The sequence below is a fragment of the Phascolarctos cinereus genome, unplaced genomic scaffold (genome assembly GCF_003287225.1).
Source record: "Phascolarctos cinereus isolate Bilbo 61053 unplaced genomic scaffold, phaCin_HiC Scaffold_4;HRSCAF=312, whole genome shotgun sequence".
NCBI classification, from domain to species: Eukaryota; Metazoa; Chordata; class Mammalia; order Diprotodontia; family Phascolarctidae; genus Phascolarctos; species Phascolarctos cinereus.
The window spans coordinates 576471518-576543606 of NW_027555847.1; the positions used below are offsets into that span (position 1 = coordinate 576471518).

The window sequence follows — 72089 nt, forward strand, 5'->3', positions numbered from 1 at the left end:
AATACAAGATTCAAAATAAACCAAGAAAAGTAAACATTTTTGAGCAATTGGAAAGGGTTGTTTAATGATACAGCACTAATATTTTAATAGGGGAGAAAAAACATGACATGTGCCTTCACAACTTTAATGGCTTCATAGAGTATTGAATGAATTAAATGAAAGGAGCTGGAGGTGGGTGTGAGAGGGAAGAATGATTTTAAGAGGGGAATGAGAAGGGAGAGTAAAAGTAATACACTAGTTTTACTAGTGTAAAAGAAGGAAGAAGGGGGTGGAACTTATAATTTCTCATAGTTGGAATATATAAAAAGAGTATACAAACATGGAGGAAGAGCTGGAAGGAATATTAGATGAACTTCACACTTATCTGAAATAGATAAAAAAGAATTGAACGCAGATAGCTAGCTTTGTGTAGAAATATATCAGATTTAATAGAGAAACAAGTCAGGAAAAAGAAGATGAGAGTTAAGAGGGAGGCTAATTACCAAAAGGTAATTGAATTGCCATAAGCAAAACAAAATTCCTGCTCCTAAAGGCAAAAGAAAAGCAAAGAACTAGATTCTAACGGGGTACCCATCATTCATAGTTGAACACATTGTGGCAAATGAATGTAATGGGAAAATGACAAAAGAGATGATTTCAGAGAATCCTGGGGAATATGGCTTCATGCATATTGAAGTGAGCAGAACCACAACTACTTACACAAGGACAACAACATTGTAAAGAAAACACTCTTGAGACTTGAGAACTGTGATCTTAATGCAATGACCAACCAAATCTCCAAAGGAGAGATGAAGGTTATTCCCCTTCTAACAGAGAGGTAAAGCACTCAAGGTGCAAAGACATTTGGGGACATGGTCAATGTCTAGATTCATTTTGCATAATGGTGCTTATATACCACAAGGGTGGGTCTTTTTCTTCCTTTTTCTTGGTTTTTAAATGGGGAAGAGGAAGAGAGTTAGCAATAGTGATGCCAAAAAAGAGGGCCATTGAAATGTTTTTAAATACACAGAAGAGATAAGAAAGAAGTTTAAAAGGAAGCATAGACATGCAGGGTAGTTTTGGAAGTAATGTTTGGAATTCATTATATACTGTTTTTAAAAAGGCAAATAGTATTGTAGGGAGTATATGTGGGAAGGGTGTTTCTCCCATGTAGGTTATTTGTGTCCACAAGATTTTGCCCAGATGCGGCTCACAGGGAGTCATGAATTGATTTCTCTGGAGTTTTCTCCCCTTACCCTTCTCCAAGGGGGAGTAGGGGAAGCAGGACATTGTATCCAGAGGCTTGCCACTCTTCTCTCCTCAGAGAGAGGGTGTACAAGGCTACAAACACATCTATCTGCTCCCTTAAACATTTGTAATTTAGGGAAAGTAATTTTTCAGTTCAAGCTGCATTCCTGATTGCTATTTCTTAATGAGGAAGGAAGGCCCCCAAGCTATATATCCAAAGTTTGACTCCCTACCCACCAGATGCCAGTACCACAATAAAAACATGTAGCAAATAAACCCATTTATTCAGAAAAAAAATATACATCTTCTTCTGGAGTCTTCCTCTCCCTTCAGGTTAAGTCTTCTATTTTGAGGTTGGAAGTCAGAAGACCAGGATCTCTTTTTTTTTCCAGCTTTCACCAACTACTCCCCTTACACAGATGTAGAGCATCAAGCAATCAGTCTCAACCAGTGAAGATAGTCCCCATCCAAAATGGGCTTTGAGGCTTAGATTACAGTATGACATGGAGGTCTCACACAGTTTCATATAAATCTTTTTGCACTTTGCTGTGAATATGGAAATTTTTTAAAACTTAAGTTTGCATTTGAAAAAATAATTATTTAATAGTGATCAAAAGATAGGTATAAGGGCCATTGGTTGTTGATGTCCTCCAACATTTTTTTAAAATGATATTATAGATTAAACTGATCTGCCAATATCTATATTTTAGATAGGCAATGCAGAAAGGTATTGCCCTGGATCCAGAAGACACTGAATAGAATTCTGAAAAATGGTCATTATAAAACCCTATTAATTTTTTTTCATTATTCATCTGTCCTCTCTGTCTTTGTTTCTCTCTCTGTCTCTGTCTCTCTCTTTACACACACACACACACACACACACACACACACACACACACACGAGGTATAGGGATATTCAGGGAAGACTAGAATCTCTGGTGTGAGACCTTTAGTGTCCACCTTCACCCAACTCCTACTTGTGACTCCAGGAAGCTGTAGCATGAATAGAGGCCACATCCCAATAAACCATCTCAGCAGACGGCCTTAACTAGGTTGAGGGTAATACAGGCTTCAAACCCATCAGTGAGTTGGGGGCTGTTTACCCCAACATATGAAGACTTCCCCTGGCAGAATGAGCAGACAAGAACATTTGTTCCAACAGCCATGAAGGCAGCTGAAGCAGGCACTGTGGAGCACTTAGAGTGTGGTCAGACATAGAAGACACCAAGGTCACCCACTGCATTCTTGGCCACCACCAGTAATGCTGACTTTTGTCTTGCCAATAGACTTTGATGACTCAGGAAGAGAAAGTGAGGCTGATGACTGCACAGTTCTGCCTCACTTAAATCCAATTCTCTTGCAAGTCAAGACATCACCCTATGATATCATTGGTCCTCTTCCAAACGGAGGATGACCGACATCTATACATATATACACACATATCTCTTGTAAAGTAGATAAGAGTGTTGGACTTGGAATCAGGAATACCTGAATTCAAATCCCAATCAGACATTTACTAGCTGTTTGATCTTAGACAAGTCACTTAACCTAAGCCTCAGTTTCCTGATCTATAAAATGAAGATAATAATAGCACCTACCTTACAAAGCTGTTGTGAGGATTAAATGAGGTCACAGATGCAAAGGGCTTTGCAAACCTTAAAGGGCTATATAAATACTTGTTACTTCTACTTATATTTAATTTAATTATTTACTGCTGTCTTTGCCATTAGAATCTCTTGGGTTTTTTTTTTCACTTCACTCTGCATCAGGTCATATAAATTTCTCTGAATCTATCCCTTTTGTCATTTCTTACAACATAATAATATTCCATTGTGTTCATGTACTGTAGTTTGTTTAGCCATTCCCCAATGGATAAAAACACACGCTTTTTAACACCAGTCTCCTGATACCTACTCCAATGTGCTTTACACAATACTACTGTGGAAACATATTTAAAATCTCATTTACAGTAAAGCTGAAAATATTAAGAAGTAATATTTTTCTCTAAAGCCCTTTCCAGACTCTTGGAGAAAACCTCTTGGAAAGGTGAGTGACAGGTCAGTATATTAGGTGAATGAATAAAGGTGATAATAGTAATAATCAAATTTAACTCTTGTTCACATCATTGTCCCCCCATTCCTCTGAAGTGATTGTGGCTAGTACCCACCATTCTACACCGATAAAAGATTAAGATACCAATTGAAGAGACCAAGTTTAACCCCAGGATTGAGAGTTTCGGGGGACAAAGGGATGATGATGCCATTACTCAATAATTCTATAATATTAACCTAGACTCTGTTTTAACTTGTTCAAGTTTCCTATAAATATTATCTAAAATTGTCTTGGGGCAGAGAATCATTTTGCAGTACGTGAGGAATTACATCAGTTTGGACACGTCTCTCTTCATATTAGAAATGGCTTAGATACAGATTAGGCAGCGCTATGCATAGTGCTGGACCTGGAATCAGGGAAATCTGAGTTTAAATCCAACCTTAAACACTTACTAGCTACGCGACCCTGGGCAAGTCACTTAACTTCTTTTTGCCTGTTGCCTCGTCAGTAAAATACATTAACATTTTAATTGTTACTAATTAATAACAAATTATTTTTGAGATAATAGCACCTACTTCCCATGTTTGTTTTGAGGATCAAATGAACTAATGTTGTAGAGTGTCTAGAATATAGAAGGCACTATATAAATGTTATCTGTTATTTTGTTATTTCCATGTTAAATTAAATAAAATTGCTTCTGGCAGATGAGGCTAAATCAAAGAATATAATGTTAATATTAATACTTTTTCTTTGACATATTGTCCCTCTCCTATAGATTGTACTTCTACTTACTAAATTGCAAATCTAGAACTATTCTATGCCAGGATCTAAGATATAGTGGGGTGTTAGTGCCTCTGCAAGTCTTTCATGTTTAGCATTTCTTTTATGCATAAGAATAAATTACCATGCCTGATACCAATTGTACATTGAATACCTTTCTTCTTTCTTCCCCATCCTTTTTGGGGAAATCCTAGACACGAGGCATAACCTAAGCCGTAAGTAAATTTCTCTCTGAGGTAATAGAGTAGGAGAATCTTAAGAAGTATGAGAAAAGGCAGCTTAACTTCTCTCCTTAAAGACAGGCTCCTCAGAACAGAATTTGATTCATACTCCTGGTTAAAGAACAGAAAGTGCACATTGCCTCAGCCTTTGTAAGACCAACCATGGTTCCTCTTGGTTAAGTTATGTATTGAAATGCTTAATATATGAAGCAATTGGGAATATGAAAATAGGTTTGATTTCTTCATTTTGATCAGAATTTCATTACCTTCCTTTATTCTGAGAATATTCCCTACCCCAAATCATGGGGATTTGCATTTTGGGCCTTTGCCAATAGAGTTCAGTTCCAAAAATATTCCGTGGCTCAATTTTAGTGAAAATGTCACTAAGCTTAGATAGTATAATTAAAATTCCTTCAAAATGAAACCTCTTGTGTCTTCAGAGTAAAGTTTTAAAACACGCCAATATTATCTCACTTGATCTTAACAAAATCCCTGGGAGGTATTTCCATTTTGCAGATGAGAGAAATGAGGCTCAGAGGCTTGCCCAGAACCAGAAAGTGGCAGAACTGAGGTGCACCCAGGTCTCCTGGTATCAAGCCAGTGCTCTATTCATTGTAAGTCCAGCTGTACAAAATACTAGCAATTCATTTCTTACCCCCCATCATGGAATTTAAGGTTCTATTCAGGTGCAGTTTACCAATATTACAACATAAAACTATAAAAGTCTCTTCTGTCAAAGATAAATTCTGAGAAAAAAGAGAGGCATTTCTCTGTCAACAGCTGTATCTACTGGAGTTGAGCTCCAAGTCAGGATGGATTTCGGTAGCATATTCTCTTTATGTATAATGTCATCACAACAATTGCAATTGGAACTCTACTCATCTACCTACTGAATGTGTATAAAGACAGTATGGCACACTCTTAGCTAATGCTAAAATAGATACTGCTGCTTTTCAACTTAATTCAACAGGTAACAACTGCCTACTAATACCAAGCATTGTGCAAGGCACTTAAGATACAGAAACAAAACAAACAAAAAAAAATGGGACAATCTCTGGCCTCTAAGGGCTTCCATTTTCCTGGGAATTGGGGGTGGGATAAGGGAAGCTAAGGATTTTTACTCTGGAGTAGAGAATTGTTTAATTTATTTTACTACCCCTAAACTTCTCCACAAAAAATAAAACAAAAAGCACTTCTGAAGAGCTTGTGGAGAGTTGGTCCAAGTCACCAGTGTTGTAACCCAAGAAGATAAAAATCCTTCCCCACACATGCCAGGTCATGGGGGACAAAAGGGGGAAAAAAACTGATAGAGAAGCAGAGAGTAGGGGAATAGTTGGTATAGTTGTATCTTCTTTTCTTAGTTTAAATGCTATTTCACTGAGAGGTTTTGTGTTTAATATAAAAAAATAATTATTACCTCTGACTGATTTCTATTTCACGTGTCTTGCCTGCAGAGTAGATAATTTAAGCATGGAGGCTGGTAGTATTACAGAGTGTTCAGACTTGTTTACAAGTCAGTTTGACATTAGACCCTTGAAATTTTCAAGTGTCAAGAAACCAGTTGCTAAATTGTGACTAATCAAAACTAAAAATATAATAGAAGGGCAAAAAAGGCCAGGAATGGAAAAGACGAGGTAGAGAAAGCAATTTTAAAGTAATCTCATCAGAAATTTTTGAACAAAGATTAGTTTTTTTTTAACCTTCATAATGGCTGAAAAATTCTTCCATTTATTATCCATTTCATGCACTTTACTGCAACATGTAAACAGATGCTCTGTAATAGGTTATTGAGTTTGTCCATTTGAGGGAAGAGGAGAAAAAATGTGTAAGTCATCCTTAGAGAAAAAAAAAAGTCCTGCAAATTTTATTAACAAATAATTGAATAAACCATATGTTCAAATTTTAGAATAGACTTTAATATACTACCTGCAAAGCCCCAATTAATAAAGCAGAGAGCTAAAGGTGGGGAAGAGGAAACTTATCTTCTTTACTCTAAGGTAAAACTCAAATTGTTTTTGTAGTCATCAATAGCTATTGCATTTACTTGGGAAGATTTCTAAAAAATTTTTCCTTGCCCAATTTTATTTATTTATTTATTTTTTGCTTTTTGTTTTTTAAATTCTGAACTTAACAAACATTAAATAAAATGGACACTTTCATACACATTGTATAAAGGAAGACTATGTATGAAACTGTAGATCTTTATTATGTATAGCTTACTTTTCTCTTAAATATACAATACATTCAATATGTAACTTTCTAAGCTACCTTACTTATCTGAATTTCTTTCTGGGCTTCTTTCTATTCTCTTCAGGGTATTAAAAATGCTTGTGACTTTTTCTTTTCCTTTTTTTTTTTGGCTAATCTAAAACTTTCATCCCTTCTACCAAGCCCTACAATTGGTGGGAAAAATGGGAAATGAAGAAATAATGCCCTTGTAACAAATATGACTGGTCAAGCAACACAGATTCCTACATTGGTTATGTCTGAAAACGGATGTCTTATTCTGTAGCTTGGATCCATCACTTCTCTGTCAACAGATGGATAGCATGCTTTAGTCCTCTGGAATCATGGTTGGTCATTGTACTGATCAGAATTCATAAGTCTTTCAAAGAGGTTATTTATTTAGTGGTCTTACTGTTTGTATTGTTCTCATGGTTTTACTCACCTTACTATGTACCAGTTCATACAATTCTTTCCAAGTTTTTCTGAAACTGTCCATTCCAGTATTTTTTACAGGTCAATAATCAATTATTTATGACGTACCCACTATGTGCCAGATACTCTGCTAGGCTCTGGAAATACAAGTACAAATAATGAAATAATACTTACATCAATGAGCTTATGTTTTAATGGGGGGAGGGCAAGAACAAGTATGCCAAAATTACAGAACATAAATATAAAGTTTGTAAATACAAGTATGTACAACACGGTTAAATACAAGATAATTTTAAAGAATGCCCTCTAAGAGTTGGGGAAAGGCAAACAGTGCCCCCTGAGTTGAATCTTTGAAGCAGAGAGGAACTCTGAGATGGAGATAAAGAAAAAAATATATATTCTGGGTATGAGGAATGGTGGGTACAAAGGCAGGAGAATAAGAGAGGGAATGTCATGTGAGGAACAGAGATGTCAGTTTTGCTAGATCACACCAAATGAAGCTGGAAAGATAGGATGGGAGCAGGTTGTGTAGGGATTTAAAAGCTAAACAGTTTATATTATATGCCAGAGGCAATAGAAAGACACTGCAGTTTTTTGAGGAGGGGCGGAACATGGTCAGATCTGATTTTAAGGAAAATTACCATTACAGCAATGTGTAGAATGGATTGAAATGGGAAGAGACTTGAGGCAGCAAGCCCAACCAGGAAATTGTTGCAATAATATTCCATTTCATTAAAATATCATTTGTTTAGCCATCCAATTGATTGATACCCCATTAGTTTTCAGTTCTTTGCTATAACAAAAAGATGTTATAAATTTTTGTAGATATGGGTCCTTTTCCTCTTTCTTTGATCTCTTTGTGTCATAGGCCTTGTAATGGCATCTCTAGGTCAAAGGATATACACATTTAATGACTTTTTGTTCTTGCCCAATTAAAAAACAAACAATAACAACACTATCTATCTTATAGTCAAAGCATGAATCCTGATAATCTAGTTTTTTAAAATGAAAAATGTGAACAGAGATAGTAACAATAATAGTAATAATAACAATAATAATAGCTAGCACTTATGTAATGCTTTAAGCTTTGTAAAGTAGCCATTTACATATGTTATGTCATTTGATTCTCACAACAACCATGGTGAGGTAGGTACTATTATTATCCCTAATTTTAGCAAAGCATTCTATCCCCTATACCACCCAGCTGACTATAAGTAGCAGAGTATGAGAACACACAGATGTGCACAGTAGTAGCCAGGCTACTTTGGTCAGGGATTATCCTACTTTCACTGAAGGAAGAAGTCTTCCAGGGAGCAGGAAGAGTGAAGAGGTGTTTGACCATCATATATATATTTAGAAATATCAAAGTTGGAAATTCTGGTGACAAATTAGGGAATAAACTGTATTTTCATCATCATTGTCCAAATAAATGGTTGCTACATTTTTCTGGATGCTACCTGTTCAAATAATTTTTAAGATATTCAGAAGAAGGGGAAAAGGCAAAACTCCCTCAGAACAGAGGATGCAGTAGCTTATCACATATTTTTTAAAAAAAACATGCTATCTCCTGTATTTTTCTTTTATAAAAATAAGTCTGGCTATCTTTTGCTTTTAAGCATCTATGCCCCCTTATATAACCCTTCTCCTCTCCCAGAAAGCTGACCTTTATAACCAAGAAATACAAAAGAGAAAGAAAAAACAGTTCAGTAAAACTAGTCTGCACATCAACCAAGTCAGACACTGCATGAGTGTTCCATACCCACAGTCCTTCTGCTTTGCAAAGAATAGAGAGAGGGGGAGATTCATTCTCATATTTCTTCTTTGGGACCAAGCTGAGCTAGTAGAATTTCATAGCATTCCTTTTCAATTGCTTTGAGGGTCTTTTCATTTACATTAAAATCATTGGGTATTTTTTGGTTTGTTTTCTTCACATTCTCCATTGCACACAGCAAAATAACATCCCATTACATTCATGTTCTTTAGTTTGTTTAGTTATTCCCCAATCAATGGGTGTCTGCTTTGATTCCAGTATAAAAAATGCTCTACCAATTTTAATGACAACAAGAGGGGAAAGATATCTCACTTGCCCTTCTTCATCTTTTCTCTTCAATTTTTTTCTGTGCAGTTCAAGCACACATCCTCCCTAAAGATTCCATCTCTCCTTGTGGAGGTCTCCCCATAGGTATTTTAAAATTTCCTGAGTACCAGGACAACACTGGAGTTATCTGTCAATGAGCCTTCCCTCTTGCCACATGACTGTCCCACTTCTTTTTCCATTCGCGTCATGATACGGTACAGCCCATTTGTGTCCACTATAAATGCCACCATTATCCTTTTGGGTTATCCTCAACTTCGATTCCTTTGAATGCTGTGGCACTGTAAGATTTGATAGCTTTTAAAGATTTTTTTTTATGCCACAGATCAGCTTTGAGTTGCTAAAGGAAAAAAGTTACTGTACAGTTTTCCAAATGTAATCCAGTACACTTCCTTATTACAATTCAAATCTGGGACCACTCATCGTCCTTTTGTGGCTCCAATCCCATTTTAATACTGTCAACTCAATGAACTACCTGTCATTGTCTGAACAACAGGTAGTTTTTAATCAATAGAACTTTTTCCTACATAGATTGTGTGACAAATGAGTATTTTTTTCTTGTATTTAATAACTAATTATTGAATCAGAACCAAGGTTTTTCCCCTTTTCTACTTCCTCATCCAGAAATCAGCCAGTGTGAGAAGTCAAAGATGTACCTAGGCCAAGATCTAATCAGACGGTAAAAAGAAATTCTAAGTTTGGGCTAATGGGTGCATTCCTGCTCATTGTGTTTGTTCTGACAGATCTGGGGAAATGTTGAGTCTCCCTTTTGTCAGATACTTGATATGGAAATTGCTAAGTCTCTTTGACCAAGATTTGGGTGACCCAAGTCACATACTCCAAGACCCTCATTGTAATATAGCCCAGCTTCTCATTATAATATTCATTTTCTTATTAATTGTTAACCAATCAGAGTTGATTGCTACCACATACTCTTTGAAGGGCATATAAAGCCCACCACCATGAAGGGTCTTTAGTCTGAGATGGCCAATGCCCATTCTTTTATTAATAAATGTGCTCCCCTTACTAATAAAATGATTAAATTAGCCCAAAACTACATGTCTCAGAACTTTTTTAATTGTCAAAATTGTTAGGCTGATCTCTTTTGGGTAATCATGGATCTTGTTGAAAAAAGCCTTAAGTGTTCCAGGAATAAATGCAATCAACATAATATCCTGCACAAACAGGAACATCTGGATGACCTCACCATCTACAGGCAGCTAGCTAAGCATCTAGGTGGCATGGTGAAGAGAGCACTAAACCTGGAGTCAGGAACACAAGTTCAAATCCAGCTTATTAACTGTGTGACCTGGGCAAATCACTTAATTTCTGTTTGCTTCAGTTCCTTCATCCGTAAAATGGGGATAGTAACAGCACATACTAACCAGTGTTGTTGTGGGGATCAAACCAGGTAATAATTGTAAAGTGCTTTCTTTGCAAGGCTAAAAGTGCTATATAAATGTTAGCTATTATTATCTTTAGCAGGGGTTCTGACAAAAAATATTTTTTATAACTATTTCAGTATAATTGGCTTCCTTTGCGATCCTGTGCATCTTATTTTCTGAATTTTGAAAGAATTTCTGAAGTGGGAGGTAGTAGCTAGGCTTCAGCAGACTGGCAGAAGAGGTTAAAAACTGATCTACAGGGAATCTATCCTACATTTGGACTTCCTACAAAATATCTTCTATGAGAAAGAGCACAACTTTGATAAAAATCTAGCTCCTTGATTTATATCTCAAATAATTATCAAAGGGTATCAAGGTGGAGGGGAAATTTTGCATCAAATGTCACTAATAAAATTTGAGACTTAAAATATATATGGAATTGATACACATTAAGAGTCATTCCTCAATTCACTAAGTGGTCAAAGGATATAAAAAGTTTTCAAAAGAAAAGCATAACCATGAATGACCATATGAAAATATGCCCCAAATCACTAATAATAAGAGAAATGCACATTTAAACTATTTAAGCTAAGTGGCAAAGATGACAAAAATGGGGAAATAGTGTTGGAGAGCTATGAGAAGAGAAGTGCACTAATACACTGTTATTGGAACTGTGGATTGGTCCAACTCTTCAAGAAAACAATTTGGAATTATAGAAATAAGGGGATTACATGATCATAGCTTTTGATCTATGTTTAACTAAGCATATGACCCAAGGACAGTAGACAGGAAATAAGATTCCAACATAAAGCAAAATATTCATAGAAGCACTCTTTGTGCTATCAACTAACCACAAAGGGGACACACACTGGCTAAATATACAGTGATATATCAATAACATGGAACATTATTGTGCAGTAAAGAATGATGAGGAACTGAAAAGAACTTACTAAGCTTTGTGTTAACTGAGGCAGAGTAAAATGGGTAGAACCAGAGGAATATAAACAATTAATATAGTAGTGCAAATGAAAAGAGAACTAAAAGAAAACTGAACTCTGAGTAAAACAAAACAAAACAAAAATAATCCTCAAGAGGAAATAATGATTTGGAACCCAAAGTTTTAAAAACAAATGTTAAAAAATTGTTTTCACATGTAACTGGGAAATAAGATATACAGGCAATGGGGTGTAGAAATCTATCCTGCCCTACAGGAAAACAGAAGGGGAAGGGGATAAGAGAAGGTAGTGGGGTGGTAGAAAGGAGGGTAGATTAGGGGAAGGGGTATTCAGAATGCACACTGTCTTGGGGTGGGGGGAGGCACAAGATGGGGAGAAAATTTGGAACTCAAAATCTTGTGGATGTGAATGTTGAAAACTAAAAATAAATAAGTTCATGAATCTTAAAAAAAAGTTTAAAAAGAACAAATAATGAAACATTACTCTTGGGAGAAAGGTGGGTGACAATCAGTGTCGAATGTTGCATATGTTGTCATACATGGTTACTGTATCTATTGTTTTTGCTTAACTGTTTTTTCTTTGTTACAAGGGAGAAATCAATATCAGAATGGTGATGGTATATCCAGGAATGTCAGTGATGTAAAAGCAAAAAGAATCAATGAACATTTTTTAAATTTAAAAAAAAATCATTAGTGGTTGATTGAATAGTTATTTCTTTGGTTGTATTTATCAAGGATTCCTCTGGTATAATCTTACCACATCCATGAGAAACTTGTTGGAAGTGACTTATTTAGGCTTTTGCTCTAAGTTAAAACATTTTTGCTAATCAACACAAAATAAATGCAATGAAGTCTTGTATGCTCTGTACCTTCCCGTGTATTGTTGTGGGACTGTGAAGCAGTGCAGACAATTATTTTCAGAAGTCCATCTGTTTCATTCTCATGCTTTCATCAAGGATATCTTGTACGTATATGTAAAATATTCTCACAAATAATTTTTAAAGAAAGTAGGCATACAGTTTGGCAATTATTGATGTTCTGTATCTGTGTGTGTGTGTGTGTGTGTGTGTGTGTGTGTATGTATGTGTTTTTAACTCTTTTTTTGCCATTTTCTCCTCTTCCCCAATGGATACTGTAAAGCTGTAAAGATTGGGTCATTTCCAGCAAGTATTTCCCTGTAGTTAGTCTGGTCCAGTCACTCCACAATTGTTTTCTTAAGTGCACTTTCTGCTCCTTAGACCAGCAAGTAAGAGACTGAGATGTTGAATTTGAATGTAGTAGATTCTCTGCCTCTGATAATGAAATAAATTGTTATAGAAATGTTAGCAATTTGTTCCATTATCAATCTCTTTATCTTCCAAAAAGTTTCATCTTTGATCTTCATTGGTTCAGTTGGGTCTCATGCCAAGCTGTTTCATTTTTTCCATTCTTCTACTTTTCAATGTTTTACAATATAATGCTGCTCAGAGTATTTTATTGTCTTCTTTAGCTCTGTGTCCCAACCCATTGTTGCCTTCTCCCTCTATGAGGATCAAGTGTCTATTGTCTAATCTTGTTTCTGGGATCCTTTAGCCTTCTTATTGTGGCAAGTGTTAAACTTTGTAGGAAATGAAAGTCAGTGATCTTTGCCTTTTTCTATTTTCCATTTTGTGTCATCAATGACTGACCTTGAATAGGTTAGATTTAAGCCACCACAAATGTTCCCAGTCTTCTCATATTAGCTTTCTTATGTTTTAAATTTATTTTTATTCTGAACTTAAACACCAAATAAAATCTTTATTTTCATGTATGTGTAAATAAAGATTTTATATACATATATGTTAGAAAAAGAAGACTGTCCATGAAACTGTAGGTCTTTATTAGATACAGCTTGCTATAATGCCTAATATACATTAGGTGCTTTATAAATGTTTATTGAATGATTGACTGAAGTTCAAACCATGGCTTTCAAAGCTATTTGTCTATGCTTCTTTCTGTTCTGTTCTCTGCATTCTTTTCAAAAGATGGCTTAATGACCCTCTTTTCTCTCTTTTCCTTTTTTTTGTTTTTTGTTTTTTGCTATCTTATCCCTGTCCCCCTCAATTTCTCATTCACCCCTACTGGAAAAGAAAAAAGAAAAACAAATCCCTTGCAATAAATACATATAGTCAAGCAAAACAAATCCCTACTGTTTAGCCTTTTTCCAAGCTAGATGTTGCTTTAGATCTTCGTTTTAACTAATCAATGGCCAGATTACAGACACTTGATTTTGATATGACTCATACCAGTAACCAATTGTTTCAAGTCTCTTAAGATTGAGTCACTTTCATTTGTTTTTGATGCCTAGCTTTCTTACTCTCTTCTGGGAGAAAGTGTTCACGATACACAGGTGTGAGGCTGCAAAGAGCCCATCTCATTTTTCAGATGAGCCATGTTGTCATCTCCTTTATGTCTACCTTCACTTTGAAGTCATAGATCATCGAAGTACATATTAATTTGATATATATTAAAATATATGAATGAAAACTACATACATGAATGAAAAATGTATATATAAAACCTCTTAATCCTCTGCTATACAAGATGATGAATAACCCTCCTTTCCCTTTTCCCTAACTGCTGTTTCTCTGTATCCCTCAATACATCTGCATCCTCTCCTGGATCCCTTAATCTGGGGAATGTCTCCCGTAGTTTTCTCTTTCTGTACACTTTTTGCCTTGGCAATCTAATTTACAACTCTGGCTTCAAGAACTGCCTTAATGTAGATGATTATCAAATCTTCCACTTCAATTATGACCTCTCTTTTGAGCTCCTTCCTGACCAACACCTCTGACAAGTCAACTGTACCTGGATGCCCCACTAGTATCTCAAATTCAGTATGTCCCAAATTAATTCAATTCCACAGATGTTTATGAAGTGCATGCTATGTACAAGGCACTATACTAGGTACTGCCCTCAAGGTGGTTATATCTGCAAGGAGGGAGAGAGGGAAGGGGAGATACTGTTACATAGATAAGTAAACAAGTAATTTGAAGAGTACTAAGGGCAGGGAGGATTGTGAAGGCTTCTAGGAGGAGGTGGCAAATGAATTGAGCCTTCAGAATTAAAATGCTGAGAGCATCAAGGAGGGGGTACATTTCAGGCTTGGAAAATGACTTTTGTGAATGCAAATAAACAGAGGTGGGAGATGGAAAGTTTAATTCTGGTTGTTGGTAATAGGACTAGTTAGGTTGAAATAGTTTATGTTTGAAAGGGAGTAATGGAAAATAAGGCTGGAGGGGCAGGTGGGATACTTATCCATTAAAGGTCTTAAATGTGAGGTTGAGTTTGCATTTCCAGAGGCTACAGGCAACCTTTGGAAGTTAGTAAGGAAAGGAAAATGTTCAGATCTGTAACTTAAAAAGATGTTTTTAATATGCATACCCTTTGACCCAGCAATAGCACTTCTAGGGCTATATCCCAGAGAGATCATACATATGGGAAAAGGACCCACATGTACAAAAATATTTATAGCAGTTCTTTCTGTAGTGGTAAAGAATTGGAAATTGATAGGATGCCCATCAACTGGGGAATGGCTGAACGAGTTGTGGTATATGAATATAATGGAATACTATTGTGCTATAAGAAATGATGAACAAAAAAAAAACAAAAACAAAAAAAAGAAATGATGAACAGGCTGACTTCAGAAAAACCTGGAAAGATTTATATGGTCTGATGCTGAGTGAAGTGAGCAGAACCAGAAGAAGGTTGTACACAATAACAGCCACATTGTGCGATGACTAATATTGATAAACTTAACCCTTCTCAGCAATACAAGCATCTAAGACATCTCCAAAGGCCTTGTGATGGACATTGCCATCCACAAAGAAGAAATAATTATGGAGTTTGAATGCCGATCAAAGCATACTATTTGCTCTTCTTTTTCTTCTGTTGTGTTTTGTTTCCTCTTTCTGGTAGTTCCTCCTACTGGTTTTAATTCTTACTTAGAACATCACTAACGTGAAAATATGTTTAATAGGAATGTATATGTATAGCCTACATCAGATTGTGTGCCATCTTGGGGAGGGGAAGAAAAATTTAAAACTCAAAAGCTTATAGAAGTGATTGTTGATAATTCAAAATAAATTAATTTAAAAATTACCCCCCCAAAAAAAATTTTTTTTGACAGATGTATGGAGAATTGATTGGTGAGGGGAGAATGGAAGGTAAGACCAATTAGGAGACTAATATAATAGCACAGGCAAAGATGGTAAGGGCCTGACCTAGGTTGGTCGCTCCATAAATAAAGAATATAACATGCTGGGGAGGGAAAATTGAGTGAAAAACGATATAGAAATTATGGACCTGAGCAACTGGGAAGATAGTGGTTCCCACAAAAGAAATGGGAAAGCTTGGAAGAGGGGTGGATTTAGGGGGGAAGATAATGACTTGGACTTACTGATAGCACATCTGTTCCTAAGTTCCCAGTCTCCCATATTCATAAGATTGTTATGAATTCTTCCACCTCCCTCAACTTTCTTATCTAATCAGTTCAAGCCAACTTCTCTGATGTCTCTCAACAATTTTGTCTATTCTCAATTTCTCCATTGCTCCTACCGTAAGGCATGGTATAGGATCAAACAAGTTAATACACATATGATGCTTTTCAAACTTTAAAGGATAAAGTGTGTCAGTTATTATTATTATTATTATTATTATATTATTATTAGCGGACAGAGTGCTGAACATGAAGGCCTGGGTCTGAATCTTGCCTTTAATATTTACTGGCTTTGTGGTCTTAGTGAAGTCACAACCTCTCTAATCATGCTTCTTCTCTTTACAATGATAACGTTTATCGTCATTATTGTTCAGTGGTATCAGGCCTGTCTGACTCTTCATGACACCATTTGGGGTTTTCTTGGTAAAGATATTAGAGTAGTTTGCCATTTCCTTCTCCAACTCATATTACAGATGAGGAAATTGAGGCAAACAGGGTTCAGTAACTTGCCCAGGGTCACATGGCTAGTGTTTGTGGCCACATTTGAACTCAGAAGGTGAGTCTTCCTAACTCTAAGGCCAGGTGGTACTCTGTCAACTACACCACTATCTAGCTGCACTATAAGAATAATAATACCTATACTATTTACCTACCTTACAGAGTTGTTGTGAGGTTCAAATAAAACGACAGATAGATGGATTGATAGACAGACAGATAGGATTTATTAAGTGCTCACTATGTACCAGGCTTTGTGCTAAGCACTAGGGATACAAATGTGAACCATATAGTACCTGGGCTCAAAAAGCTTATATTCTAACGAAGAAAGACAACAGATAAAGGGGAGTTGGAAAATGACAGGAGACAGGAAGAAGTTCGTGGTTGGGAGATGTCCAAGAAGTGAGGTAAAGACCTAGATCTTGTCAAAATCTGTGTATGCAACAAAAGATCTTTGCTATAAAGCGCTATAAAATCTCAATGATCACTACCACCACCACTAGTCTGGACTGTTTGCCTGGACTCTCCCTTATGCGTGTCTCTGCTTGCACTTTTTCTTCCTTCTAATCCATTTTCCACACTATTCCCAGAGCAACCATTCTTATCCCTTAATATTACTCTTCTCAAAAACCTTTAGAGGCTCCACTGCTATTTTTACTGATGAAATTTTCCAAGCTGGCTTTCAAAGTCCTCCACAGTTTGGTACCCCTCTAGCTTTCTGGTCATATGGTTTACTCTCTGGAAGATAGTGGGTGCAAAGTCCTTGCAATGTCCTCCACTTCCCCACTAAATCCAGTCTATTTCCACCCAAACTTTAAAGCCCAATTTTAATACTACCTTCTTGGTAAAGCCTACCAGATTAGATTCCCTCAGGTTATTTTAGACTTCTTCCCAAGACCTCACTAAATGCTTTAGTTTTGTTTCTCTCTTTTACAATTAATAGGATTGTTGTGAGAATCAAATGAGAAGATCTGCTTAAGCTACTTTGCAAACCTAAAAGCACTTATAAATGCTAGCTGTTAACACGCTTATAATGTAAGCGTTTATTTTATATGCAAATGTGTTTTATCTCTCTGAAGATCGCCCTGAAGGTAGGGGTCACTAATGTGCTAGAGGCCAGTCCCTAAACTCTGGGAGACCCTTGTAAAACGAAGGAGTTACACTAAAAGACAATCTGTGGTCTAAATTTACAATCTTATGTTCTGTATTCTGGCAGCTAGGTAGCAAAGTGGATAGAGTGCCAAGCCAGGAGTCTGAAAGACTTATCTTCCTGAGTTCAAATCCAGCCTCAGGCACTAGCTGTGTGATCCTGGGAGAGTCACTTAATCCCCTTTGCCTCAGTTTCCTCATCTGTAAAATGAGCTGGAGAAGGAAATGGCAAACCGGTCTAGTATCTTTGCCAAGAAAACCCCAAATAGGGTCACGGAAGAGTCTCTACACGACTGAAAAACAAAAAACAAAAACGCTGAACAACGATGAAGTGCTCCATACCAGGTGGTGACTTAAATGCAGTTTAATTGTTGAATGGGATGCCTAAGGATCATAGATCTAAAACTGAAAGAGACCTGGGAGGTCATGAAGCCTAAACCCCACATTTTACAAATAAGAAAGCAGAGACTCAAGAGAGTCTCTGAGACCCCAAGTTACCAAAGAAGGGGAGGCAATATGATCGCTCCGGGGGCATGTTGTACAACGCATTGCTATTCTGCTAGTGTTCTCACTGTTTTAGATGATCAGACAAGTTCAGGGGAACCCCTTAACAATAGAAAGGTCCCTTCTAATTCCCAGAGTCTGTGTAGTACAAGAAAGGGCTTGGCTGGAAAACTGTTTAAGCAACTGAATAATGGCTGCAGTGGGCCCCGGGCAAATCATTTTTCTTCTCCACCCCTCAATTTTCTCATTCATCTATTGTTAAAATAACATTAATGTTTGTAAAAAAAAAAATAGCACTAAGTCACAAGGTTATTGTAAGGAAGATGCTTGGTAAACCTTAAAGCGGTCTCTAAAGATGCAATTATGATGATGCTGCTGCCTTTTATAATACACAAGATTTGTGTGTGTGTGTGTGTGTGTGTGTGTGTGTGTGTGCGTGTGTGTGTGATTTAAAAAAAATACTATGTTCCTGCAAACCTCAACTCAGTCAAACTGCTCTTTCTCTGATTCCCCATCTGTTCCTAGAAGTTCAGGGCAGCTGAGAAGGATTAGGAAAAAAAAAAAAAGTCAAGCGTAAAAGACAGACAATAACACAATTTTACCCCTGCACGTCGCTGCCCCATCTCGAAGCTCTCGAATTGGAAGCACTTTTTTCCTCCTCCACGCACACTCACGCTCAGAGCCCAGGGGAGGTAAAGAAAAGACACAATGTAGCGGCGCTTCCCGCCAAGACCACCCCCGGGGCTCTTCCCCCCCCCCCCCCCGGCTGCGGAGCCAGAGCAGGAAGTGGGGCTGGGCGCGGCCGAGCCCGGGCGGCGGCGGTGGGACTACAGCTCCCGAAGTGCTGCTCGAGGCGCCGCAGGCCCAAGCCCGGGCCAGGACGGGAAGTTTGGGGCGCCCTTCCTTCCTCTCCGTCTCCCCTTTCCCGGGCCCGTCTCCGGCCGGGCTCCGGGAGTCCCAGAAGCCGCTCCAGCTCTTGGCCCCGGGGCTCCCGGAGGGGCCTTTTGCATCTTGCTGGGCCTGGGAGCCAGGGCGGGTTCCGGCGGCGGCCGGAGCGGGGGTTGGGCGAGAGGAAGGGCCGCGATGGAGGTGAGCGGGCCGGAAGACGACCCTTTCCTGACGCAGCTGCACCAGGTGCAGTGTCCGGTGTGCCAGCAGGCGCTGCCCGCCGCCCACATCAACGCGCACCTGGACAGATGTTTGCTGCTGCACCCGGCCGGGCTTTCGGAGCCCGACGACGACGAGAGCCTCGGCTCCGCGGAGCCCAGCAGGAGGCCGACCTCGCCGCCGCCGCCGCCGCCGCCGCCGCTGGGCAGCTGCAAGAGGAGGCGCCTGTCCGGGGGCTCCCTGCGCCTGCCGCCCGCCACCCCGACTGGCGAGAGCAGCGACGGCGAGGTCGACGAGCCGGACGAGCCGGGGCCACCCGACGGCAGGGACCCCTACGACCGCTGCCCCAGCCCCTGCGCCGGCGCCCACGGCATCCCCGCCTTCGCCCGGGGGCCGGCTGGCAGCCCGCTGCCCCTGCGGAGGAAGGTGTCCGGCAAAAGGCCGGTGGCGGCTGCAGCCTCGGCGTCCACCGCCGCCGCCTCCTCCTCCGCCGCCGTCTCCGCCTCCCCGAGGTGCTGGAAGGAGAGCGAGCGCTCCGAGGACGAGGATGAAGACGACGAAGAGGCGGCTGCTGCTGCTGCTGCGGCGGCGATGGGCGGCGAGGATGACGACGACGAGGACCGGGAGGACTGGGAGGCCTCGGCGCCCTCCACCGCCGCCTTCCGGGAGAGCGCCGGGCACTTGGGCCCCGGGCGCGCTCAGCCCCGGCCCCCGGCCCGCGAGGAGATCTGGCAGAAGCTGGTGGGCAAGCCTCTGGCCGATAAGATGCGCCCCGCCACGCTGCAGGAGTACATAGGGCAGAACAAGGTGGTGGGCCAGGAGACCCTGCTGAGGTCCCTCCTGGAGTCCAACGAGATACCCTCCCTCATCCTCTGGGGCCCCCCGGGATGCGGCAAGGTGAGTGGGGGGTCGCCTCCGAGGAGTCGCCGAGCCTTCCCCCCTCCCCCTTCCTCCATCTCCTTCCTAAGCTTTCATTCACTCGGTGCCCCAGGACCTATTGTTAGTGCTTTTTAAAATGCCAGAGTTAATACAATGGCTAAGAGGCCTAGGCAGCTGCTCCTAGGAGGGATGCAAAGGTTTTGCCCGAATGGCGCAGAAAATATTTTAGCTCAGAGTCCTCCCTTCCCTTCCCATTTGGATGGACTGCAAATGCAGAGTTAGAGGTTTAGAATAGGAAGGACCTTGGAGTTATGGTCCCACACCTCACTTTACCAGTGAGTCAGACTAGGCACTAAGAGGTTAAAATGATCCCCCCCCCCCACACACACACACACACACTAGTTGAAGAAAAAGTGCCGGGATATAAATCCAGCTCCAAAGTCTGACTCCAAAACCTATGTGCTTTTTTTTTTTGCATCTGGCAGCTACTGATAATTCTGTAGCTTTCTATTGCAGTGAGACTTAAGTAGTTAAAGAATCTGGTGGCAAGATGCGGAAATAGAGCAATCACTCAGTTAACATTTATTAAGCGCTCTCTATATGCTAGGCACTGTACTAAATGCTGGGAATACAAAAAGGGGCAAAAGACAGTCCCTGCCCTCAAGGAGCTTACAGTCATTTCTTATGGAGCACACTGGCCCTAATTTACAATTGGGACCCGCAGCTTAAAAACTTGAGGGATAACTCATCAGAAGATACCAGTGCACTATTTCTTCTTGATCGCCCCACCCTGTTAAAAACTGAGATAAAATAACTAGGAGGCAGATATGAGTTCAATATACGGATATTTTGAAATTCTAGGCTCTTCATTCTGGTTTATATATCTTTTACATATATTATCTCACATACTCCCCCCAAAATCGTAAGGTAAAGAGACTTTACAGTTTCCAGAAGTTACTGTGCCCATTTTACAGAAAATGAAATAGAACCAGAGAGGATGTGATTTGCCAAAAAATTACAGAGCTAATGAATTTCAAAGCTAGCACACTGGAACCCATATTTTATACTTATTGGTAAGGTGCTCTAGGTAGAGCTCTTCTGTTTTACCTTTATAAGAAAGCTTTCTAACAACTACGGTTGTCCAGCAATGGAACATGCCATGCTTATATGTTGCCTATGAACTATCTGGATAACCATAAGTTAAAATTGAAATAGGGGAGATTTCTCACATCTACTGGAAGGTTGGGTTAGGTGGCTTCTAGAGGGGTAGGGACTGAACTTGTGATTTCTTTGGTTTAGGGAACTCCCAGGTGAGGAAACTCCCCCGATAATGCAGGTGGGTATTATCTGAAACTTATTTGTCTGCAACACTGAGAAATTGAACAGGTGGCCCAGGGTCTGACAACTAGTGTGTTTCAGAAATAATACTAGAATTTGAATCTTCCCTGGCTTTCAGGCTGGCTCTCTACCCATTACCCCGCACTATCTCTCTTTAAGATGTTAATCTATTTTAATCAGCTATTTAATTAACTCTTCCAGTGGCCTCCCTTTGTTGGTTCTTCCTAAACCTAGTTTGTGTGTGACCTGGTTTAAACTTTACTCATTGAAATTACTATTGCTTTGTTATGTAGACAGGAAATTTATTAGGACAGCTGTGGACGGCATGGAACCAATATAAACCAGGCCAGAAGTACACATGAGTCCTTAATGGTTCTCTTGGGTGGCAGACATAAATAAAATAAGACATCTCCAATGTTATCACTGCCTTCAGGGATCTAGCTTCTCAAATCCTGATTTGCAGCCTGTGTTTGCAACCTGAGTAGGCCCTCTATGGCTTACCACATAGGATGCTGTGGAATACCAAGTAGGGAAAATCCCCAAGTCCTGTAGGATCACCTTATGACAGGATGAATTTCAACCACTGAATCACCCTTCATCTTGCCCTCCCCCTTCACATATTTCCATTTGATATAAAGAATTGGCATGGAAACATGACGTTATTTTTACCTTTGAATTGTTTTTCTAACTTTTTAACCAATGAGAGGGAGGAAGACTCTAGGTTAAAGTTGGTCAAGCAAAAGGTACAACAGGATATGTCCTTATTTATATTAAAACTTAATTGGATTTGATTCATTAAGACAAAAGTAAAATTCATCCTTTTAGTTATTTGACAGACAATTTTAAGTTCTGTGGAGCTAGCCTTGGAATCAGAGGGACCTGATTGGAAACAGAGGGATTCACAGCCAAATGTAGCCAGAGACACTTAGTGAATGGAGGGACTCAGGTCAAGTCATTTAACTTCCCAGCACTCCTGGCAACTTATTAGGAATTTAGGTTGCAAAACTGTTAAGAGTATTGCTTTGGTGGAGGGACTTACCTCTGGGGAATTTAATACACCAATAAATTTATTTAATACACCAATAAAATTCAAATCATAGCCAAAAACAAAATTTACATGAACTTCATTATTACCAGAAAAATGAAAGTTCCATAATCTGATTTTGGAAGCCTCACCTTGTGAATTTGACATCTCCAGCTAGTGGCTAGAGGAGTCTGGAAGACCTTGGTTCAAGTCCTGCTCTTTGCCATATGACCATACGCTAGTCAGCCTCAGTATTCCAGGCCACGTTCTAGGTATAAATTATAGATGAGTTACCAGACTGCATTTGTGGAGGGAATTTCTATCCTGGGAGTTTCCTTTACTGATTAAATCATAGGGTAGACCCAAAAAGGTCAGTTTTCCAAGGAAAGAATTGTCTTCTCAGTTACTTGAGTATATATAAATAAGCATTCTTTGCTATATTTTCAGAGCTATCCTTTGCTAACTGATTATTTGCCCAGAGCAAATGGGTATTGGCAAAGCCGCAGTAAGCATTTAAGAAGTATGTGGGGTGTTCTTTGGTAATACTGTGTTAGGAATGCCTTTATTCTTTGGGTGACAGCTGTACTTTCACTAAAGAAAAAAAGAAAATTCTCTCACCCTCCCTCTATTTCTCCTTTTGGGAGAAACAAAGGAGGAGATACAAGGGATACAACAGTTCTCAATTAAGTGACTGGGTAACCATTCTTTGCACTCATTTGTTACCATATCTATACTAAGCAATGTACTCTGCACTGTCCCCTTTGGAAGGGGAGGAACACATCACTTCCTAGCCCTCTTGGTGTCAAGAGCAGGTGCTAGGACTTCTATCAGAAATGGGTGTTTATTGAAATTTAAACTCATGGCTGTAAACCCTTTGCTCAGCTGTGGTAAAAACAATGCATTTTCTAAAGAGGTGTCCTAATAAAGGGGTTGGGGGGAGAAGAAGAGGAGTGATGACTGCTGGAATTTTTTGTGTCTGTCCTAACCAATTATTTTTCAGTTCTAAAAACTGATGTTTTAAAATGATATACAACTGTTCTTTGTTCCAGCCTACTCAGTATTAAAGCTTGCAACCTTCTAGTCTAAATAAAGTAGGAAGAATTTAGCGACCATTTCAAGATTGCAATTCATACAAGCACTTGCTAAGTGCTAACTAATGTGGCAGTTCTGTTTGATATATATTTTTTCTGCATTAAGAAGAGATTGGAGCCAGCTGAGTCTTTTTTTTGTATTTGGTGTCATTCTTGCATTATATAGATAGCATTGTACATATTTACAGCAACAAAATGGTAAAAGTAATTGGTACCATTACTTACAATGCCCCTACAATCTTACTAGGATGCAAGGCCCGTGTTTTTTTTTTTGATAGATGAGTTAATTACTAAACTGCTTGTGAAGTTGATCTTGCCACCAAACAATTTAAATTCTTTTTCTAGACATCTTGAGACTATTCTACATCAAACAGGATCCAAAAGTGACATCTTGGAGGCAAATGTTTTTCCTTTTAATTTTTGTTGTCCTAGACCTGTACTTGTACTTTCATTCAGGGAGCTCCTAGCTCAGAAATTGCCGTGACCAAAGCTTAGGTAGTTTTAGAGAGTTGCCTGGAGGCACTGAGAATTTTAGTGATTTCCCCTGCCCTTCCCCACCAGGGTAACATAGCTAGTATGTGTCCAAGGCCGGATTTGAACTCAAGTCTTCCTGACTTTGTCCGTCTGTTCACTACACCAGACTGCCTCCCAACTGGTACCTTGCAAAGAGAAAAGATTGGGAGGGTATACAAGTATGTTTCATCATAGCATGAGCTCCCCCCACCACCCAGTTCCCCAGCTGGCCTATGTAGGAGAAAAGGTCGGTCAGTGGTCAGGAAGATGTCACAGGTATGCAAAAGAAGCTGTCTCCCTAGCTCAGACTTAGTTTGGGCAACCAGGGAGGTTGAGAACAACTTTTAGCTGTGCCACAGTTCTCACTTTTTAAAAACTTTTAAGACTTCTTTATTGGAAAGGGAAAACAGAAGTATGATTTTATTGGTTGAGAAAATTCCCACGACCAATACATATTGGACTTGCTTTGCCACTTGTAATCTTAGAGAGTTGGCTGGGGGCTCTGAGAAGTTAAATGATTTGCCCAAGGATGTATCAGGGAAGGGGCTTGATCCAAGTCTTCCTGACTGAGGTCTACCCTCTGAACTGCCCCTCTGTTTTTTGAGTAATGAGTCTTTAATTTCAGTTCCTCACTTGGCATTTTATCTCCTGAATTAGCAGTTACTGTGTGTGTAGATCAGTTCAAACCTCCAAATAATTTTTTATCTTTTCCATTGCTCTCTCTTCCTGGCTTAGTTTCTTTCTGTTGGGGACTGAGGGAAGGTGAAGGGGGGTGGAGTGATGCTTTCCGGAAGGCTTGCCTTTAAGCTTCTCATGGTTTGCCATGGATGGTCTGGCATTGGTGCCCTCACAGGGTAAAGAAAAGGCCTTTGGTGTTGTATTGGCTCCTGTTAGGAACAATACACTGTGAGATGAAACTAAGGAAGAAGTGAGCTCATGGGAACATGCCAGGCAAATGGCTTTGGGAGGGATACTGCTTAATGGGATGGCTGGAGACTGACCATTAGTCATGGCACATGGGGTATGGTAAGCTGAGTTCCCAAGGTCAGGGCATGTGGTGGAAGAGTAGTAGAGGCTGTATTGGAAGACTTTAAATTTTAAACCTTTTGAACAGTCCTTCAAGGTCTAGGTTGCTGTTAACAACAAGGAAGGGCTTTTGCCTTCCTGAAATAATTTACCCCTCTCCCACCTCCCAATCTCCTTTCTTCTGCCTAGACTTATCTGCCCATTTCTTTTAATAATTGCAAACTTAGCTGTATTACTTTTTTGCTTTGAAAGAAGGGAATTGAAAAAATTCTTTGTTATGATGAATGGATTTCTGGGAGAGGGAAGAGGGATGTGAGGAAATTTAGGCAATGTAAAGATTATTTCAACAAAAACTTATTTTAAAAAAGAAGAAAGGGCCTTGTAGACATTTAGAGTTGAAATATAGTCACTTAAGTGACTAAACAGTATGGGCTAGCTATAGAAAGTTTACAGATTTCATCTACACCTTATATCACTATTTTCCCTATCTGTTTAATGAGAGATAGGAAGGCAGTAGAGGTAGGAACTCTTAAGTCCCATCTAGTTCTATGATAATAGTGATCTTGATTTTCTCCGTTGTATCTTTTTCCTTGTTTCTGCCATAGGGAGAAATAGGGTGGGGGTGGAAGAATTTTCTTTTTTTCTTTAGTGAGATAGTACAGCTGTCACCCAATGCTAAATCAGGACACTGGCGCTTTTTACAAGGATACCAAAGATTCTAAAGGCCTAGAAAGGGGAGGTAGGAAGAAGAAGATTCCTAGTCAGGAAGAGATTGAGTTGCTTTCCTGTTTCATTTCACCTCATTTCTTTAGGGGGAGGGAGGGGTGAGAAGGCTGTTTGGGCATTTGAGATTGTTATCATACTGTTAAATTCCTTATTAAAGTGTAGGGTCAGCTAAATTGTTCTGGCCTGTCTTTCTGGATCGGTTAATGCAGCAAGTGCTTCTTCTCTGTGTTGAACCAGTGTCCTAATGTTTCTGTGCTTGTCATCTTTTTCAGACCACCTTGGCATATATCATAGCCAACAACAGCAAGAAAAATAGTATGAGGTTTGTGACTCTGTCTGCAACAAGCGCCAAGACAAGTGATGTCCGAGATGTCATAAAACAAGCCCAAAATGAAAAGAACTTTTTCAAAAGGAAAACCATCCTTTTTATTGATGAGATTCACCGTTTCAATAAATCTCAGCAGGTACTTAAGTCTTTCCCTCTGTCTCAGGGTGACCCCGAGAAATACATATGAAGGGACATAGGCTGTGCTACACAAATTCAAGGTAATGCACACAACAGGGTGTAGTGGAGCTTGAAGTACCTAGATTTAAATCCCAGCTCTGCCACTTAGCACTTGTATCACTGGTGCAACCTTGAGCAAGACATTGACTCTCTGGGCCTGGGCCCTGGCACCTCATGTATAAAATGAGGGGTTAGACTAGATGACCTTTTTTTGTACCTTCCAGCACTAAACCTGTTATCTTATTGCCTCAGAGAAGAAATATAAGACCGGTTTATCCAAACACTTTTAAAGGGTCCAGATTTTTTCACCCCTTCAGAATGTTTTGTTTTGCTGACTTGGGAATGATTTCTCTACCTGGGAATTGAAATACTTAACAGATTGATGAAGTATCAAGAGTAAAGAAGACTATGTTAGACCAAATTTCCATTCTGTAGGATTTCTAATTTATGCTTTGCTTCATTTTTTTAAACAATTTGTTTTCAAAAGCATTATCATTTTTTCCCTTATGTAGATTAGAACTTGTGTTTTTGTCCCTGAAGAGTCTGTATTTCCTTCCCTCTGTTCCCACTCTTTCTTATTAAAATAACATCTCTAAAGTCAGGTGTTTAGGTCTTTATTATTAACTTGTCTAGTTTTCTGAAATAAAAATGAAGCCAGGTATCACTTAGGCATTAAATGCATCTGTGAATTTTGGAATCTCCCCCAGGTAAAACTGAATAAAAATATTTGTAGTTGAGGAATTTTTTTCTTGAAAATTTCTTATTTTAATATTTTAGTCAGGGGTAGAAATTTTAAATTGAAACTGAAAGCTGTTCTCTAAGTGGACTTTGTATTACTGCTTGCAAAATGAAACAAAAGCAGTCTTGGGGATTGGGTTGCTGATTGGCTAAATTTCCTCATTTATAATTTTTTTTTTGGAAGGATTTGGACCTTGTAGTACATTGTTGTAGGGAATTCTAGGTGCAGAAACCATTTCCACCTATGCATATTAGCAACTCATCCCTAATTTATAATCTTGAGAGAATTGGCAGTAGCACTGAGGAAATTAAGTGACTTGCCCACTAGATGTCAGAGGCAGGACTAGAACCCAGCTCTTCCTCACTTCAGGGCTGGCCTTCTATCCATTATGTTTCGCTGCCTTTCCACTTGTAAAATAGCATATAGCCCATTACATCGCCCACAAGAGTTTTTTTAGAAGACAATAGCATGCTTAAATAGGTTGCAAAGGGGAAAAATTGTGAATATTAGTGAATGATGCTTTTTTTTTTCATATTCATATTCTTGGGGGAAGAAATAGAAAGAAGGTTCTGGTTTTAACCTGATTGTTCCAGTTCAGCCTTGGGCAAGATCAGGGTGGGGTGGGAGGGTACAGGGAAAAAGATTACTGACCCAGAAAAAAGTAACATTTATGTCAAAATTAGATTAGCATTCCACATATGTTAGTTTTGCTATTGGCAGAGGATAGGCTCATACATTTGGTGGCTCAGAAAGTATTTTCTGGACTGAGACAAGGGCCCAACTCACCAAAATATTGGTACCCACATTTGCGTTTTGCTAAGTAGAGGGTGATGCATTTAAACCCCAAAGATAGAAACTGAAAAAGAGGTGGTGGTAACTAACTCACATAGGTTTTTGCAGGTTGTCGTTAACTGGAATCAGTTTCTTCTGCTTTCCTCCCATGGGTAGGACACTTTCCTTCCTCACGTGGAGTGTGGGACGGTGACCCTGATTGGAGCCACTACGGAGAACCCTTCCTTCCAGGTCAACGCTGCTCTTCTCAGTCGGTGCCGGGTGATCGTCCTGGAGAAGCTCTCAGCAGAAGCAATGAAAACAATTTTAATGCGAGCAGTCAGCTCCTTGGGGCTCCGGGTGCTGGACCAAGGCAGGCCCACGGACTCTGTGAGCCACGGCAACAGCAGCAGCTGCAGCAGCAGCAGTTCTGAGTAAGTTGACTATGAGCTGTGGCAGAACACACACAACCCAAGGAATCTCTTGGCAGGTGGCCAGGGTGGGTGGGGACAGAGGGGACGAAAATAAAAGAAGCCCGGGGAAGGAGTAAGGGATATAAAGTTGTCCTGATTAGTATCTTCAGAAAATAATACCCTTCTCTGGATCAGGATGCAGTTTCATAGTGGGGTTTACAGTGGCTACGTCTGTAATTCTCATGGGTCAGCAATAAGGCCGTGGTACTTATCTTTGCTGTGATTGCCTGTGCCTGTCACCGGGTGATAGGAGGAAAGTGCTTTGTAAAGCATAAAGCTTACTATAAATGAGAGCTGCTGTTTATTAATATTATCAATTACAATACTTATAATGGTGATGATAATAGAAACATTTGGTTCCTAAAATGCTTTAGAGAAGATTGTAAAAAGCTTTAGTGCTCCATCACGAAAAACAATAAAATTAGTAAAGAGTTATTTATTAAGCCCTTACTATGTTCAAGTCAGTTTACTATTGTCTGGGAAGGTGAACATAAAGGAGCTTACTACATTCTACTGGGAGAGTACAGTTGTGTACATAGAGAAGTAAAATACGTGGTGGGGGGATGGTAAGGACAAAAAAAAGATGCAGACCAAGTGCGGACAGGAAACTTGACAGGGAGAGGACACTTTTAGCTGAGGGAATCCTAATTTATTTTTTAGAAATGCTTCAGAGTGTCCATGTATTTTGTGTAAATAGGAAGAGGATGCATAGGGAGAAATATATTCACAATAGAGTGGATCAGTGTTTCCCAAGTTCATTTGGCCGTGGAACATTTGGGGGTTTGGAACATACTGATAGAACTAACAAATATAGTCACTTGAGGTGTGTATGGATAGCTATGTGGTGTGATGTCTTGGGAGGACTCAGAGTTTGAAGGGGGAAAGACAGTGATGTAGCTCTGAGGCCCAAGTTTCTGGGACAAGATCCCTAGACTCTCAGCTCCCAAATGTCCCTATGTTCTTGCAGGAAAATGAGGACCACACTCACCCACTATGATCACATTCTTCACTTCTCCTCGAGATAGTCCTTCTCTCTGGTTAGGAAGTATTACATCAGAACTAGCATTTAAATGTTTTCTTGGAATAGTCTGTGGAATACCAGGGTTTCCTAGTTCAAAGTTTGTGAAAGATACTGTAGCTCTTAAGTGCAATTTAGGAAGAAGAGGTCCTTAAGGTTTTTTAGAACCTTTATTTTTTACTCATTCTAATTCTTTGTCATTCTAGAATTTGTTCCTTTGAAAAAGATAAATACATTGAAATGAAAGTTCCACCAAACATGTAATTCACTCTTGAATTGTTATGAATGTATTTTTATTCTTTGAATGAATCCTTCTAAGAGTCAGATGGAAACAATGACCATAAAGGAATTTCAACTAAAAATGAAATTCTGGAGAGCATTCCTTTTAAAAAAAATTTTTTTCTAACACAACCTTCAGTTTCCTAAATCCTCATTACTTTTTGAATTTGTAATAAGCAGTGTGTATTGGGAATTTTTAAGTTGGATTATACAGTTTAAAGTGTTTCCTCTTTGTTAATACGTGTGGTCTTCTTTAAGCTACCATATCACATATAGTTAACTCCTGTGTCATTTGAAAAAGTGTAGTGGAATATAATCTGGGCCTAGGAAGAGGTTAATGCTGCTTGGTCTGTGTACCCACACAGCTGTGTTAGCGGCTGCCCCCTGGCTAAATTTTTTTAGAGACTCTCCTTTCTGTAGAGATTAAAGTACAAGGCATAGTTTCAGGCTCCACTTGTTCAGGGTTTGGGTTTCGCCAGTCTCTCTATGTCCCTGACCGCCCCCACTTGCTGTGTCAGATATAAGAATTATGCCCTGCTTAATGAAAGACTTGAAACATTTTTGGCCCATTGACCATAGGGAGGATAAGGTAGGTTCACTTCAGAATGGAACTGTAATAGGATATTGACCAAACCCTAAGCAAGAAATGTGTTCAAACATTTTAATATCCATAATGTACAGTAATATTTAAAGGCCTTCAAGATGCTAGCTAACTGAGTGTGAAAGATGGAATGAGTTTTTTTGTGTTATCTGTTTGGGCTGGTGAATGCTGTCTCCTCCTAGCATCTAGTATGGCTTTTCTTTCTAACTTCAAAGCTATGGGGAATTGTTTGAGTTGTTGAAACATTTCCTTTTTTGTTTGTTTGTTTAGTTTTGTTTTGTTTAGGCAATGGGGTTAAGTGACTTGCCCAGGGTCACACAGCTACTAAGTGTCAGAGGCTGGATTTGAGCTCAGGTCCTCCTGACTCCAGGGCCAGTGCTCTATCTACTGCGCCACCTTTCTGCCCCTTTTCTTACTAGTTTTAAGTCTAGTTGGACTTCACTATCTTACCTTAAGATTTGGCTTATATTCAAAAGGGGATGGGGAAGTGAGATAAGATATCCTTCCAGTATATATAGATTCACGATTATTTGTGACTGACCCCATAGGGAAACATGTTCTATTGTCTGTGAAGAAGAGAGTCAAATGAAGGCCAAGAGATTACCTTCCTTTTCTAAAAATGAAGAGAAACCATTCTGATTCCTTTTGGAAATAAAAAATAAAGAGCAGAAATAGTACTTAGGTTCCTGCTGCTAATGGGATCATTTACAAAGTAGCTGTCATCCACAGGTGATTCACTTCCACCAATATCATTGGTGACAACTTAGAGTTGATTAATCTTATTATGGTTTCTTTCCTTCCTGTGTTCCCTACCATTCCTAAGCTATACCCTGCAAAGCTGTTATTAGGAGAGAAATGAGAGTGATCTGGTTTCTGACCATTAATGGAGTCAGCTCGGGATGGCCATGGTTGGCCAGTTCCTAAATTATCTAGGATCTTGCTCAGTTTTAAGTCATTTATTGGTGGTGATGATGCTAGTAACTCACATTTATAGCACTTGAATGTTTACAAAGCATTTTCCTCACAATCTGTTGTTTCATTTCTTACAAGAAGTGGGTAGGGGAAATAAGGAGATTAAACTCTTATCAATTAATTGTGCTTCTGTGTAGCTACTGTGGGCCATTAGTGGTTCTATAATTGTACTGGTGTGGGTACTCCCTCCACCAAGGCTGATGTTAACCTCTGCTCACCTCCTTATCCTGTAATTCTTGTCCAGGTTTTCACCATAAATCCTTCATAGAGGAACTACCCAATGTGCTGGAGACCTTCCTTTTGTTCTTATAATATGGTGGAGGTACCCATGTATCACTTGCACTGTCCATCTGTTGTCTCTTATTCTCATTACATGACCAACCCCACTCCTTCCTTTCTGAAAGGTCATTCATATTCTTGAGAATGTCTTTTATGCCTCTTCTTAATCAAAAGTAATATCCTGCAGCCTGTTGACACCCACTGTGTATCTTTCCATTGCTGTTTTGGGTTACTTGTCATTTAATTCCTTTTGAGATCATTTTGTTCCATAATTCATAGCCACACAGCAGCATTGTGAAAATATTGGTGTTAGAGATGGGCTTTTGCCACATTGTGCGTTTTGTAATCATGGAAGCACTGTGCAGTTTCCCAAAAGTGATATACCTTGATCTCTACTTGCTGTTCGATTATGGGACCAATTCACTTGCCTCCCCTAGATAATTCATATTAACTGATTGATACCTTTCCAATTACACGCCGTAGAACATGGCATTTGAAGATTCACAGACCATTCCCCCCACCCCACCCCCCTATGACAATATTTGGTAGGAAACTGAGACTCAGAGGCGATCATTGTCTTGCCCATGTAGATGCCCTTGTTGTGAACTCAGGATCTGTGGCTCCCCAATTAAATGCTTTCTTAGTGTGACCACTATGCAAGTTAATCTGCTTTGTTTTTTTCCTTTCATTGTAGATGGTTAATTCAGTTTCTTTTCCACTGTTATGGATTGAATGGAATAGATTTTTAGCATGTTTCAGTACAGTGTCATCTGGGAATCCTTGTTAATAGGAAGCCATCTTGTGTGGATTTTTTGTTGGTCGTATTCCACAACAGAGGCAATTAATTTAGGTAAAAGTGCTTCTTGTATTTAGGTGCTTTAGGAAGTGCCATGGATGCCGTTTAGATTAGGAGATTATTCTTAGATTCATTTTTGAAAGTGAAGGGCTGTTTGTAGACTAAGACATATTGTCCAGACCATGAAATGCAATTGGCTGGCCCATCTATTGAGTAGTCTCCTGGACGGATGGTGTGTTGGACTTGGAGTCAGGAAGACCCAGATTTGAATGCCATGTTAGACACGTACTAGCTGTGTGACCCTGAACAAGTCACTCATCTCTCTGGGTTTCATTTTCCTTTTCTGTAAAATGAAGGGGTTGGACTGGATGGCCTAGAAGTTCCTTCCTGTTCTAGTCTACAATCCTATAATGATTCTGTGATCTAGGACAGAGATCTACCGATGGACCTAGAGCCATACCCAGAGTTCAGGAGGCAGAAGAGCAGTCTGGATTGCATTTGGAAATTTGTGAGCTGCTTTTTAACAGGCCCAGACTGTTCCTAGGCCTGAGGAACCTGCCTCCTTCCTTCCTTTTCTACTCCCTCCTTCCTCACCTCTTTCCTTCCCATCTTTTTCTCCTCCCTGCCTTCCTCACTTCCTTTTGTGATTTTTATACTACTCATCTCTTGATATATCCCACGCCCTCCCCAAAGAATTTCTTCCTCCCAACATAGGGGATTTAGTTAAACAAAACCTTCTGTCACAGCAGCTGCAGAAGTCATGTATGCAACATTCTGCACCTGTAGAGCCTCACCTGTCCCCTGCCTCCTTTGTTCTTAGAGGGACCTGTCTTTTCAAGACAGATATTCTCTGCCTGTGGTTAAAAATAGAGGACATAATAGAGTCAGAATCGAAGAAATGCATAGGGAGAGCAAGTACTGGATACAGGAGAGGTCCAGTTATTATATACACTCAAGAAAAGAAGCAAAGGATATGAAAAAGGAAGTAAATGTGTGATTGGAAAAGGAGTTGGGCCAGTCTTGTGTGGTGAGAGTAAAGAATGATGTGGATAGTCCATGTGCTTTACTAACATGTGGCCATGTCCTTAGTGGACAAGAATCATAGAGGTTGAGAAGGCATTGATGGATTGTGAATTGCACGGATTGAGGGAGTATTTGCATCGATGAGATCACACACAAGTCCCACGAAGCATCTGTGTGCTACTTTCTGTTGCTGTTGCTATGGATAGCTTGAGTTGATAATTTATTTTGGTTATTTGAGGTAAAAAAGTCCTACTCTTATTGATGTTGGCAAGTTCTTTATTTAAATACTTTGTTGACTATGTAAGAGTTTCCTTTTTTTCTAGCCAGTGGTGGGGTATTTTAGAGCTGGAAAGGTCCTCACCTAGAGATTATCTAGCTCAGTTCTCTCATTTTACAGATGAAACTGAGGTGCAGAGAGTGACTTGCCCCTTAATGTAGTTACTGTTTGGTGCTAGAGTAGGTACTAGAGGTCAGGTCCTCTCAGGTCACAGATGTAGCTATAGAAAGCATTTTTTTTTTTTAGTATTTACTAGTGCCATGCATTGTGCTAAGACTGAGGATACAAATAAAAGGAACTCACATTCTAATGGGGAAGACCTGTCGGAGGGGGAAAGGGATGGTGACTGACATGACTGGCCAAACTGCTAGGAAGGAGGTGGGAAAGTCCAGAGAGTGAGGGATAGAACTGGTCATCAGCTAGAGCTGGAAGGGACCTGAGACACCCTCCAGTCCCCCTTCCCTACTTTTTTTGTAGATGAGATGCTAAGGCCTAGGGAAACTTTGTTTCCAATTCTTTGCTGTTGCAAAAAAAATGCTATTATAAATATTTTGGTGTATATTAACAGCCTCCTTGGGCTCATTTAGTTTTATTATAGCAGTAGGTGTTCAGTGCTCATCTTGAGCTTCCTTAACAGAAGCATATTCTTTTCTTGTTTGCCACCCACAAGGATGTTTAAGCCCATGTCCAGAGAAATAATACTTGTTTAATTTTTGCTTTTATTTTTAGAATATTTTGTAGATGTGATGAATAGCCTCATCTGATTAGCCTGTTATTATGCAGATTTAACCTAATATTAATAGCTCATATTAGTATCTTGATTGGAAGAGGTTGGTGGGGAGAGAGGGCTAGATTTCTTTCAGAGGGGTGTGGTTATTTAAGTGAAAAAAGCCTCTCAGTAAGAGAAAGACAGAAATACATACTTCCCAAACAGATTTTTTTTTAATCTTCCCTGAAGAAGGAAGTGATTCATTTTTGTACTTCCTTCAGTGAGCTAAAGGGAAAGGCACGGGACCTTTTTAGATGAATAGTAGTACTAGAAAGGTTTTGATTAACTTTGAAAAAAGGGTTTATAAATTTCCTGTAAAGAGATAAAGAATCTCAAATGAATACCAAGGTAAAATTCAAGTAATTATAAGAGTTGTGTTTTAAGTTTTTATCCTTGTGGCCATTAGGTAAAATCAGAGTTAGAAAAAATTTTTAGGAAGTAGTAAAGGAGCCAGGCATGGCACCTGCCTGTAATCCTTGCTATGGGGAAGCTGATGAATTGCTTGAGTTTAGAAGTTCTGAGCTGCAGTGTGCTAAGCCACACTAAGACCATACTAAGCCTTGAACCAGTATGGTGAATCCGTGAGGGTGTGGAGGGAGGTACCAGGCTGCCCAAGGAGGGGGGAACTGTCCAGGTCAGAAAAAGAGCAGATCAAAGCTTCTTTGCCAACTAGCTGTGGGATTTTGGTCCATGAGTAGCTGATGCACTTCCAGCCTGGATGAAATAGGAAGATCTTCCTCTTATCTCCTAATTCTACCCACTCACCTCAAAAGAAGTAAAAGATTGATAAGGAAAGATACATGCTTATATCTTAGAGCACTGAATTTAAAGTCAGAGAGCATGGATTTGAATTCCAGCCTAAGTGAGAATTTTTAAAGTAGGTGCATCAGAGATGGTCATTTGGAGTTTTTGTGTACGACCTGTGCTCTGAGAGGTCATAGAGTTGGAATGTTAGAGGTAAAGAGGTGAAGGGGACTTTAGAAAATCATCTGATCCATCTAGGTTTCAAATGGACCTGAAGTCAGAAAAACCTGAGTTCAAGTATAGTTTCAAGCCCTTACTATTTATATGAGCCTGGACAAGTCGCTTAACCTCTGGCTTAGTTTCTTTAACTGTAAAATGGGTACAATAATATCACCTTCTCTCCTTCCTTCCCAGAGTTGTGATCAAGTGCGATAACACTTGTAAAGGGCTTAGCACGGTCCCTGGCATGTAGTAGACACTTATTAAATATTTATTGATTAATTCATCCTATAGCTAGTGAGTTGGGGAACCAGAACTTGAGCCAGCCCTTCTTTCCCAAAATCGAGGCCTTCTCTGTCATAACATACTGCTTTAAATCATGTAAATCATCACATAGAATTTGATAAGGACTTTTTCACAAGCCCTGAGATCTTGAAGTATTTATACTCTAAAGGCTCCTAGTTTAAGTTTAAACTCAGTGAATGGTATTTCTTTTGACAATACTGAATCCCTTGGCCCTGCCCTTCCTCCCTCTCCCCTTACAAAATGTTCTTAACATAGTAGTTTCTATTATTGTATCTTACTTGTATGACAATTGTCATTGCCACCAGTGGTTTGGTGTTATTACAGGAACAGAGATGTTGACAGATTTATATGTGCTTATTTGTGTTTAAAAATATTTACTCATTTTGGAGGGGGTGAAATTTGGAATATAAAATTATGCGAAATACTAGGAAGAACAATGAAGAAATGGTAGCTCTGTTGTTAGCATCTATGTTTTCTGCTTTTATTGCGAGAGATTGGCTGTGCCCATTTCTTGTAACTCAACTAATGGATAAAGAACACAGCAGAACCCATACTTTGTTGGGTTACTTAATTCAAGGATTCAAAATTTAGTCTGTGTTTGTGCCTGCTTACTGAGGCAGATCAAAACCCCCTTCATGTGTTTCCACAGTCAACAACAATGATGACCTGATGGCCATCCTCTACGTGGTGGGCCTTTACAGACTGAGCCAGGCTTGTCTTCAGCTGATGGCATCCTGTTCTTTACTAGGGCAGAGCTGAAACCCTTATAGCTTAGGAATATTCTCTGGAGTCTAGACCAGGGGTGGGGAACCTGGGGCCTCAAGGCAACATGTGGCCTTCTAGGCCTTTTAGGTCCTGAAGTGTGGCCCTTTGAATCCAAACAGTTTCCACTTCACAAATCCAACTTTAAAAAATTCAAACTTCATAAATCCCCTTAATAAAGGGATTTGTTCTATAAAACTTGGACTCAGTGAAAAGGCTGAATCCTGGGGCCTAGAAGGCCACAGGTTCCCCACCTCTGGTCTAGACCTTGCACATCATTTCCAGAGTCTTTAAGGACCCTTCTCCTCTACATGAGGGTGAAACTTTGGGGTAGCACTTTAGTGAAGATATATTTTAGTTAGGAATTTAAAAATTCAACCAAAGATTCTGTTTTTTAAAAAGTTGTTTTGAAATTATTCTTAGTATGCATGCCTTTTATTAGTAAAAAATATTTTTACAAATTAAGAAGTTGTGAACTTTTACTATGGGACTCAATATTTTGAGACTGTTCCCCTCCCCTACCACCCTTTTTGTTTGTTTGCTTGTTTTTTAATGATAAAAGATATAAACAGCTCCTTTTCTTCAGTCTGAATTATAGGATATATAGAAAACCAGCTTTGGAGTTAGAAGGACTGAGTTCAAGTCCTGCCTCAGACACAATGGCTCTGTGGCCCTGGACAAGCCATTTAACCCCTCACCACACCAAGCAATTAACTATTAGATTCTAAATTTAAGAGAAAATGCTGGTCTGTGTTGAGAGGGACAATTACACATTTAGTAAAACTTTTAAAAAATTAATAATATAAATACATATGAAGCCATAATATATTTTACTGATTGCCTTTTTTAATATGGAGTGACTGACTGTAAGATTATTTTTATTGTGGGGCAGCATAGTGAGTACTTTGGCGAAGGAAATGGCAAACCAATCCAGCATCTTTGCCAAGAAAACCCCAAATGGGGTCACCAAGAGTTGAACATGACGGAAACAACTGAGCAACAAAAATAGTGAGTGCTGAGGGAATGAGAAGCAGCCCTTTTGTTACAGCCTTAAGTAGATGCTCCTGTGTGCCTTTGCACATAGGAACTTAGGAAAAAAGTTGAAAGTCATATTCAGTCCATTCCCTGGTTTGTAGTTCAGTGGCTTTTCTAAGTCTATTGCAAATTTAAAGTCAACAAACATAGCTCTTGATGAGTTAAATGCCAATTTTTCAGTTTGAGGATTGCCAAGGCTCCATTTGTTTTCTTTCTGTCTTCTTTTCTGGCCATTTACTGCTTCTTTCCATTAGGAGTCAGGCAGGGGTTGAAAGTGCAAATCAGTTTTGCCCACTGAAATCATGTCTTACGGTAATCTGTAGATTTTAATGACCATTTTTTGCAGGAGTAGAGAGTTAACTGTACATAATTAGATTCTATGTTTAAAAAAATTTATTGATGCCTTTTTTTGGAGGCATCATAATCATTTCCTGATAATTCTCCCACATAAATGGAACCTCTCTATGTAACAAAGTAACAAACTCACTACAGTAGCATCTGGCCACATGTACAACATTCTCTCATATAGACACACACACACACACACACACACACACACACACACACACACACACACGTACGTGTGTGTTTCCCTCCTAGAAGCAATATTGGTGATTGCATTTAGTCTTGAGTTCAGCTGTCTTTTTTAGTGGTGTTTTCATCTGCATTTATCATAGTCGTTCTGCACCATTTCATAAAGTCTTCCAGAATTTCTCTTCGTTCTTCATACTCATCATTTCTTTCAACACAGTCGTTTTCTGTTGCATTCGCATACCACTATTGGTTCAGTCTTCACCCAGTTAGAAGATACCTACTACGTTTCCAGCTTTCTCATGCCTTTTTCTATTGGCTTGCGTTCTTACGATGCAATATCTAATGCTGATCCTTAGAGCAAAGATTTTCTTTTGTCTCATATTCAGTATCTATCATTCTTTTAAAAATTATCTTTCAGAAACTGTGGTAGCACATTTTGGGTGAGGAATCGACCCCCAATCTTTGAAAAATGCCAGTTGAGTGGCACTCAGTGTCTGATGTGAGTATTCTCTTCAGCTGTTTGTTGATAGAGATTGAGTCATGGAAGGAGAAAGAGTAATAGCTATTGAAATTGTAGTTGGCTTCCTGCCACTGTTGCACATTCAACTAGGATGACATTTGTTCCAAACTGTAGAGTCAACAAGCCAGATGATGGAAGATTAAAAAATCAGTGTGACTGAAAACTTTGGCTGTGTTAAGGGAAGAAACTAAGTTAGAGTTGTAGTATCTGCATAAACATTTCAGTGATAGAAACAATAGCAATGGAAGTTCAAATTCTTTAGTCTGGCATTCCAGGCCCTCCACAGTCTGATGCCCTCCTGCCTTTCCATGCTTATTTCATACTCTTCTCTTCCTTGTAATTTATATTGTACTTAAGTTGAATATTCACCATCTCTTATACTTGTTCCATACTTTAATACCTCCATGCTTTTCCTCACACCTGAAATGTTCTCTTCTCCCCTTGCATGTTCCATTCCCACTTGTTTACATCCTTCTCATCTTTTAAAGCATTACTCAGATGCCACCTCTCCCATGAAACTTTTTCATCTTCTGTGATGATCTGGTTGGACCTCACATAGTACTTAATCACATGTGATTTTATATTATAGTTACTGTTTCCTGTATCACATTATACTGCTAGACTCTAAGCTCCATCAGGGCCAGAGCAGTGTTCTGTCAAATCTTTCCATCTCCTCCAGTGCCTAGAAAAGTGCCATGTACATGGAAGATTGTAATAAATGTTGAGTTTTAATTTACATAAATAGGGTCATAGCTGGAAGAAATCTTCAAGGTCATCTATAACCAACCTCCTGCTTCTACAGTTGAGGAAGCTAATTCTTACATAGCAGAGAGGGACTACAGGGATACAATGCTCCATAAATTTCAGTCCCACTCCCTGTTTTAGGTTTTGAGGGTTTTTTGCTTAACTATTTTTCTTTGGGTATGTTATATCTCCAGGAGATGATGGTTTCTCCTAGTCAAGGGTGAGATCTTAATTTGGGGTTTTTAGTGTTGTTTCACATTATATATCAATTGATACTTTTGAGAACTTGTTTTGAGTAAAGTTCTGGGGCAGTAACCAAGCACCTGTTTTAATAGAGGTCTGTCTCATGAGTAGAAAATGGCATAGTTAAAGCTGTGGTTGTTAATTTTATTTTTTTACGTAGTTACTTTGCAGATGTGCAGTCAGCAACACATCAGGACAGTGATGAGCTGTGACATCAAGTTTATCATCATCATTGTTCAGTTACCTTTGTCTTCTTTGATGGAGAATGTGTACGATATTTGTTTAAGACCAAAAATATTTTTTTTTAATTTTTTTGTCTCTTTGGACTAGACCTACGATTTCAAACTCCCTATGAGGAAATATGCTGAGCCTCCGCCAGTGCCGGTCTACACCTGCTCTGCAACTCACAGTCATAAGAGAGTTGCTGATTTTGCCAGGACTTAAACTAAGGATTTTCTAACTCTGAGGCCACTCTGATTAGACTTCATGCCAGGTAGTTGACTAGAATAAAAACTGTAGAAAACTGTGTTTTGGGAAAAAAAAAGTTCCATGAATGGCAAAGTCTTATAATAGTGCTGGAGTTGGAGTCAGAAAAGGCCAGGTCACACCTACTAATTGTTTGGTGAAGGGAAAGATACTTAACTACTTTCCCTCCCCAGGGCAACTCTCTGGAATTTAGTAAATAAGTAAGAGGTTGCTATACATTGGTGGAGAGAGGTTCCACACTGAGTTCTCCATACTAAAGAAGTCACAGGTCTTTTCTGATTAATTTTTTTTGTGCCAGATGGCGAAAGGCTTTATTTTTTTAAAAAATGATGTGTTTTGTTTTTAATGTTACTTTCATTTCCCAATATGTGTCTTTCCCCTCCCTAGCCTGTCCCTTTATAAAAAAGAATGAAAAAGAGGGGAAGAAAGTCATTCACCAAGACTAACACATTACCCAAGTCTGCCATTTAGAAGTTTCCACACCCACAGTGCCCCACCTCCATAGAGAAGGGAAGGAAGTACGTTTTTAACTCTTCTTCACAGCATCTATTTTCAGTTTTTATGTTCTTTTAATTTATGTTGTTCTAGTCATTGTATATGTGTTGTCCTGGCTTTGCTTACTTCACTTTTTATCATTTCATAAAAGTCTAACTATGCTTCTCTGTATTCTTTCATATTCATCGTTTCATGTGGCACGGTACTATTTCATCATGTACCACAGTTTGGATGGGCATTTACTTTGTTTATAGTTCTTTACCTTTTTAAAAAAAATGTCCCTATCAATACTTGGGTGCCTATGACACTTCCTTGGGCTTTATTCAGATTATTTACTTTGAATGGAAGAAAGCAGCAAAGGAAGGTCTGAATTCCAGATATAAAGTGGAGTCATGGAATAGGTTTTCTCTCTGATTAAGCTGCTGACCTAAAATAGTTGACTTCTCTGCTTTTGAGTTTCCCCATGAATTATCATATTCACTTGCACCTGTTTACACACTTAGAAGTTGAAATGAAAAACATGATTATTTTGGAGTGATGACATTTTTCCACTTTGGGCAGGATTCCAAAGCTTTTAGAAGGAGATTTTAGAAAAATACTTTGACCTGCTAGGGTTGGAGGTCTTAATTAGGGGTTTATGAACTTATGTGTTAAATATTTTGATAACTTCATTTTAACAGAATTGACTTCCTTTTTGATTCAATGTATTATATGTTGTGCATTTTAAAACGTTTTGAGAAAGGGTCCCTTAGCTTGACTCTAGGACACAAAAGCTTAAGAATCCTTGTGCTAGGGAAAAGGTGATAACTCATTTGAAAATGTTCCTGTTGCACAAGTGGAGTGTTGGTGTTGTTTTCAATAGTATCTCAGAATTTGTAGAACTAGAAAGAACCTTGGGGAGCATCCAGTTCCATTTCTTCTTCAGGGGAGATCAGGAGCAGTTGCATGGCTTGCTTGCATTCCTGTAGCTAAACAGTGTCTCACAATGAGAATACTGGTCTCCTGACTCCCAGTGCAGCATTCTTTTTACTTCCTCTCAGAGGTAAAACTCCATTATATAGGACCTAACGCTACACCATTGATTTTGTTAATATATTACAGATCTGGAAGGGGACTGGACTGATGGTCAGGAAACCTGTATCCTTGAACCTTAGGGTCTTTGCCTATCAGATTAGAAGATTGGACAAGATGATATGTAAAGTCTCTTCCAGATCTAATATTTTGTCGCACGGAGGGTTATGCACTCGAACCATAAGCCCTGCATTTTCTCTGCATTATGGAGGAGATTCTGTTGTGTGTCAGAAGTGGAAGCCTCCATTTAGGAGGACTTATACACCCTCTGCCATCAAATCAAGGAAACCCAGCTTTGAGAGTAAATATACAGAACACTCCCAGTGCATCCTTTACACATGCCATTGTGTTTATGCCATGAAACCCACAACCCAAGTGAGTGGAAAGAAAAAAAAAGCAACCTAACAACACACCCTGAGCCCAGCGAGTGTTATGAAAACTTTGTTAGGAAATAAGATTTCCAAGGGGATGTGAAATGAAAATATGTGCTATGGGCATGATGATAATTACTCAATGATTCTATTGCAGGCCCCCTGTGTACATAGAGGACAAAGCTGTCAATACTCTAGCTTATCTCTGTGATGGGGATGCCAGAACTGGACTGAATGGCCTGCAGTTGGCGGTCCAGGCCAAGCTAGGCTCAAGGAAACCATTTTGTAAGAAGACCGTACAAAATTATTCTGGTGAAGGAGTTTTAATCACAGAAAATGATGTGAAGGAAGGCCTGCAGCGATCTCACATTTTGTATGACCGAGCAGGTGAGTTGTTGAGACAGTATCTGTGAAAGTACTGAAACTGAAATTCACAGTGACTCACAAGTAGCAAAACTTCTAGGTTCCTGACTTTCCATTATGTCTGCCTTACACAAGATATTCCCTATATGATTTCAATATTTAGGAGAGTAGAATAGTTCCCCAAAGTCAATAAAATCTGATTTGAAACACTTCACCCCAACTGCTCTGAACAGAAACACTAAGGACACAAAGCTGAGGCAACCCTATTGCAATTTAGAAGGTATCTCTGTGTTAGAAATTTGAAGTTTAAAATTTACACTCTAGAACGATTAGATTTTTAATTTCAATTACAGATCACTGTAGTTATCATGTACTTAAGTGTTTTTAAGGGCATATTTACTGTAAAGCATTGCCCCATAACCTTTTTGGGTGGTAGGTAGAATGGGAAGGAACAAAGGTGTCCTGGACCTTTGATTAATTTCATTAGTGAGTGAATTTTTGGTATGGAAATTCCCTTCACCTACGTCATTCATCACTTGCAGTTCATTTTCTGTAGCAGCTTTAAAGAGTTGCCAGAGACACTGGAAGATTCGTTGACTTGCCTGTGGTCACACAGCTGGCCAGTGTGTGTCATAGGTGGGAGCTGAACTTCTTGCCTCCACAGCCAGACTTTCAGCCACCAAACCACACAGCCTGCTGATCTCTTTATATTAAGTAGTTAGGAGTTGTGCTCATGATCAGTGGTGCTGAGCATGAGAAGGCATTTCTTTGCTTTTATCCTTTTTATTGGTGTTGAATAAAAATCTTTATTGTTTGCATCTTCTTTGTAAATACTAGGACCTAAAGTTTCTGCCACCCTCCCATTCATTTTGGTTGGGTCCTGATGCTTTTATTTTTGGAAAAGCTTTTTAAGGAAATGAATTTTGCAGTTTGCACTTGTCAGGAGGTTTACATATAAGTGCATTTACAAATACCAAATCTGATACCAGCTCTTAATGAAATTCGTGACTTGGCAACATCACATGTCACAAATAGGGCACATTTCTGTCTTTTTATAAAGAGAGGTAGGTGGGTGATAGAGACCAGCTTAGACTGGTCTTCTGGTGCCTAATGTCTGTAGGATCCTACTTAAGTAATACTGCCATGAACACAGATCAGATTTTCTACACTTCTGTTAGCTCTGCCAGAATAGGAAGCTGATAATTCAGTGTTCTGACATATCAGGTGTTCTGTATATCCCAACTTTCTATGAGGTATTACCATGTTGTTTGGAGGGAGTGCTGGGTTGTGGTTAAAACTAGGAACAGAAAGCAAGTTTGATTCCTGGTATTGCGTCTTGACTCATCATTTGACCTTGATTATATGATGTTTAAGTATTTCGGCCTATGTTTGCCCTTCCTGGTGGCAGACACTGTGGAGGGGCTTAACTAGAGTTAAGAGCACAGTAAGAGCATTTAGATAAAAAGTACTGGTAAGGACTCAAGATTACTGATACTGATATGGACTAAGGCAGGTCAGGGGCAGCTGTCCTAAACCACAAAGGAGCCCTGAATGCCAGCTATTCAGCCAACTTGACTGATCAAGACACCATATGCCCCCCTGAAAAGCTGTCAAAAAATCTCAGGCAGAACAGACTACATACCAGAATCCTATTTTCATTTTACCCACATTGAAAAACTTGGAGAATTAAAGAAAAATTTCAAAAGCAACAAAATCTCCACTCTGATAGCACCATGCCTCCAGAGTTCTAACAAAATGTCCCCTTCCCCTCTCTTCTGCTTATCTCACCTCCTAATCTTAAGGTCATGGAAGCCCCTCTTTATTCCTGGCCATGCTGGCTAACCACACCCCACCTGAGTGGAGTTGTTCACCTCACTACATTTGTCAGGATATTCAAGCATCCCATCCTTATTGCCTTCAGATTTGCCCTGTCAGAGTACCACTTCCTGAGAAGAAAAACAACTCCCTAACTACATTAGGAAGCTCTGATCCTAGAATTTCCACCCACATGACCCACAATAGATTGGGGAACCATACAGTATGAGAACCATTTTCTACCTATTTCTGTATTAGATCAGGCAGGCCTAGGAATAGGATCAAAATTGATTGGTGCTAAAGGCTCAACATGCTGAAGGTTGGAGAGCCCTAAATTCTGCACAAGCCTTCACACAAGGTATACCAAAGTCCTTCTACTGTATTCTTTAAATTATTTTTAAAAATTATTTATTTTTAACATTCTTTTTTCTTTTGAGTTCCAAACTTCCTTTCCACCCTTCCCCAACCCTGAGAAAACAAGCAGTATGATAGCAGTTATACATGTGAAATCATATAAAACATTTCCATATTAGCCATATTGCAAAAAGAAAAAAGAAAAGCCTTATTTAATATTCTCCAGTTGCCTCCTCTTACACTGTATTCCCCCATAAATTTCATGTTCACATAGCAAGCACCATGCAGGGTCCTAGAGAGCCACAGACAAGGGCATGGGTGTGACTGAACTCAGGACATTATGAAGGACAAGCCAAGAAGCTGCTAGGATTAATGGGTCACTGACCTCTGACAGCCTTTCTTCTGGGGTAGCACCTATTAAAGTGTAGAACTGCACCCTTTATTTTTGTAGACTGTGCATACCGTGTCAGAGTCTTAATTGGTTCTTTTCAGATGTTGTTCTTTCTTTATTTAAGCCAGCCTACTTACTGTTGAGATTCAGTAGATGAGAAGTTCAACTAGCTCAGATCCTGTAAGTCAGAGCCCAAGGTGTCTCCTTCTCTTGAGTGTTACTAGAGGGGCAGTGAGTGAGGTGCTTATAAAACTTCCAGTGGATTGAAGGGGTCAGACCTGAGTGTGTGTCAACTTCTGGTTTAAATTTCAAGGTAGGAAATGATAGTATAGAGGTCAATGGCATACTTGTCTTCTAGTTTAAAGAGAAATTTTAGAAGAATAAACCCCCAGCCTTGTTCTCTCATCCTGTTCTGGTACTTAACTCATGGCATGGAAGGGTTTCAGGGGACCACAAGCTCAATGAGTCAGCAGTGTAGTGTATAGCAGCCAGAACAACTTAATGTGCTTTGGGGCCAATTTAGGAGGGACATAGCTTAGAGTAATAGTGAGGTGATTAAGTATCTCCTTACGGGGAGTTCAGCTGCCCAGATTTGTTACTAGGGCGGGCTCATACTTTGGAGAAGGGGAGAACACGGGTGCGCTGCCCTCTGCCCTTCCCACTCCTCCTCTGTATTGTTCAGAAGACTACAGTTTTTAAGAAAGACTTGATAAGCTAGAGAGTGCCCAGAGAAAAGGCAACCAGTATGTGGAGGGCATTGAGCTCATGACAGTACAAAGTGTGGTTGAAAGAACTGGGCAGCTTTAGCCCAGAGAAGAGAACACTTGGAGCACATCATAGCTGCCTGCATGTGGAAGAAGGATTAGATTGGTTCTGTGTGGACAGTAGTCTCCTCTACACCACCCTGTCTCCTTGACCTTTACAAGGTCTTTACCAGATTTTGGTAAGGCTATATTTTTGGAACAAAGAGCACAGAGCATGAGGTGCTGGGTTGATAGACTGGAGAAGGTGTGACAGAGCCATCTGAATTTAGCTTAGGACATTGACTCTCCCCACAACTCTCCTTGGTGCTCAGACCTAAGCCGTGTCATTGGGAAAGTCCAGTTCCACCTAGGATAAGTGATCATCTTGGATCGTTCACAGTAACCTGATAGCTGGGGAGAAAATGATTAGTTGTGCTCTGAGATCAGAGGAGATTGAGTTTTCTCTCTCTCTCTCTCTCTCTCTCTCTCTCTCTCTCTCTCTCTCTCTCTCTCTCTCTCTCTCTCTCTCTCTCTCTCTCTCCTCCCTCCTCCTCCCTCCCCTCTCTCTCTCTCTCTCTCTCTCTCTCTCTCTCCCTCCTCTCTCTCTCTCTCTCTCTCTCTCTCTCTCTTTCTGTCTCTCTTTCTCTCTCACTCTCTTTCTCTCTGGTCAGCCTGACTGCCCTTTCCCTTTTGACAGCCCACTATCTTATTGAAGGCCCTCTTACTTAACCAAAAAAGACTAAGTATCTCCTTACCAGGGAGTTCAGCTGCTGGGATTTGTTCCTGGGGCTCATATGCTACAGAGAGGAGAACACAAGCACATTGTTTGTGCTGGCCTCATAATGGGAGCATGCCGGGTGCCTCCCTTGGAGGGATCCACTCTTAACACTCTTAAAAATAGCTGGCTGCATTCCCCTGCGGGTAGTGTTGTAGAATGCCCTTCTGCATGCATAGTCAGGATCACATAATATATAACATGGGAACGCTTTGGAATTCCACGACCTCTTTGCTAAAGCTTGCTTAGCTAGCTCTCAGTTCCTGTTGGTCTGTGGCTTATTTGTCTTTTCCTGGAATGTAGTTTACAAATGTTTATAGATCTTGGAAAAAGTGGTCATAGGATTGTGGAAACGTAAAGCACCAAGGCCTGAGTCTGTGCTATAAAAGACACTACTATATTATTTCTTAATGTTTTTGTAACATAACTGAGGCCTTAGTTCTCTGTGCTTCCACAGGATCGGATAATATATGTTAAGATAATGTATGTAAGCTTTAAAGATCTATATAGTGTTGTTGTTATTTTCTTAATTCTTTCTGCTGATATTCATAGATCTTAGGACTGAAACATCTTTTAGTGCAACTCTTTTATTTTAGAAATAAAAAAATTAAGGGCCGGAGAAATTAAATTACTTGTCCAAAGTCACACAGTTTGTAAAAGGAAGAGGCGAGATTTGAACTCAGCTCCTCTGACTCCAAACAATGTCATTTTTCCATGATACCATGCTTTAAGGTAATAACACAAAGCTTAGAAAGATGTCCACATAGTGCCCACAGTAAATGGACTCTTCTGTGAGATAACTGCTGCATTGGAGCTCCCAGCTTCATGGTATTGGGTATAGGTGTCTATTGGCCCCCCACATTTTAAAGAAAACTTGGAAAGGGAGTACTTAAGAATTCATGGGCAGCACTGATCTCAAAATGGAAATGGAAATCGGATTCCCAGCATGATCACCAACTCTACATCCAAGGCAGCCACAACACTTGTAGTTTAGGGCTTAGCATTTCCTTTAGCCCTGCAGTAGTAACCAGTATTAGAGCTAAAGCATTGGGAACAATCTCTCTCTGCCCCTTTCCTCCAGATAGAGATAGTAGATGTCGACAGATCTGTAGTTACCCCTTCAAGGATACCTTTCCAAAAGAATGTTTTCTCCTACCTTTGTGTAGGCACTTGAGATGTCCTCAGAAATTCCCATTGCTTCCACCTTCCCTGAGTAGGAGTAGGAGGTAGGAGTGAGAAGAACTGGAATTACCAAAGAAGTATACCCTCCAAGAGGTCATGTGACCTTAAGCACATCCCAAGATGCACATCAATGGTATCTGCACCATCTTGCCCATTTAACCAGGGTACAGTCTGAGTCTGCACCCTCTCTTAGAGAACAGCTGTCAACCTTATTTTCCTTAGGCTTTGCTCATTAGCTTACTATTACTGAAAGCATGATAATCAGCCAGTTGATATTTATTTATGGATTTGTTTATCCTCTTGTGAGCCTTATGGTTTACCTTCTCCCTTCCTTATGTTTCATGGGTTTTTTCTTCTGATGTCCAGGAGAAGAGCATTATAACTGTATCTCTGCACTTCATAAATCCATGCGCGGCTCAGATCAGAATGCTTCACTCTACTGGCTTGCCCGAATGCTTGAAGGTGGTGAGGACCCGCTGTATGTAGCCAGGAGACTGGTGAGATTTGCCAGTGAAGACATAGGTGAGCATGATGGGATGGCCCCACAGCCCTCCAGATGCATGCCTTGATATCTTCAACCTTCAAGCAGTTTTTGGCAGAAAACTGTTTGGATCATTGTACTGTCCAGAGGGAGGGGAGAACTGGGGAGATTTTAAAATGACGCATAAACATTCGTTTTATGGTAAAGTACTTTTACTTTGTGTTTGTTGTTTGTTATTCCAGTAACATCTCTAGCTTTTTAGCATATAGGAGCCCAATAAATACGTATGGATTTGTATTCAGGAATACAAATCCCTGGGGACAGGGAATGTGTCACATGTAAACCGGTAGGTGCCCAATAAATGTTTGTCGGATTGAATTGAGTTGCTATTAGGCAACTCCTAGAATAGGAATATAGAATCCTAAATATTAGACAGATCAGACTCAGAAAAACTGTCTCAACTGTGTCCTTAGCAGACTGTTGCTCGTGGGTTTTTTCTCAAATTCATCCATCCTTGTGATTCTATACATGCCATTAGTTACCAATTTACTAAATATGTTGTATTATCTTAATGTCTGGGGGTTAGTCTGTGAACGCTTGGCTGGGGGGGTTTAGCACACAGACAGTAAAAAGTGGATGCCACGTAACAGGCATACAAATATTTGTTCACTGAGTGGAAGAAATATGTAGGAAGAGAGCAGAAGGGAGATGGATAAATGGCATGTAAGTTAATTTTGAGGGTGTTTGTTTCCATAAATACTCTTACTTTGTATTCTGCCTTCAACAGAAAAAAAGGCAAAGGCATTTAGTGTGTTATAGCCTAGGTGCCTAGAGTGTAAACAGACTTGTTCTTCCCTGAGAGTAGTAATGCTTGCTTACACAATAAACTGCTGTCATTTTACTACCTTTCTTTTTGTTGGTTTGGGTGTATTACAGGCCTGGCAGATCCTTCTGCGTTGACCCAAGCAGTGGCTGCTTACCAGGGCTGTCATTTTATAGGGATGCCAGAATGTGAGGTAGGATAATCAGTTTAGTTTTTAGTTTTTGGTTTTTGGTTTTTTGGCTGGGCAATGGGGTTAAGTGGCTTGCCCAGGGTCCCACAACTAGTAAGTCTTCTGTGTCTGAGGCTGCATTTGAACTCAGGTCCTTCTGACTCCAGGGCCGGTGCTGTATCCACTGTGCCACCTAGCCACCCCCAGTTTAGTTTTATGAAAGTTAATTCATTTGTTTTGTGTTCTTTGCTTTCCTGGGTATGAATATGAATGCTCTGTTTTCTTCTTTGCTCTGTGTAGTCTTCATAAGCCACTTGGATTTTGATTTTCCATTAACTGATTTATTTTTTAAAAGGGGGGGGATAACTACATCGCTTCAAGATGGAGGGAATTTTATGATAATGTAATTAATGGATTTTGAAAAACAGATATACTAGTATTCTGTTGTGTAGTCAGTCATGTGTGATTCTTCAGGGCCCCATTTGCAGTTTTCTTGGCAAAGATACTGGGGTGGTTTGCCATTTCCTTCTCCAGATCATTTTACAGATGAAGAAGCTGAGGCAAACAGGGTTAAGTGACTTGTCTATGGTCATACAACTAGTTAAGTATCTGAGGCTGGATTTGAACTTGGATCTTCCACATAGCTGCTATATTCAAAAGCAGCCTAACCCAAATCATGACACTCTCTTCTGTGTTGTGCTTCTGCATAGGTCCTTCTAGCACAGTGTGTGGTTTATTTTGCCAGAGCCCCGAAGTCTATTGAGGTATACAATGCCTACAACAATGTCAAAGCCTGCTTGAGAAACCACCAGGGTCCTCTTCCACCTGTCCCGATGCACCTGAGGAATGCACCTACCAGGCTCATGAAGGACTTGGGCTATGGCAAAGGCTACAAATACAATCCTTCCTACAAGGATCCCGTGGAACAGGAATATCTGCCAGAAGAATTAAGAGGAATAGACTTCTTTAAGCAAAAACGATGCTGAACTTTAAGATGTGCTACAAGTAACAGGTGTGGTGTTTTTCTAGGGAGGGCTAGAAGGAAGAGCCCCTGGGTTTTTATTTTTTAATTTTTTTGTTTTTGTTTTTGTTTTTTAGTTTATTGCCTGTTCAGGAGGGTGGGAGGGTATAGGGGATGGTTAAATTATCAACAGTTTGTGCCAGGATTTTAACTCCTTCAAATGGGAGGCAGAATTACTTCCGTGACCAAATGCCTGACCTTGAAGTGCTGTTCATTTGTACTCTGCAAAGCAATGCTAAGGAAAATAACTGGCAGCAATGTGCAATGAGTGAGTGTGTCAGTAAGGAGTTAGCTATTTTGTCAGAGTATTTAAGTTGCAAATTCATTTTGTAATTCAGTTCGGTAGTATTATAGTTTTCCTTTTTCAAAAGTGTATATTCTGGGTAATTTTAACTGTTAAGAAAAAAAAATAATTACAATTTAATACTGCATAGTGTTTTAAGTATTTTTTTTATATGGAAAGGTCTTATGAACCAATAAAGCTATTTCAAAGTATTCTTGAATCTTTATTTTGTCTTTTCATTGACCCATAAATGATACAACTAGAGAGGGGGCTTTTATTGCAGTATTTTGTTTACTGGTTAAAAGCTGTGACAAAGGTTAAGGCCAAGTGAAGTACAACAGATTGGAGAGCCCAACAGGTGGTGTTTTTCCAAAAGGCTCACTTTTATGGATCTTAATTTAATTTTAATTTAATTCTAGGGTTCATTGGTGTTCTGACTTAAATACCTTGTTTTAGGGGAATGATAAGCCTCCAAATATGAAAAACAACAAGATAACGCAACCTTGGTGGGGAAGCAGGCTAGGAAACCAATTCATGTAACAAACCTCCGACTTGTCCCTTCTTCTGTCCCCTGATGGAAGGAGCATGGAGAGCCAAGAACTGAGTATCAAGGGCCCTGCTGTGGAGATGGTGAGCAGAGCAGCACAATTGATGGCGTGGTGGTAGAGAGCCTTTGTGATGGATAGGAGTCACCCTCTAAAGAGGGGTTGGCATTGTGAATGAATCCTGCGTGTTATGTTTTATGGAACCCTTCTGTGTTCTGCATGTGGGGGGAAAAGAAGAAGAAAAGATTTCCATGAGAAAACCATGACGTTAGTGATATTTTTCCCCTCCGGAATATTAAAAATATGACACCAAAAATATATGCAGCATTAATTAAGTGCTCACTACGATCTTTGCACTGTACCAAGCTCTGGGGACATATATACCATCAAACAAGACAGTGCCTATGCAGGGAGTTTACATTCTAACATGGGAAGACAAAAGTCCTACGTTGGAGGAAAGGCAGTGACGTAGTATGGGAGTGGTTGGGAAATAGCATGGAGGCCTAGCTTTGAACAAGGTAAAGTGGAAGCTCACCTTTCAGAGCCTGGCTTTCCCTGGGGTATGCAATCCAAGGTTTCCTTTAAGGGTAAGATGAGGATGAATGCCAGAGCAGGCAGCATGCTGTGGCAATAGTTGTATCCAAATGTTATTTATGTGAAACTGAAAATATTTAAAATCTTTTGGTCCAGAATTTCCCAGCTGCCTCTTCATTCTTATGGATTCCATCAATGTGTGTCAAGCCCAAAAGAGTTACATGGACAAATTATTTGGAATATTTTGGATAGTGGAAACTAGGACACCAAAGAGTTATTTGCCTACCACTGATTGGCTTAGCCAGTTGGGATACTTCTGGTGGGTGCTCTTATTGAATTAATATAATTATTACAGTAACAGGAAAAGAATGAAAGAAGTTATAGTGATGGACTATCATCGGCTAGTGCAAGAGAGACCTCATTCCTCAGTTTTAAGTTTAGTATATGAAAACATTTTTTGAGTGGGTCCCAGTTCTCAACATACAACTTTGAAACTTTGATGAAATTTAAATATTACTGTTCACTGGAAGGTACTAATAACTGATGAAGGTGAGACAGCTTAGTTGAAATCCAAAAATGATTTATAGAATTTTGTATTGGTCCTCAGAGATCATTTAGGACAATCACTGGGTTTTAAAGATGATAATTAGGCCCAGAGAAAATCTTCAAGTCAGAGGAACCTTAGAAATTGAGTACAACTCATTCTGAAATTAGGAATTCCCCTGATAACATTCTGACAAGTGTTGTGGTCTCAAGGCTTTCCACAGTTATGGCCACCTTATTGTAGCATAGCTTCATTGAGAACAGGTTATATACCAAACCAGCCTGCTTTTGGGGGGATTTTGTTCAGGCTTATAAAACCTGTAGATCAGGGAAATGATATTATGTAGATGTGAACCTAGAGTTTAGCAAAACCCCTGACAATCATCTCCTATTGCTCTTGTGGAAAAGGTAGAGACACGTGCCAGTAATGGTTTTTACACTTACATTCCAAAAAAGCAATTTTATAAGTATGAGAAGGGAGGGGGGCCCTGAGTACTCTTACTCCTCTTGAAGCAGAGTAGGCTTACTAATATTAGCTCTTGTGCTTACCATGTCATTGATTGAGCTTGTATTTTTTCTCCCCATGAACTTTCTAGCCCCCTTTTCCAACCCATTTCTATTCTGTATTCATGCAGGCCTTCTTAAACCCAAGTAGAGGATGTTAACATTTATACCTATATTTCTCCCAATGTATTGTCTGGGCTTCTCCTTCCTTTACTCTCTACTGTTTCTGGTTAGAGGATTTTGACACAGATAAATATTTTATTAATAGGCAATCTGAACAACAGGTTATAGCCTCTTATGGGCATGATTACAGCTTTGTACCATCCCCGGAATAGGACTCCTCTTTTCTGACATGGCCACAACTTTGGTGCAGGCCCTCATCACCACGTACCTGGATTACTGCAATAGCTTACAGGTGAATCTAATTGCCTCAGTCTCCTCACTCCAGTCCATCAAAGTGATTTTCCTAAGGTAAAGGTCTGACCGTGTTCCCTCCCTGTTCCACCTCCCCCAAACTAACTCCAATGGCTTCCTGTTACCTCTAGGATCCCCTGGCATTCAAAGCCCTTCATAACCTAGCAGGGGTGGGGAACCTATGGCCTCAAGGCCACAAAGTGGCACCCTTTGAATCTAAACTTCACAGAACAAATCCCCTTAATAAAAGGCTTTGTTCTGTAGAACTTGGGTTCCATCAAAAGGCCGCACCCAAGGACCTAGAAGGTCATGTGTGGCTTCGAGGCCACAGGTTCCCCACCCCAGCTGTCTTTCCAGGCTTCTTACACCTTTCTCCCCAACACATATTCTTCAATATAGTGACTCTGGCCTCTTGGCTGTTTCATCAACAAAATAATTCATGATAATACTAGTAGCAGAGCACAGTTCTTAGGTTTGACAGAGCTTGGGATGTTTTGCTTCATATCTTAAATGCTTGCCTTCTAATTAATAGCACACTTTCTAATTTTAAAAGTCAGATATCTGACCTTCGCTCTGCTGTCCAGCTTTCCACTTCTCAATTAGGGGCAGGGGAGGGAGCTACCTTTAGCTATTTGAGTATTGTGACCCTGGTTTGCATTCCTACCTCTTTACCTTAGAGCTGCCTTACTTTCTGGATCTTTCTTTACAGCCTGCATAGTACACCTTTATATGCTGGAGAGCAGATAACACCAACTTGCCCCAGGTCTCAGAGGTTGGATTCAAACCCAGGTCTCTCAATTCCATGTGCATTTCTCTTCCACTGTATCAAGTTTCTCTGAGTTCAGTAACTTACTGTTGCTATCTGCAGGGGACATTCTCTTAATTTTTAGTTCTGGTAGCTTCATATGCAAATAAACTTACGTATGGTACACACGTGCTTGGTAGCTAACAGAGATGGTTGGCTCTTGTGTGGCATGCATAGATATCTGATCTGGAATCTGACCCGCCATATTGCCAAGAGAAATTGTCGCTTCCACATGGCAGAAACAGGAGGAATGCTGTGCTTGCATTAATAGTCTAGTGGGAGAGATAGGTAGAATCCAAGACCCCTCTGGCTGGCTCCTCTCTCTACTTTCTTATTTCCAAGAGGATGATATTGAGTTTAAATTGCATCTATGTACCGCACATAAAATATTTGTATTCTGGATATGAGGGGTTCAGATAAAAGCCATTTTCCCCAGTTGTTTGGGGAAGGACAGGGAAAGAAATAGGCATTTATTAAGCTTTTATTGTGTGTCAGGCTTTGTGCTGAGGGCTTTACAAATAATATCTTATGTGGTTCTCACAACAACCCCAGTAGGTAAGTGCTGTAAGTTAAGCACTTGCAGATAAGTTAAGCGACTTACCCAGAGTCATACAGCTAGTAAAGATAGGGTTACAATTAGCTTCTTCTCGCAAGCTTAGCTCCCTCCTATCAAAACTGGTTACAAAAGAAGATCATCACAAATAACTAGTAAACCTCACTCTCAAAGTAAGTATTAAACAGAAGTTGGGGAAGTTAACAAAGTTAGAAGAGATCAATGCACCAGAATAAGTAAGTTCTTCAGCAGGAGTGAGATAAGAACTCCGCTCAAGCAAGGAAGGAGAATGATCTTACTAAAGACGAGTCCATTCTCAGCAGTCTCTAGCATCACAGGTAGTGGCAATCAAGGGACGTGTTGAGGGGTGGCTCAAGGGGGAGATCTCCATTCTGTCATTCGTATTCACAAGTTCACTTGCCTCTATCGGCTATCTTTTTACACCTTTCTTAACAGTTTCTGAATTGTAAAACCCCTTACCCTCACCCCCTAAGCAGGCATTTGGAGATTCCAGATAGGTAAAAGTTTCTTGCTACAGAAGTTGGGTCTGTCTTGAAAGTGTTTTTTTTTTTAAATAAACAGGAGTAGGGATAGAAAAGCGGTGTGACACTAGGTAAAGAGCATGGATTTGGCATCCAAAGGCCTGGGTCTGAGTTTAACTCTGTCACTTCATGTGGGGTGGCATAGAGGATAGAGCTCCAGGCCTGGAGTCTGGAATACTCATCTTCCCGAGTTCAACTCTGGCCTCAGACATTTACTAGCTGTGTGACCATGGGCAAGTCACTTAACCCTGTTTCCTCAGTTTCTTCATCTGTAAAATGAGCTGGAGAAGGAAATGCCAAACCATTCTAGTCTCTTTGCCAAGAAAATCCCAAATGGGGTCGGACATGACTGAAAAACGATTGAATAACAACTGCCGCTTAATAGCTGTGTTCCCTTAGACAAGTTACTTCACCTGAGCCTTTGTTTGTTCACCTGTAACATCAGAGTAATAGTGTATTTGCTTTGCCTATTTCACAAGATTTTAGTGAGCATCTGATAAGATAATCTATGAGTCAGAATTTTGTAAAGTGCTTTTTGTGCAAATATAAGGCAGTTGAGAAACTTACAGGTTGGAGTTCTAGCTTTCTACTACTGAAAATATAGTTAAAATAATTTACCTGTAAGTCATTTCGGAATCTGAATAGAACTGCTGCTGACCCTTACCCGAACAAGGCTGTTCTGGTAAAATGCCATCCAACTGCAGAGCAGAAACTCGACACCTTCAATGTGGCACGTACTGCAATAAATTTGTGTGGAGGTTGGCCAAAGTTTAGGAAGTGGCCGAGAAAGTAAGCCAACATTCCTCTGGGAATAAATCAAATCCCTTGCCTGTTCACAATGGAATTCAGCAAATAAGGATGGCCTTTCCAAATGGAAACTTGACCAATAGATATCATATGGCTGATCGTTTATAGATTCAGGAAAAGGCAATGGCTAGAGTTACCAAAAACTTTGTTCTTGAATATTGAAGTTCTTGTTTGTAGTTTTATTCTTCACTTAGAATTGACATTTCTGAATTTAAAGGAGCAAAACTAGGAAATACAGAGTATTCTCTGGGTCAGCCAAATGGAAACGGATGGTAAGAGCTGAAAAATGGAAATGATTGCTCTTCTCTTTCTTTTAGATTACAATGCCAAATTTGAGTAGTATTTTAATTAGCTACCAGTGAGAAATGTTTGAGTTTTTTGTAACATGAAATGACCAGAACCGATTGTTTGATAGGAACACCATTAATGATGGTTGTAGTCATTGCCCATAAGTTTATATTTATTGATTAACTTTAAAGTTTTCAAAATGTTTTATATCCATTATCTCACTCAATCCTCACAAAAGACACGAAAGTAAAAGCTTGGTGCAGTGAAATCTAGCTTCAGTGTGCTATTGGATGTATGAGGGCAGTATGTGTATTGCTGGGGGTGGGGGGGGAGGGAAGGAGAAGAGGCAAATTACAACCTCTAAGAGCCTTAGTCTCTAATATTTACACTTTTCCATCTCATATTGTTGTGGTAGGAAAACACTTTATAAACCTTTAAGTGCTCTATGTGAGTTTTTATTATAATGATCCCAGTTTTAAAGATAAGGAAATTAAGGTTTAAACTAAGTGACCAAAGTAGTAAGAGGCAGAGCTAGGACTTATGATATCTCTGGGATGTGGAAAAATTAAGACACTAATGCATTGTTGGTGGAGCTGTGAACTGATCCAACAGTTTTGGAGAACTATCTGGAATTATGCCCAAAGAATTATAAAACTGTCTATCCTTTGATCCAGCAATGCCACTAGTAGGTCTGTTTCCCAAGGTGATTAGGGAAAAAGGAAAAGAGCCTGTATGTTCTAAAATATTTACAGCAGCTCTCGTTGTGCTGGCAAAGAATTGGAAATTTGAGGGATGCCCATGAATTGGGAAATGGCTTAAACAAGTGATATATGACTGTGATGGAATCCTACTGTGCTATAAAAAAAATAATGAGCTGGTTGATTTTAGAAAAACTTGGAAGGACTTGCCTGAAATGAAGAGTGAAATGAGAAAAAAATACAAAAGAAAACTTAGAAGGCAGCACAGAAAAGTAGGGTAGCATTGAAAATGATGTGCACTATTTATTACATATTTTTTCCAAAAAAGTAAACAGTGTAAAATGGAATTCATGGTTTTATATTGAATCCTCTTTTTATGTTGTGCTGTGTACATGAAAGTGTCCTTTTTTGTCCTTTTGTATTAAGTTAAAATGAATAAAATTAAAAAGAAAAAAGCATATAATAGATTCAACATGTTACTTTCAAAAAAAATATTTCTGAAAGAAATGGACCTAGAAAAGCAGGTCCTGCTCCTAAGAAATTTGCAATGTAAGTATGGATCAAACATAAATATCTCATTGTCAGTACTTCCATATGGGAGCAATAATGTTAAAATCAAGCAAATTAGCAGACCTAATAATGAATGAATAAAAGAAAAGCATTTATGAAATACGTGGTATAGATTAAGTATTGGGATTGCAAGTACAAAGTCAAGACTGTTCTTGCCTTTAATGAATTTAATTCTAATGGGGGAGGTTGTGGCCAGAGAAGGCTGTTTTGATCCCACAAGTCACCTGGAGAATGAAGTGGAGCTATATAGTATATAGAGGTGTATAGAGTTTATTGACATGCTCTTTCCAGAAGCAATAGTAGTAGTGATTTGATTACAATTCACAGAACAAGAAGAGTAAGTGTTTGGCAGATGGCAAGAAGATGATAGGGTGGACAGCTGGACTCACAGTCTGGGAGTCTGGGAGTCCAGTAGTGTGGGGGCAGGCTAATTAGAGTGGGTTGTGAGAGTCTGCACTCCTTGAACTCACTGATCTGAACAGCTGGGGTCCAGGGTGAAGGTTCCAAACCTGAGTGGATTAAATGCCCCAGAACTTGATCTCTGGAGGCCTCATAAACGGCATAGCTGTAGGGAAGATGGAAAAAGGATGGCCTGGGTGGACAGCTGGAACCATCATCTGGTGGTCTAGGGTGGCAAGATACAATGTAAAGAAAAAGGGTAGGAAACATCCAGGACATTGCCCCATTTGAGGACACCCAACTCTTAGGTGGAAATAACTCTTCTCCCACCTCAGTTACATATGTTTTTGTATGCCTCATAGCTATTTTGGGGACCTCATTAATGTACACCACGCTTGCCCCTGACCACACAGGGGGCTTACTCTATTTCTACCACAATTTCATTGCATTTGAAAAAAAAAAGGAAGTGACCTTTGTCATTCTTACTTTTTGGTGGCCATCCACCAGAGTGGAGGGAAGGCTTTCAAGAGATGGGAGCTGCTGGTTCTTCTCAGTGCCCTTATGTGAGAGTCATCTGCATTTATAGAAAGCTGTCAACCTCAAATTCATGCTAGTTTATTCCCTTGTAAGGCACAGATCCTTAGATGAATAATATAAAATAAGATCTCTTTTGTACCTCAAATGGGACTTAGCCACAAGCTAAGCATTCAGCTCTTTAGGATTTAAGTTTTGATCATTTTAATGTTTAATTCTGATGATTTCTCATGAGAGCTTTTCTGTCGTAAAATATCCATCTGTTCTTCATGTTTCTGACCACTCGAGGTCAGACGTGAGCCATCCTTGAATTAAGCTCCTCCTGACTTTTCTCTGGTGATGAAAGAAAACTCTCTTAGCAGCCCCATTGAGCCATTTTCCTCTGAATGTAATTGAATCAAAACAACAGAAGTCACATAGAAATGGCTTACAAAGGGAAAAGCATATTGTGAAAATTTTAAAAACATTCGAACATCTTACTAAGCAAAGGAGGCTTACCACCTGCTTTGATTAGCAAACTTAAAACCAAATCGATGATTTTTAATAACCCTTTCTTTTAAGGGCCTCCAAGGTTTAAGGATGAAACAAAATATAGCAATAATCAAATATAAATGCAATTCTGCTAATCAAGTTAAATAAACATTTATTAAGCACCTTTGTTCAAGGTGCTGTGCTAGGCACCGAGGATGAGACAAAGGTAAATAATTCCTTCCCATATCTATTAGGGAATAATAGATATTATGATAATAGATAGTTAGGATCTTTTAGGGGAAGGGGGATATGTCCACAAGTAATTGTGATATATCCTGGAATATGGTAGGGGTCTAAGAGAGGTAAAGCAAAGTTCTTTAAGTAGTCAATCAAAGAAGAAGATACTCCTGGCTGATACTGATGAATAAGGAAAGTTTCATGGAGGAAGAGGCATTGGAATCTGGGCCTCAAAGAATGTATAGTAATAATAATAATAACGTTTATATAGCACCTACTATGTGCCAGGCTCCAAGGGCTTTACAAATATTATTTCATTTGATACTTATAACAATCCTATGAAGTAGGTGCTTATTATCCCCATTTTACATATGAGGAAACTGAGGCAAACAGGTTTAAGTGACTTGCCCAAGGTCACACAGACTGGATTTAAACTCAGGTCTTCCTGACTCCTGGACTAGTATTCTATCTACTGCTCCATCTAGCTGCCCTAGGGGAACAGAAGGTGGAGTGGGAATGTGTCTGGGGTGTTAGAGTAAAGGAAAGGAGAGGCCATTCCATCTGTAGGGATGGTATAGGCAGAAAAAGGCACAGAGGTGGAAAAGTATGCAAAATTTTGTGCCAGTAAATATTAGTGTCTTCAAGGTGCAAGGCCCTGTACTAGCCTCTGGAGGTACCGAGGCAAAAAGGAGGCAGTCTTTACTCTGAAGGAGCTGGCAGTTTACTGGAGGAGATTTAAAAAAAAAAAAAAAGGATGCGTTTATGGCCACTACGTCTAGCCATGTTTCACTTCACTTCCCTCACTTCAGGCCATCTTGGCAGTTGAGTTGCTTAGTACTTCTCCCTCCTCCTCCCCATCCCACTTCGCAGCTGTGAAACTGTCATTGCTCTTGGGGAAAGGGGGTGTCAATCTATTCCCCTCATCACCCCAGTAACTCTCCAAAGCAAAATATCCTTCCATGGCTACTGCTTCTCTACATGAGTTTGGTTCTCTTAGAATTAAAGCTCTTGGAGGTCGACTGTCTTCACTTTTTTATTTGCATCCCCAATGTTCTTAATAAATGGCTTTTCATTCATTCATTCATACATTCATTCTATCCCTGAGTTGGCCATTATATTCCGAGTCCGAGACAGGTAGCCTATTGTAGTGGCTAGAGTATCAGCTTTAGTCAAGAAGACCTGGGTTTAAATCTTGATGCTGATAAAAATACTACTTTAGTGACCATGGACAGCTCACTTTAAACTCTCCTAAGATCATGAGTTACAGATGAGTTGCTGATAACTCAACTTTGTTGGGCATTTAAAATACTTCATAATCTGGCCCCTTCCTACCTTTCCACTCTTCTTATACTTAACCCTCCTTCACACCCTCTACATACAAGCAATCATGGCTTACCTTTGAATCCCTGAAGCCCCATCCAGAGGTAAGGAACCTGCATTTCACAGATTTGAGGCCTCATGTGGCCTTCCAAGTCCTTAGGTGTAGTCATATGACTGAGTCCAATTTTTACAGAACAAATCCTTTTATTAAGGGGATTTGTTCTGTGAAGTTTAGATTCAGTCAAAGAGCTGCACTTGAGGACCTAGAGGGCCACATGTGGTCTCAAGGCACAGGTTCTCTACCTCGGTGTAGTCCATCTCCCAGCTCCATGATTTTGCACAAAGAGTCCTTGATGTCTGAAATGCTCTTCCCGCTCACCTCTTTTGACTTAATTTCCCTGACTTCCTTCAAGGTTCAACTCAAATTCCTCCTGCTTCCAGTGGCCTTTCTTTCCCATTAGATGATAATGCCTTCTCCTTTCAGACTGCTGTTGTCACTCTTGCTCTTTCCAAGGCCTAATCACTTTAATCAGTTTGGTTTGTTTTTTAAATATACATGTATACATAGAAACATATGATCAAGCTACATTTAAGCATCACTGTGTATAACACAATTATATTTTTAAAATCTTAATGTAAACTACATTAATAGATAACACTACTGTATAACTGACATGAAGTACCACAGAAAAGGAAGTGAGTATTAGGAATTCTTTTACAAGTAACCCAGTCTAATACATTTGACTTTATAGTAGGTGTTTTCTGATGTCAGAAGTGGGGGTGGAGGTGGGAGAGGAGAGAAAGCTTTTAGTTAAGAAAGGTGGCAACAGCATGAACAGCTATTTTATTTTCAACAAAGTAAATATAATGATGCCAAAAGGAAGAGAAGAAAAGGGGAAAATGCAAAAAAAAAATTGTTAGTCTTACATGAACACATTACCAAATGCTGTAATCATCATTTCATTCATATCCTCCTGGATAATTAAAAGTATTTGTTTATAAAATTTCTTCTGAGGGCTGAAAAACTTACATCTAACTATTAAGTGCCTTTACCAGTGGAAGGCCAATCAGAAATGAAGATAAAATACCTCTGAAGATCTCTCATTTACAATAGTAACAATTTATATTTGCAAGTGATTTCGCATCTTAAAAAAGGATTTTTCCACAGAATAGTGCTTGACAGTACAATTACTATTGTCTCTATTTTTACAGATGAAAAAATTGATGCAACTTACCCAAAGTTAAATATTTGGTAAATATAAGATATGTGATGTGAACATGGTCCAAGTGCCTCCCCCCCCCCTTTTCAAATGGACTATAGAACGTGTGGGTAACAATGCTAAAAAGATGAGTAGAAGGCAAATGGTGAAAGACTTTGAATAGATTTAAAACTGGAGGAGGCCTCAGAGGTCTGACCCCATTGTTTTATAAATGAGGAAACTGAGGCCCAGAGTAGTGAGTCACCTCGCCTAGGCTGCCCGTGTTACATAGCAGAGCTGAGATTTGAACCCAGGTTTTCTGACTCCAAATTGAGTATTCCTTCTTCTGCCTCATGGTGCCTTGAGGAGTTTAAGCTTATGGTATGCCATTTGGAGCCAGTGGAGTCCTTTGAACAGCAGAAAAAAGATATCAGAAGAATTCTCTGGGAATGTTAATTCATCAATGGTATTTATGATGAATGGGGAGACTGGAGGCAGAGAGCCTAACTAGGAGACTATAGCAGGTCAAGGTATTAACCATCTGTCTTCACACATTAGGGAGACAGGGCAAGAATGACTATTGAGGTGCTATATCTATCCAAGTTAGTTCTCTAAGCTTCTGCAAATAGGCAAGTAAAAAGGAACCTGGTATCTTTTGGCCTGAGCTAGGCATTCACTTAGAATGTGCATGCTAAAACAAGGCAGCCATATCTATATATCATAATGACGTTCTAGATTCCTGCTTAATCTAGGGGTAACAATTAATTCCCTAAGAACAAAACAAAACAAAAACTTATCCATGGCTTAGCTCTCATTCCATTTGTCTCCCTGATCCCTTTTTTTTCTTCTTGGCATGACCTCCAAAAAGATTCTCCTGCAATGACGTTTAGATGAAAGTACATTCTCTTTTTTAAAAATTAATTAATTAATTTTTAGTTTTCAACATTTGCTTTTATAAGATTTTGAGTTCTAAATTTTACCCCCTCCCACCCCAAGACAGCATACAATCTGATAAAGGCTATACATGTACAGTAGTATTAAATATATTTCCATATTAGTCATGTTGTGAAAGAAGAATCAGAACAAAATGGAAAAATTATGAGAAAGAAAAACAAAAACAAAAAAAGAAAATAGTATGCTTCAATATGCATTCAGACTCCATAGTTCTTTCTCCAGATGTGGATAGCATTTTCCATCCTGAGTCTTTTAGAATTGTCTTAGATTATTGCATTGCTGAGAAAAGCTAAATCTATCAAAGTTAGTCATCACACAATGTTGCTGTAACTATGTGCAATGTTCTCCTGGTTCTGCTCACTTCACTCAACATCAGATCATGGAAGTCTTTCCAGATTTTTCTGAAATCCTCCTGCTCATCATTTCTTATGGAATAATAGTATTCTATCACATTCATATACCACAACTTGTTCAGCCGTTGCCCAACTAATGGGCGTCCCCTCAATTTCCAATTCTTTGCCACCACAAAAAGAGCTGGTATAAATATTTTTGTGCATGTGGGTCCTTTTCCCTTTTTTATGTTCTCTTTGAGATACAGACCTAATAGTGGTTTTGCTGGATCAAAGGGTCTGCATAGTTTATATAGCCCTTTATTCTAAATTGCTTTCCAGAATGGTTGGATCAGTTCACAACTCTAACAGTGCATTAGTGTCTCCATTTTCCCACATCCCCTCTAACATGTATCATTTTTCTTTTTGTGTCACATTAGCCAATCTGATAAGGTGTGAGGTGGTACCTCAGACTTGTTTAATTTTGCATTTCTCTAATCAATAGTGATTTAGAGCACTTTTTCATATGACTATAGATAATTTTAATTTCTTCATCCAAAAACTGCCTGTTCATATCCTTTGATCATTTATCAGTTGAGGGAAAGTACATTTTTCTTTTTTTATTAATTTATTTTAATTTATCAACAATCACTTCCATAAGCTTTTGAGTTTTAAATTTTTCTTCCCCCTCTCCCCACCTCCCTCCCCAAAATGGCATGCCATCTGATATAGACTATACATATACATTCCTATTAAACATTAGTGATTCACATTAGTGATGTTGTAAGGAAGAATTAGAAACAATTGGAGGAACCACAAGAAAGAGAAAATAAAACAGAAGAAGAAAATAGCAAATAGTATGCTTCGATCTGCATTCAAACTCCATAGTTCTTTCTTTGGATGTGCATGGCATTTTCCATCATGAGACCTTTGGAGATATCTTAGATTCTTGCATTGCTGAGAAGGGCTAAGTCTATCAATGCTAGTCATCACACAATGTGGCTGTGTTATTGTGTACAGTGTTCTCCTGGTTCAGCTCACTTCACTCAGCATCAGTCCATACAAGTCAAAAAGTACAAAAAGCTAAGTGGCTCAGTGGATAAGGACTGAGCTCAAATTTGAGAAGACCTGAGTTTAAATCCAGCCTCAGACACTTACTAGCTGTGTGACCCTTGGCAAGTCATTTAACCTTTGTTTGCCTTAATCCATGAGGGAAGGAAATGACACAACATTCCACCATGTTTGCCAAGAAAACCCCATGGACAACATTGGCATGCGGAGTCATGAAGAGTTGGCTTGAACAATATTTGCTGAAGCAACCTTGAAAGAACCACGGCTTAGGGGCAGCTAGGTGACACAGTCAGGAGTATCTGAGTTCAAATCCGGCCTCAGACCAAACACTTGACACTTACTAGCTGTGTGACCCTGGGTAAGTCATTTAACCCCAGTTGCCAGAAAGGAAGGAAGAAAGAAAGAAGAAAGAAAGAAAGAAAGAAAGAAAGAAAGAAAGAAAGAAAGAAGAAAAAGAAAGAAAGAAAGAAGGAAAGAAGAAAGAAGAAAGAAGGAAAGAAGGAAAGAAGGAAGAAGAAAGAAGGAAAGAAAGGAAAGAAAGAAGGAAAGAAAGAAGAAAGAAAGAAAGAAAAGAAGAAGAAAGAAAGAAAGAAAGAAAGAAAGAAAAAAAAAAAGAAAGAACCACGGCCTTCCCCCACCCACCACCAGGCGCTGGGGTCAAAAGCTTGCCTGAGCGAAAGACTCAGCCTGAAACTCAAAAAGAACCTTGGGACTTCCCAGCCTGACTTGGTGCCCCTCTGAAGGTCTGGCCCCAGCCCTGAAACAAAGGACAGACAATAAAGCTTCCTTGTAACAAAGTAAAGCAAAATGAAAAGTCAAGAGAGTGCTGCCTAAGGTACAAGCCAAATCTGACCTACTTCTTGAGTCCAGAAGCTCAAAAGATTAGGGGTAGACATCAGAAAGAACCCCTTGCTGTAAAGGCAGGAACTAGAGGGACAAGCACAGGTAAATAAGGACATTACAGGATATCAAATGTGTTAGTATGGAGCAAGCAACAATGGACAGGGTGACTCATTAAAGGCCTTTGGGGACCTTGGGTTACTGAGCTCATTGGGAGAGTGAGAGTTGGGTGAAAAGTGGTCACCAAAGGCAGATGAGCAGCCCTGAAAAGAGCTTGGGAAGCCTCCCACCAGAGGTGCCAGTCCTCCCTGAACACCCACCTCTCACCTGTGGCTCCAAGAAGCTGTAGCGTGTGCAGGGGCCATACCCTGGTAAAACTCTTGGCTGACAGGCTAAACCAGGTTGAGTAACGAACAGGCCTCAGACCCATCAGTGAATTAGGGGGATGTCTACTCCAAGCATGTAAAGACTTCCCCTGGTGTAATGGGTAGGTGAGAACAATTTGTTACAATGGCCATCGAGGTGGCTGAAGTTCTTAGAGCTTGGTCAGACATTTAAGATGCCAAGGTCATCCACTTCATCCCTGGCCACCACCAGTTAGTTATCTTGACTTTTGTCTTGCTCCTGGACTTGGATGACTCTGGAAGAGTCCACCACCCTGCCCATTTGAGTCACTCATTGAACAAAAGCGGGCACTGCTAACTTTATTTTTCCACTACCTTCTAAAGCTTGGAGGTCAGTACCATCTTAGTGCTTGACACACACAGGAGGTTTTGATTTGTTTTCGGATTGGACTTGTAATTTCATCTGTGTAAGGTACTCTGAATGTAAAAGCTTCCTTCACTAATTCAAATGAATCAACAAGCATTAATTACGCACTTGCTCTGTGCCAGGCGCTGCACTAAGTGTTGAGAATATAAATAAAGGCAAGAAGATAGTCTCTGTCCTCAAGGACAGGATGTTCTAATGGGAGAGATAACATGTAAATAACCAGGCACACACCTCACATGTATACCTATATGTATACACACACAGGAGAGAGAGGGTGAGGGAGCACAAACATCACTCTGAGAGGGGAAAGGAGGGCAAGAGAAAGAGAGAGAGAGACTGAGACAGAGAGACAGAGACAAAGATAGAGAGACAGAGAGAAACAAATAGAGACAGAGAGAGAGACAGGTAGATGCACATAGAGCAAGAGACACATACACAGAAAGAGAAACAAACAGAGAGCAAGAGACATACACAGTGAGAGACACACAATGAGACAGAGCCAGAGAGAGAGAAAAACACATACATAGTGGGAAAGAGACACATACAGTGAGAGAGACATACATGCAGCAAGACACACACACACACACACACACAGCTAGAGAGAGAGAGAGAGAGAAGGACATATAGGGAGAGACATACACAAGGAGATACACATACAGCAAGAGACACACACAAAGAGAGACAGAGAGACAGAGAAACACACAAAATGAGAAACATATGGCTAGAGAGTGAAAAAGAAATACACACGGTGAGACAAACATAGAGTGAGACATACACACACACACACACACACACACACACACACACACACACACACACCAAGAGCAAGACAGCCGGAAAGCCACAGCCAGTGCCAGAGAAACGCATACAGAGACATGAACAAAGAAATAATTAGAAGAGCAATTGGAGAAGAAGTGCTGCTCCACGCTTAGGGATTTGGGCTTTTCTTATTTTGTCAGACAGAAGTCTCTCATCTGCTTAGCTTTGAAGCCACCAGGAGTCAGGATGACTAAGTGTTTACAGTGCCACAATACCAGTGAGCATGTGAAGCAAAATGGATATTTCTGCTAATAGCCCTTCAAATACTCAAACTATCATGTTCTTTATTAGAAATGCTTTTCGGCATTTTTTCACCCAAAACATTATGATATGCAAAGAGAAGAGCTTGGCTGTGACCTGAGGAACTTTTAGGATGGTTTTGCCATTTTGCCGCTACTTGTCTGTAAGGTTTTGACCTCTGCCTTAAGATTTTAAGATAAGTGCCACAAACTTATCTCTGATTTCTTACTATTATTACTGCCACTGCCACTGCCACTGCCACCACCACCACATAACCCTCTTGTTGGTAACCCTGGGGACCTAGGGACTTCCCCAAGAACATACAGGGAGTCAGTGACCCTGGTAGGAAGCCTAGGGCCCAGGGTATCTGACTCCAAAGCCAGGGCTCTGGGCCCTAGCAATGGACTTTCTTTTTGTTTAATCATTCTTTTTTCCTTCTACTCCTCATGTCATCTATAGAATTGAGTCTGGGGTAAAGGGGGGAGTGAAAGAGAAGCGATGAAGATCAGATTCGTTGTCTCCACCACTAAAATTTCAAATTGGCCTTGACCTTGAGCCTGGAGCCTGTCAAACTAGTGAAATAATTGGGGACCAGTTTGCTTGTGACTGGGGGCTTGGGGTGGTGTTTGAACTAGAACTTGGCCTTTGGACAGTCCATAGGTTTGGAATGGAACTGAGGGAAAGGCAGCTATCAACTGACAGGTTGGCCTTTAGCCATTCCCTAAACTCCTTCTCTCAGCCTTGGAGAAAGTTCCAAGCACTGAGGGCCCTACCCTTGTCTTTGCTCTGTCTTTCAGGCATGGCTGGATACTAGGAAAGATTTTTCTATAGGTAGTTAACCTAGAATCTGTAAATCCAGTTACTTGAAGGTAGAACAGAGGACCTCTGCATATCTGTCTCCTGAGAGATATTCTATTAGTGAAAATCACATCAAGGAGAAAGTGAAAAACCATTACAATAAAACTGACACAGAGACAGCAAGAGATGCACCAAATGAAGAGAGACTGGCTGAGGCCCTGGCCCTTGAGCCAGAGGGATGAGGCCCAGTACTACCTCAGAAACTTTCTATCTCTGTGGGCTTGGTCAAATTCTTAGGGACTTGGCACTAAACCAATATAATATGGACCTTGTGGATTCTACAGCCTCTGAAAACTGGCAATGCCACTTCTTAGATCATGAAGCCTTGGGTTAATAAAGAATGGAATAAGTGAAATGAAATGGGCAAATGAAAGATGAGAAGGTCATGAAGTGCAGCGATCAGGGCCATTATCCATCCACATATTTACTCAGTCACTCACCCTCAGCTGAAGAGGTATAACCAGGGGAGAGGGAGAGTGGGAAAGAATAGGGACAAACGAAAGAAGGCATAGGCAAAAACCTGAATTTCCAAATTTTGGCCTAGACACATGCACAAAGCAATCCTTTTTGTCCTCCATCCATGCCTGAAATGGAGAGAGGGCCAGGACAAGGGTAGAGCCCCCAAACAGTCTGGGTCTTTCCTCAAGGTCAAGTGAAACAGTTTAGGGCTGGAAGAGGGAAACAGCTGAAGCCCCTCTAAGCAGCTGGTGGCTGAGGGAGGTAACGAACACTTAAAAAAAAAAACCCAACCAACCAAACAGAAAAGACTTGACAGGGTTGCAATACAAATTCTGTTCACAGGAGGGAGACAATCTAGCATACTAAAAGCACGGCTAGTCTTATAATAAAAAGTCCTGATGATAACCCTAAGAGATCTAGCAAAGGAACACGCTAGACTATTGTGAAGCAACAGGTTATTTGGGGTCTGGGCAAGTCACCAAGGTCTCACAGTGCACGAATGAATGACTGAACGAATAAAACATTTGTTAGGGATTTACTACGTACAACACACCTTGCTAAGCACTGGGGATGAAAATAAATATCCCTGCTCTTAAGGAGCCCATGTTTTAATGGATACTAATTGCCCTGGAAAGCCTCCTCATATTGGATCTAGGATCCTACAGCTTCCATTCTATCTACGAAGAAAATAATGAATAGAAAAGGGAATATAATTTATTTTTGCTGGATGGCTATGAGATCTGTGACCCCTGGAGTATAGCTCTCACCAAATGGGAGATATCAACTGCTGTGGGAATGCTACACTTTCTAGCATACCCTTGGACCTCTAAGTCCCAGCGGCTCTCGATTTCATACCTCCAGGGCCTTTCAAGATGCTCTGCTGCTGTTCAGGCTAAGCTGCCCTTCCTTTCACTAGCTCTAGAGTTCCTGTGCTAAGGCAGGAAGCCCAGCTAGAAGGATTCTTCTACCTCATGGCTTGGCCTTCTTTTTGTCTTTTTCTCTACCTTCACTATGCTGCCCCACTATTTGATACAGACCATAAAATGAGCTATTTAGAAGGAAAAAAGGAATACATAAAGAAAGAAAGGAAAAAGAAACATTTATGTATGTATATAGAATTCAATGCAGGAGCCAGAAGAAGGGGAACCATTTTCCCACAAATACCTGGGCTTGGGGGTGGGGTGGGAGGAGAAGAGTGTCTGCGGCTGCTGTGTAAGGGGTTGACGGGATAGTGATTTTACCTGGTGAGAGTTCTGGTTAGAGGTACTCCACGTGGCTGCATCTGGACCCTATATTTTTAATTTGAAGGATGAAACCCCAAGGAGGGAAGAGATGGGATGGGGTCCATTAAAGAGAGGTGATTGAGGCTGTGTGTTGCTCTGAAGAATTAAGGGTCAATGTCAGGAATCAGAGGCTGTTTCAGAAAGCTAACACTTGGTACTTGGGGCTGAGTCAGGGGAGGTTGTCTGAGCCTCTGCATCAGCGCAGAGTGTATCTGAGAGTTGGGGGGGGCATTCCCTGGAGAAATGGGGTTTGGAGGGGTGGAGGGGCAGAGGGGTGATATCCCTTTAGGAGCTGAGGACTTGGCTGGGAGTACTCTTACCTGATGCTGTTGTTACTTTCAGTGAGTGGGCAGGGCTACTTCTAGATCAGGTGTGTCTAAGCAGGATGGGAAGGATTAGGGAGAGTGAGTATTGGGGTGGGAGGGAAGGGAGCTATGTTCTTAGATTGACAGTGAGACACTTGCAAAGCCTTATGTGAGACACAATATTTTGTTTACTGCTCTAGTGAGAGCTAGGACATCTAGCTCTTCAAAAGATGTCATCTGTATTTAGCATATATAATTACCGAAGTCCAAACAAGAGAACACAAGAACACAAAAAAGAATTAAAAAGGGGGATAATAAAGCCTAAAAGAATATGTATATTGCCTCTTTGCAGTCTCTTAACCCACCATACTGTAAAATCATAGCTTCTGGAATGGATCTCAGAGGTCATCTAGTGCATTACTCTTATCTTTTAGAGAAAAAGCTAAAGGTTAAGTGACCTGCTCAAAGTCACGTAGGTAGTAAGAGACAGAATGAGGATTTGAATCCAGGTTTTGTGATTCCAGACTAGTGCTTTTCCCACTGTACCATGCTATCTTCATCAATACCCCCCCCCCAAAGCCATGACTAGCAAACACTCTTCCAGACTTCCCAACACTATAGACAAATGCAGAGTTAACCAGCTGGGATGGGTACTTCTTTGGGGAAAAATGGCAGAAGTAGGGTTCATAGTTCAGAGAATAAAATATTCCTAGAAGACAGGGAAGTAATGCTAAATGTGAGAAGAAGAGGTCTGATCAATAAGGTGTGGGAAAAATGATTCATTATATTGTTTTAGAAAAAATTATACTGTTTAAATCCAATCTTCTATGATTAAAAGTTGTCCACACACCCAGAACAACTCTCTAGGAATGCTGGAGATAGTGACAAAGTATTTTGGGTTCCCTAGGGTCCTGGATTCACCCAAAGCATTCTTCTTTTGAGTCTCTATACCCAGGTCTTGTTTTGGGTCTACTCAAGCTTGTATTTTGGGTTCCCTGGTGTTTTGGGTTTGCCCAAATTTTATTGGATGTTTACAGTGACCCATATTTATTTCAATCTACCTTGCTCTCAAGTTTCACTCTCGGCAAAATTGCTTAACTATGTATATGTAGTTCTTATGTAGGAACCCTTGTCTAAATACCATACAAAGTAAACCTTCCAGAGCCTTGACAAAAGGGAGCCACACCTCCTTTCAAGCTTTCTTTCCTCTACCAAATGATCTTATACATTTCTTCCTAAAACTATTTCATATTTTGGAGTTTATTACCATGAACCCAAAAAAAAATGGTGTCAGAAGTGGGATTCCTTGGTGGCTGCCCCAAGTTCCAAAGGCTGTTTGAAACCGTGGAAACTGACCAAATCTCTGTGATTCTATGATTGAGCATGGATGGGACTGACCAACATGGGGTCATATCAAATGAGGCAAAAACACTTGGTGAGTCCCCTTGGGTTCAAGTCAGACATAGTCCAGGCCCTGACTCTGAGTATCCATAAAATTAAGGGGCTGTGCTTGGAATTAGCCCAAGGAAAGACTCAGGCAGGATTAGAATTTCCCCAGGCTGCTCTAATCATTTGGTAAGCAGCTACTAAAAAACTAAAACTTTTAAAATTATGCTAGTGGTCTTTTGGTAGAACTTTTTCTTTTTCTCTTTCTTTTTTTTCCGTCTTTCTCCTCAACATTCCTGAGATACCTGGTCTGTGACTAGCCAGTAGCCACCTGGATATATTGATGAATATGGGTATTATTTCTATGCTCATTCACTTAGGATGAACCTATATTAGTGAGGGAAACTTGTATTTGGCAGGCAGTGAGGTAGGTTTTCACTGGGGCTTCCACTTCAGAAGTTTTCTACCATGCACAAGGTATTATTTACCTTTGGAGAACTTGGAAGGGAAACACTTTGTCACCCATAAAACTACTGTGAGATAGCACAGAAAGGGTGCTTAGAAGGATAGGATAAACTAATGAAGGCTTATCTCTAAAGTAGGTCTCTGAGCTACTTGTAATATTTATTAACTAATAATTAATATTATAATATAATAATTAATATCTGTAATACTCTCACTGACAATTTGTTTACACTTTCAGTGGAAGATAAGGAGGAAAACTGAAATTCTTTCTCTCTGCCTTCATAACCCTAACCAGGCTGGAGACTGCAGTTAGAGTGAAGGGGAGGATGGGGTGAAGGGCAGTTATGGGAACCTTATTCTCATTAGAACTGGGTTAAAAACGTAATAACATTTGCATCCAGTTGGGTATAAACATTTTCTTAACTTACAGAGAAATAGGAGGACAAGGGTATAGGATAAGGAAGGGACTCTTAGAAGGATGTGCAGATTAGGGAGGCAGCAGTAAGAAGGAAATTTAGACTTCTGAGAAGGGATAGGGTAAAAGAAAGAGAAAAATAAATAGTGGAAGGAAATATGATAGTGACAAATACACAATTAGTAATTATAACTTTGAATGTAAATGAGATAAACTCATGCATGAAATAGAATTGGATGGCAGAATAGATTAAACCAGAACCCAACAATGTGTTGTTTACAAGAAACACCTTTTAAAATAAGATACACACATAGATTAAAAATAGAAGACTGGAGTAGAATTTATTATGCTTCAGCTGATGTAAAAAAAATAGGGGTAGCAATCATGATCTCAGATAAAGGTAAAGCTAAAATAGATTTAATTAAAAGAAAAAGGCAGGGAAAACTACATCATGTTAAAAGATATCATAGATAATGAAATAATATCAATATTAAATATATATGCACCAATGCTATGGCATCCAAATTTTATAAAAGGAAAAGCTTAATGAATTACTGGTAGAAATAGATAGCAAAGCCATAATAGTGGAGGACTTCAACCTTCCCTTCTCAGAACTAGAAGAATCTAACCAAAAAATAAAAAAGAAAGAAGTCAAGGAGATAAATAGAATCTTAAATAAGCTAGATATTATAGACACCTGGAGAGAAATGAATGGGAATAAAAAGGAATGTACTTTTTTGCAGTGGCACATGGCAATTTTACAAAAATTGACTGTATATTAGCATATAAAACTTTATAGTCAAATGCAGAAATGCAGC

General features: G+C 39.8%; 1 protein-coding gene across 3 annotated transcripts; it reads left to right on the forward strand.

Annotated features, from left to right (window-relative positions):
- The first annotated feature begins 18971 nt into the window (after nucleotides 1-18971).
- On the forward strand, nucleotides 18972-50325 carry WRNIP1 (WRN helicase interacting protein 1). Of its 3 annotated transcripts, XM_020970080.2 has the most exons (8): nucleotides 18972-19981; nucleotides 25954-26145; nucleotides 27874-28130; nucleotides 38202-38282; nucleotides 41871-42100; nucleotides 47703-47858; nucleotides 48754-48833; nucleotides 49520-50325. In XM_020970080.2, exons 1-8 carry the CDS (start codon nucleotides 19061-19063, stop codon nucleotides 49793-49795), a joined length of 2193 nt encoding a protein of 730 aa, XP_020825739.1. In that variant the 5' UTR covers nucleotides 18972-19060; the 3' UTR covers nucleotides 49796-50325. The 3 variants fall into 3 exon arrangements, with proteins under 3 accessions (XP_020825739.1, XP_020825741.1, XP_078009778.1); XM_020970082.2 differs by lacking the exon at nucleotides 38202-38282; XM_078153652.1 differs by lacking the exon at nucleotides 48754-48833 and having other exon boundaries at nucleotides 49520-49674.
- Nucleotides 50326-72089: the final 21764 nt, after the last annotated feature.

Excerpts from the sequence above, each read along its gene's own strand:
- WRNIP1 (XM_020970080.2), top strand. The coding sequence starts at position 19,061 with ATGGAGGTGAGCGGGCCGGAAGACGACCCTTTCCTGACGCAGCTGCAC. Across the intron at positions 26,146-27,873 it reads GTTTCAATAAATCTCAGCAG|GACACTTTCCTTCCTCACGT; the intron begins GTACTTAAGTCT and ends TCCCATGGGTAG. Across the intron at positions 28,131-38,201 it reads TGCAGCAGCAGCAGTTCTGA|AAACTGTGGTAGCACATTTT; the intron begins GTAAGTTGACTA and ends ATTATCTTTCAG.